This window comes from Pseudorasbora parva, chromosome 2 (genome assembly GCF_024679245.1).
Source record: "Pseudorasbora parva isolate DD20220531a chromosome 2, ASM2467924v1, whole genome shotgun sequence".
Taxonomy (NCBI): Eukaryota; Metazoa; Chordata; class Actinopteri; order Cypriniformes; family Gobionidae; genus Pseudorasbora; species Pseudorasbora parva.
This window is the reverse complement of record NC_090173.1, coordinates 46,399,778-46,471,866: the sequence shown is the minus strand read 5'-3', so window position 1 is coordinate 46,471,866 and position 72,089 is coordinate 46,399,778. Positions and strand designations below refer to the sequence as shown.

The 72,089-nt window shown below is 39.1% G+C and overlaps 2 protein-coding genes and 1 long non-coding RNA gene across 3 annotated transcripts in view; 2 read left to right on the top strand and 1 right to left on the bottom strand.

The window, feature by feature from the left end:
- Positions 1-31,311: 31,311 nt before the first annotated feature.
- Positions 31,312-35,094, top strand: nfil3-6 (nuclear factor, interleukin 3 regulated, member 6). The gene is made up of 2 exons (XM_067422230.1): positions 31,312-31,633; positions 32,718-35,094. The coding sequence occupies exon 2, from the start codon at positions 32,837-32,839 to the stop codon at positions 34,025-34,027; it is 1,191 nt and encodes a 396-aa protein (XP_067278331.1). The 5' UTR covers positions 31,312-31,633; positions 32,718-32,836; the 3' UTR covers positions 34,028-35,094.
- A 2,619-nt stretch (positions 35,095-37,713) lies between these two features.
- On the top strand, positions 37,714-47,098 carry nfil3-2 (nuclear factor, interleukin 3 regulated, member 2). Its single transcript, XM_067422243.1, has 2 exons — positions 37,714-38,013; positions 43,348-47,098. The coding sequence occupies exon 2, from the start codon at positions 43,916-43,918 to the stop codon at positions 45,554-45,556; it is 1,641 nt and encodes a 546-aa protein (XP_067278344.1). The 5' UTR covers positions 37,714-38,013; positions 43,348-43,915; the 3' UTR covers positions 45,557-47,098.
- Positions 47,099-56,551: 9,453 nt separating this feature from the next.
- The window catches only part of LOC137045576 (uncharacterized), a 36,173-nt gene continuing 20,635 nt past the window's right edge, over positions 56,552-72,089 (bottom strand). Inside the window, exon 3 of the long non-coding RNA XR_010898813.1 lies at positions 56,552-57,544. This is a non-coding gene — a long non-coding RNA (uncharacterized lncRNA). The remainder of the gene's footprint in view (positions 57,545-72,089) is intronic.

The following is a 72,089-nucleotide window of genomic DNA, read 5'->3' as shown; positions in this document are numbered from 1 at the left end:
GCCTCCGGAACTGAGTCATCTTGTTGGCTGTCATCTCCTGTATGGAGATAATTTATAGTGAACCGATAGTCTATAGTCCTTTTTATTGAAGGATGTTATACATTTGATAATCCTGAACACCAGATCATCTAAGATTTATATAGCCTATGGCAGGGGTTTTCAAACTTTTTTTGTCAGCCGAACCCCTTTGACCAAAATAATTTACTTGAAGTACCCCTGAGATTTTGAAGTATATTTCAATGATTTAATGACACGTTTACTTCAAAAACATGTATTATTTAGTAAGTACATTTTATTAAGATTTTTCATGTGAATATTATTTTGCTAATTTGTTATAAATTATAAATTTAATTAATTGTTTGTCATCAACTTACAAACCACCTGCAATTTCCTCACACACCCGTTTGGGAAACCCTGATATACGGCATAATTTTTAAAAATTAGTTATTTGAGTAAAAGACTAAAGGAGTCATAAATTGAGAAATCATCTCTCTCTTGAGCTTTTGATATATAATAGTAATAATAATTTGTAACATTTAGCACTTTTATAGGCTCAAAGTGCTTTACATCTCAACCACCACCAATGTGCAGCATCCACCTGGATGATGTGATGGCAGCCAAATTTCACCAGAATGCCCACCACACACCAACTTACGGTGGAGAGGAGACAAAATGATGAAACCAATCAGTATATAAGGATGATCAGGTGGCCATGATGGACAGAGGCAAATGGGCAAATTTGGTCAGGATGCCGGGGTTACACCCCTACTCTTTTTTCAAAGGACATCCTGGGATTTTAATGAGCACAGAGAGTCAGGACCTTGGTTTAACGTCTCTAAACGATGGTGATCTCTGACAGCATAGTGTCCCCATCCCATACTGGGGTGTTAAGACCCACACAGATCACAGAGTGAACGCCCCCTGTGAGGACCCCAAACTAACACCTCTACCAGCAGCAACCTACTTTTTCCAGTTGGTCTCCCATCCAGGTACTGACCAGGCTCAGCCCTGCTTAGCTTCAGTGAGAAACCAGTCTTGGGCTACAGGGTGATATGGCTGATGGCTATATAAAAGGTCATGGTAATATAAGAATATCCTTTAAGTTTCAGAGCTGAAAACGTCCTTGTTAGTCAAAAAAAAGCTTTTATTGACACCAGACCCAGAAAACGATCTCAGAATATGCCACACCTTGACGTGAGACACCACCTCAACAGAATAAGAACAATACCTGATTCTCTAGCCCCGCCCACCGACTCGTATCTGACATGACATAGGCCTACATAGAGCTAAACCAGACCAAAATTCTAAGCAATAAACATACTGCATAAACTTAGATTCCAATTAGGGCTGCACGATTTGGGGAAAATATATAATTGCGATTATTCTCTGTAAAATTGCGATTGCGATTTAAAATGCGATTATTGTTATTATAATTTTTTACAAATGAAAAGTGTGTGTTTATAACATTTTTTTTGTTTTTCTATTAATGTGACTAATAATTATTATTAAGCTTATTATTACTGCTAAAAATATTTTAAAAAATAAGAAATATTACCATTACAATAACATTTTCATGATTACCAATAAAAAAGAGTATGTCAGAATAAATATAACAATATAATACTAAATCTAATTATTACTATTATTTTTGTAATATTTTACAGAAAACTTATTTTACACACACAAAAAAAAACTGCTGGGTTACCTATTAATATGCAGACAGCCTATGACTAAAAAACATTGGAAAGGTCTAAGCCTACGGAGTTATTCTTAAAGTCTAGCCTGACAAGCCAGACCCACATCAAGATGTTTGGTCTGGAATCTCACCATAGACAGGGCTCAATCCGAGGGGCGGGATAAACGGCTGTCTTTCAAACTCCCTCTGCACGCGATAGGATAGCGCTACACCAACCAGAGCAACGAAGGTGAAGCAGAGCTCGCTGACTGATTAAACATTCGCCGTATCCGGTCGGCTAAACTCCGAACACATCTTCCCTTTTTAAGAATGACTTCAGTGCCACTCTTTGTTCTTTTCTCAGAGAAAAGCTTAACTCCAAGTCTTCCAGAGTCGCGGTCAGAGCTGATTCGAAAGACCGCCGCCGTTCGCCAGTTTCTGTGTTTACTAGAAGCATGCAAACGCAACTCGGCCGTCGTCATTATGGCCCCGCCCGCTGACTCCATACACGATGTGATTGGGCCGTCCAGATTTTGAGGAACACAGCTCAGAATGGTATTGAGAGTTCCTAGACGACACTTGCGGGCAAATTAAATTTGCTGCCGCTAGGGTGCGTCTAGATTTCTAGGCTACTTAAAGTCTGTCTTTAATATGAAATATGAACCTCTTGTGCATCCTCTGTGGGGGGAAAACTCCTTTACATTGAAGAAAAACATGGATTGTTTATTAAGTTTTAAAACGTATTAAGCATTATTTTCTTATTACTGATTACCCAAAAAATTTTAATTCATACTGAAAGCCAGAGGGCGCCCTCGAGCGGAAAAACGCCTCAGAGAAGTAATTGACGTTAGTTTTCAGGAAATCCATGATGGGAAGCTAACGCGGTGTAAACAGCAGATAGAGACGCTTTGATTAAATATGACGACAATAAACACAACTGCAGCAAAATATGGTGTATTTGAGTTCTTCAAGCCCTCAAGGGTATTTTCATAATAATAAAGTGTATTATAATGCAGTGCTGCTGATTGACATAGAATGCTATAAAATAATGCATCGTCTGCCTCACTGTGATGAGAAGCCACATCAGCTCACACACACTCGACTGACGATATGAAGTGAGGTAAAGCATGTTATTAAACGTTGTCTTTTGTTGAACGGGTTTATGAACGCTTCACTAGTTTGTGAAGATGTTTGACTCGTGTTGCTTTTTCAAATGCACGTTATAAGCGACTCAAACTCGCATTGTTTATCACAGAGTCGCTCTTCGCTAACACACTAAGCATTTATTTATTTAATATCGCAGCCTTTGAGCTTTCATAATCGCACACAAGCCATTGCGGTTCGATTTCAATTAATCGTGCAGCCCTAATTCCAATATTATGAATGTATGGGTGAACTTTATTTTGAATAAATATCCAGCTCACGTGGGGAAGACATTGCGTGTCTGTTCCTTCATTTCACCACAGATTTTTCACCAAGACACTGATTTGCAGACAGGATGAGATTACATGAATGAATGAAGCAACACACTAATGAGTAAAAATGTTTTTATATGTGATAGTACAGTATTGTATTGGCAATAGTATAGTATTGTATTGTAAAGACTAAAGAATCCTTTATTTGAGGTGTTTTTTGGTTCATTGCAATTCGGGATCAGACTCTGGTATGAATAGGCCAAGACTCGCAAAGCCCAACTCTCCTTGAGCTATGTGTTTTCCAGACGAGCTGGCAAAGCTTAAGCCCAGCCTGCCTATGCGCTAAATAGTGGAATAATATTCCTTTCTTGATTGGCTGTTGTTTACTCTCTTGACTATTTGAAGGAAAAATACCATCGCTGAAGTTTTGATCATGCTGCATACCTGGTGTGTGTGTGTGTGTTGCACAGGTCACTCTTATATCCACTGATCGGGCGAGCCAAGTAATAAAAAATAACATTCCAATCAATTGCAGGCGGAAGAGAGATAAATCATTGTGTTTGTTTGATAGAGATGATTTGCTAGCCCTGTAGGAAATGTATTCTGGTTGCCATTTTTCCAGACGCTTTCAAAAACGTTTTTTCAAAAAAGGAGCTGAAGCTCATTAAATATGCAAATCTTATCTGATCCTAGCCGTGGGCATTTATTTCTGTCATGGACTATGCTCCATTCAGCTTAAACACTCCCAAAAATCTCCAGGACACAGATGATTAATTTCCATAAAGTTTACTGGGCATATTGTGAAACTGTAATATAATACAAATGAGATATATATTAACATTAAATCTAAATACAAAGAGAGAGAACAGCACAGACTACCCACACAGCGGTGATCTATATGATTAGGGCCCTATAAAATCGGTTCTATTTTTTCCCAAATTCCGTTTAATTTTTTCCCAAATTCCGTTTTTTCCGTTTTAATTTGTGTAAATTATGTAAAAGCACAACAGGCATGTGGTTCCCTCTCTCCACACGCAAAGCTTCTGCGCTGCCTGCGCGTGCAGTGTGAAACCGCCATTAGCATCGAGTTTCTTAACTTTTTCGCTGACGAAAGCAGACCTGTGGAGACCAACTTCGGCATACTTTCCTTGTTTTGAAGGACGAGCTAAAATGACAGTAGGGTTTGTATCGTGAAGATTTGCTTCCCCCGGTCTGCATTTTCCTCAGACATACGTTCTCCTCCCACACGACACAGAATTTCATTACAAATATTTAGAATTCCGGGGAAACCTGCGTTAACACTAGATTCCACGCTAATATGCAGATTCCGTGTTAATATGCCAATTCCCCATTTCCGTCCACGATTCAGTGATCGCGGAAATTATAGGGCCCTATATGATAAATGCAATCAAGCTAGTAAACAATCAGCAGTAATAAACATAAAGCCAACTTAGCAGTCTCAATAATCTTACAAAAGCTAAAAATAGGCGCTTTCCTATATTACACGATAAGAAATACTCACAGACATTGCTTTAGCAAAAGGGAAGAGGAAAGAGGAAAAAGTGATTGCCTGAGAAACAGATGACTGGTAGAGCTCGCACACTGCTGCAACTGACTACAGCATGGTGATCTACTGCCTGATTCATGCTCCGGTATTGTAATGACTCAGAACTCAACATCGGATCCATGAGCAGGCTTTATTGAAAGAACTCTTGGTCGTACGGGCAGGGGTCGGTAACAGCAGATACAACAATGTAGAACAGGCTGAAGAGTAGTCGGTAAACAAGCAAACAGGTCGGGATAACAGGCAAAGAATCACAGTCCAGTGGGCAGGCAAAAGGGTCAGTAGACAGGCAGCAAAGGTTCGTAGATGATAAACAAAGCACAACAGCAACAGGGAATCAGACAGGAAAATAACGCTCAGAAATGATGGCCGTGGCAGAATCAAGACTTTGCGTCTGCCTAGAGAACACAGTCTGTTAAATACATGGTCCTGATAAGCTGCAACTGGGCGGTGATCAAAGTCCAAGGACGGGGTTTATGGGAAATGTAGTGCAAGTCAATGTAGATGGGTGAATGGGTGCGTGTATGTTAGTATTCGGGAGATGGGGCCCTCTGCTTGCCAGCAGAGGGAATCACCGGGTTCGTCTCCGTGACAGAGCCCCTCCCCTGCGAGCGACTCCTGGCGCGAGGAGGTAAACGACGTCGGGGTCTTCCTCGTGGTCGGGGGGCCGGTCTTTCAGGGTGAGTTCGATGGAACTCTTCAATGAGGTTGGGGTCTAGAATGTCCTCTGAGTTGACCCAGGATTGTTCCTCTGGACTGTACCCCTCCCAGTCGACCAGATACTGGAGGATATGTCCCCGACGTCTGGAGTCGAGCAGCTCTCGTACCTGGTAAGCCTCCTCGCCCTCTACTGTGATGGGTTGAGAGGCCTGTTCACGGGACCTCCCCTCTCCCTCCTCTCTGGGACCAGCAGCGGGCTTGAGCAGGGACACATGAAAAGTGGGAGAAATGCGATAAGTATTAGGTAAAGCCAAACGGAATGAAACCGGTGTGATTTGACGGACAATTTGAAATGGACCCACGTACCTTGGACTTAATTTCTTGCAGGGGAGTCTGAGGCGAAGGTCTCGGGTGGATAGCCATACCCACTGACCGGGCTGATACTCGACGCCTGCGATTCGCCTGTTCTCTCTGTCGTCGTACAGCCTGTTGTAGATGAACATGGGCCTGATTCCATGTCTCCTCACTCCTATTCATCCAGTCGTTAACTGCCGGTACGTCAGTCGGTTCTCCTGACCACGGAAACATGGGTGGTTGGAAGCCCAGTATACACTTGAAAGGGGTTAGCCCGGTCGACGGCTTGATTAGGGAATTTTGAGCATATTCAGCCCACAGAAGGTAACGGGCCCAGTCATCCTGGCTCTGGTTGCAATATGACCGAAGGAAACGGTTGAGCTCCTGATTAAGCCTTTCCACTTGTCCATTGGCCTGTGGGTGATAGCCGGAGGTAAGGCTGATGTTAATATTGAGGGCTTGACAGAAAGCTGACCATAGTCGAGAGGTGAATTGGGGACCCCGGTCTGAGACAATGTCCTCAGGTAATCCGTATAGCCGGAAAACCCAGTTACACAGGTGGTCGGCTGTCTGCATGGCAGTAGGGAGCTTAGGTAGAGGAATCAGATGGCAGGCTTTGGAGAACCGGTCGATAATGGTGAGTATGACGGTGTTATTCTGTGACGCTGGGAGATCTGTGATGAAATCGATGGCAATGTGGGACCAGGGGCGTTGAGGAATTGGTAGTGGTTGCAAGAGTCTGGAAGCTGCTTAGATGTCTTGTGCATGTTACAGATCTGACATTTCTGAACGTAGGAGGTAGCATCTCTTGATAATGTCTCCCACCAGAAGCGGTTCAGTAATAAATGGATCGTGGCGGTGATACCCGGATGGCCTGTAGAAGGATGACAATGAACTTGACTCATTACTTGATCTCTTAGATCGACAGGAACGAAGACCTTATCAGGTGGACATGCAACTGGAATCTCATTCTGGGTGTTGTGCTGCTGAATAAGTGACATGAGATCCCACTGAATAGGAGCTACCACAATTTGAAATGGGAGGATGGTTTCTGGTGCGGTGAGTGTAGGTTCCTCCTCAAACTGACGGGACAGGGCGTCGGCCTTGGTGTTCTTCGACCCAGGCCGGTAGGTAACTGAGAAGTCGAATCGTGTGAAGAACAATGACCATCTGGCTTGGCGTGGGTTCAGGCGTTTGGCGGTGCGGAGATACTCGAGATTCTTGTGGTCTGTGAGTACAGTGAAAGGATGATTGGAGCCCGCTTTCATGGCGAGAAGCTCACGGTCACCCACGTCATAGTTACGTTCGACAGGATTGAGCTTGCGGGAGTAGAATGCACATGGATGTAACTTTAGTGAAGGACCCTGGCATTGGGACAGTATGGCTCCTATTCCAGTATTGGAGGTGTCTACTTCAACCGTGAATGGTTGTGAAGGATCAGGATGCCGAAGGATGGAAGCCGTGACAAACCGGTGCTTGAGGTTAAGGAATGCCTGACGAGCGAGATCGGACCAGTTAAGGTGATGAGCTCCCTTCTTGATCAAGGAGGTCAAGGGGGCCACGACAGTGCTGAAGTTGCGAATTAACCTCCTATAGAAGTTTGCAAATCCTAGGAAACGCTGAAGTTCCTTTAATGTCCTGGGTTCGGGCCATTTAAGAACAGCAGTCACCTTCCCCTCATCCATGGCGACCCCGTCAGGGCTGATGACATACACCAGGAATGTAGTGGAGGTGGTGTGAAACTCGCACTTCTCGGCCTTGGCGTTGAGCTGATGATCAATCAGGCGTTGGAGAACAGCCCTGACCTGTTGCACATGATCCTCAAGGGTGTTAGAATAGATAAGAATATCATCTATGTATACGATCACTGACCTGTTGAGCATGTCTCTGAACACGTCGTTAATGAATGACTGGAACACTGAAGGACTATTGACCAGTCCGAATGGCATGACCCGATATTCGTAGTGACCGGTGGTTGTGGAGAAAGCCGTCTTCCATTCGTCCCCCTCCCTGATACGAATCAGGTTGTAGGCACACCTCAAGTCCAGCTTGCTGTAGTATTGGGCTGTTCTAGGGCAGAAGGGACTAGTGGCAGTGGATACCGGAACTTTACTGTGATCTCATTGAGGTGCCGATAGTCGATGCATGGCCGTAAACCTCCATCTTTCTTGTGCACGAAAAAGAAGCCAGAGGAGGCCGGTGAAGTAGAGGGGCGGATGAATCCCTTCTCAAGTTCCTCCGTGATGTACTCCTTCATGGTTTCGGATTCAGGTTGTGACAAGGGAAAGATGCGACCTCTAGGGGGTGTGTGACCTGGAATGAGATCAATGGCGCAGTCATAATTACGATGAGGTGGTAAAGTGTTGGCTTGTTGCTTACTGAATGCCTCGGCCAGGTCGGCGTATTCATTAGGCAGGTTGGGTATGGTGGAAACGGTAGTACTGATGGAAATGGTGCAGTCAGGCATGGGTGTGACTTTAGACAGACAGGCGTGTTGACAATGGTTACTCCATTTGAGAATTTGACCCTCTCTCCAGGAAATCTGAGGATCGTGCAGACGTAACCATGGTAACCCTAGAATGACCGGAGTGTGAGACACAGGCAGAATGTAGAATTGGATGCTTTCTTTATGAAGGAGGCCAGCAGACATCGATAGTTCTGTAGATAGATGGGTTATCAGACCTGAGCCCAGGGGCCGCCCATCTATCGTCTCAACTGAGAGAGAAGTGGAACAAGGGAATAATTTAAAATGATGGTTCTTAGCAAAATATCCTCTGATATAAAATTACCCGCTGCTCCAGAGTCCAGCAGAGCATCAGTAAAAACACGATTACCATTAATCTATAATATGACAGGAATCGTTACACATTGAATGGTGCTAATGGACGTCAAAGAGGCACTCACCGGACGTTGGGACTCAGAGGAAGGGCGTGCAGGACATGAGTTACACTGGTGACCTGGTAATCCACAATACAAACATAGATGATTAGAGAGACGGCGGTCTCTCTCCTCCACGGACAGGCGGTAGGCGTTGACTTGCATGGGTTCGGTGAATTCGTGTGCGGGAACAGACATAGGTGGTATGACGCGGCGTGAACTTGAGCGTCGAGCCCGTTGTAGGTTGTCGATATTAATGGCCAACTCAATAAGGTTGAGGTCCCTGCCCTCGTCTCGACATGCCAGTTCCGTCTGTAGCTCGTGATTTAACCCTCTGCGGAACAGAACCTTTAAAGTATCGCTCATCCAGGTGGTCTGCGCTGCCAGGGTCCGAAAGCTCAAAGCGTACTCGGCTGCAGTCCGGCTCCCCTGTGCTATCTCGAGGAGGCGATCACCCGCTCCTTTCCCCTCCATGGGGTGATCAAAAACTTCCCGAAATTGCCTCAGAAAATCTTGAAACGAGGAAAACGCTGTCCCATCGGGACGCCATATAGCAGTAATCCACTCCAAAGCTTTTTCAGTCAATAGTGAACAAACAAAGGCGATCTTACCAGTGTCGTTGGTGTAAAGGGTTGGTTGTTGATCAACGAAGAGAGAGCATTGCAACAGAAAGCCCTTACATCTGGTAGAATCGCCGTCAAACTTGTCAGGCAGTGCCAGACGAGGGTTAATATGAGACGGCGTTTCCATCGTGCAGGGAATGGCGGCTGCCGCCGGAGCAGGTGTAGCAGCTGCCGTAGCTGCTGTGTCATGGAGACTGCGAACTGCCTTAACAAGCTCCTCAGTGACCGTCGTTAACCGATTCAGCTGGTGCTGGTTTGCTGCTATCTGACTAGCTTGGGCCGCCATGTTAGCACACAGATGTTCATAGGCCGCTGGATCCTGTGGTGGCGAAGTCTTCTGTAATGACTCAGAACTCAACATTGGATCCATGAGCAGGCTTTATTGAAAGAACTCTTGGTCGTACGGGCAGGGGTCGGTAACAGCAGATACAACAATGTAGAACAGGCTGAAGAGTGGTCGGTAAACAAGCAAACAGGTCGGGATAACAGGCAAAGAATCACAGTCCAGTGGGCAGGCAAAAGGGTCAGTAGACAGGCAGCAAAGGTTCGTAGATGATAAACAAAGCACAACAGCAACAGGGAATCAGACAGGAAAATAACGCTCAGAAATGATGGCCGTGGCAGAATCAAGACTTCGCGTCTGCCTAGAGAACACAGTCTGTTAAATACATGGTCCTGATAAGCTGCAGCTGGGCGGTGATCAAAGTCCAAGGACGGGGTTTATGGGAAATGTAGTGCAAGTCAATGTAGATGGGTGAATGGGTGCGTGTATGTTAGTATTCGGGAGATTGGGCCCTCTGCTGGCCAGCAGAGGGAATCACGGGGTTCGTCTCCGTGACAGGTATTATATCGCTATTTACAAAGATAAACAGATCACGCTGTACTGCTAGAACAAAACAAAAACACTTTTTTTCTCAAGTGGTATGATACTCCCCGCTTGGGGTCTTTAAAGGCCCACATTAATTAACTGAATCAGTCTTTGGAGAAACAAAAAAAAAAGCACTTCTGTAATAGGTTGAGAAAAGGTCTTTCTAGTTCCATCTTTGACAATTTCCACCTGAACTTTCAGTACCAATCCATCTTCTCCTGGAAAGGTTTTTGTGATTTTGTGACCTTTAGAATTGATTTCTCCTAGCTTGATTGTCTTTCAAAAGAACAATGTCATTTGAGGTATTCATGTTTCTACCTGTTCCAAAACATGTCTGATAGGACCTGAACTCGCTTCCACTCTTCTCTGATAAGATGTGCTTCCTCAAAGCTTCCTGACTGAGGATGAGGAGGTGCAGCACCTGTCTTGAGAGTCAGAAGTGTTGCTGGAGTGAGGATAAGAAGCGATTCTGGATCCGATAACACTGGGATAAGCAGTCTGGCATTCATGGTTGCAGTTACTTCGGCCATGAAGGTGGTAAGGACTTGATGTGAAAGTTGAGACCTCCTCTGTTCAAGCAGCATGCAGTCCAAAATACGGCCAGCAATGCCAATCATTCGTTCCCACGCACTGCCCATATGGGACGCATGGGGCAGGTTTAATACAAAGGTGCAGCTCTGAGACTCTAGGTACTCTTCCACTCTTTTGAAACCTGGATTCGACTGGTATATCTCCAGTTCAGGAAAAGTGCAGATGAAGTTGGTTCGGCTGTCAGAGTGGATCTGCTTCGCAGGGGCCCTGATTGCAAATAACCTCCTCAAGGCATTAATAAAACTGACGGAACTCATGGCTTCAAATACCTCGATGTGGACTGCCCTTGAACACATACAAGAGAACATCCCAGCCCATCATTTAGAGTTACATACCCTTCCTCCTGTAAGGCGGGTGACAATTTCCCAGGGTACAAAGACGTCGACACCAATATAGGTGAAAGGGGGTGCTACTTGTATAGCTGTTCTGCTGGCAGAGCTGGCATCTGCTGATGTTCCATTTTTCCCCTCAGTTTTCTACAGATGACGCATCTGTGAAGCAGTCTACTGACGCAGTGTTTAGCTCCCACCAGCCAGAATCCTGTCACTTGAATGGCACCTTTGGTCAGATGTCTTCCTTGGTGTTTCACTGCTTCATGATAGTGAGACACAAGCAAGGTAGCTCGATGATGCCGACCAGGAATGATGGTGGGGTGAACCTCATTCATGCTTAGATCCGACTGCTGAATCTGACCTCCTTGATTTCGGTCCATGATGGGGTGCAGTTTCCACAGGCTGCTGCTCTGTGGAATGTTGGATCCTGAGTTGATACACTTAAGTTCGTCTGAATAGCACTCATTCTGGACGCTCTTCACAATAAACACTTTGGCTCTCAACATCTCCTCCTCTGTAGGTCGACAGACATGCCACCCTTGACATTCATCCTGGGTAGAGTGGGCAAAAGATCAAGCCATTTGGATGAGGTGAGCTATGGCTGTGAGGAGAGTGCTGAACTTGGAGAAGCGTTCAAAGCGTTATGGATGCATCACATCTCTGGTAACATGAGTCAAACTTGCCACCACCTGGGGACGAACTTCAGAGTTGGCGTCAGGGTCAATAAGGTCATAAATCTCTTGAAGCTCAAGTGAATGCGAAGATACCTCATGAAGAAATGCTGGTCCTTCGAGCCAAGTTGTGCTGCTGAGCATGTCTGAAGTCACAGTTCTTAACCCAATGTCAGCTTGGTTGAGGTGTGTTGGAATTTACTTCCACAGGCCGGAACAAGGTGATTGACATACTATTTAGATCTTGTTGTGTACTTAGACATAGAATCTCCTTGACTGGTTCTGGATGTATCCCATGAGACCTTGCTATCTGTGTAGTAGTTGATGTTGTCGAATGTTGTGTCCATCTCTGAAACTGCCATCTCATCGATCTTGGTGGTGAGTATAGCTGCACAAAGCTCAAGTCTTGGAATAGTTAAATCAGGCTGAGGCACCAACTTCGCCTTTCCAAAGACAAAACTAACCTCAGTCTGTTCTTGGTGGCTATTCACCTTGATGTAGGCTACAGCTGCTATTGCCTTGACAGACGTATCTGCAAAGATACAGAGTGCTCTTCCTAGTGCGGCTGCGATGGAGAAGGATGTATACGGGCGAGGTATCTGGAGTCCATCCAGGTCCCCGAGTGACTGTTTCCATCTAGTCCATTCAGTCTCCATGTCTTTGGGAAGAGGTGTGATCATCAATGATGAGATCTAGGCTGTTGATGCCCTTGGTGTGATCTTCAAATGGAAACGCTTTGATGGCTGCCAGTTGATTTGAAGCAATTTTGTGCAGCCTGAGATTAGAACCTGCAAGCATCTTTTGTGCTTGCCCAAGGACACTGATGGCCACTTCGTCTGTGCTAAAGGACTTTAATGTGCTATCAACATAGAACTCACAGTCAATTAACCTCAGGTCTTCAGTGCGGCACGCCCATCAAAAAACAAGCATTCCAGGAGATAGCCTCAGGTACAAAATAGCCTACTACTTATTCATTATGATGTTTTTTGAATTTAAAAACCATGCAAATGTCATAAGTTGAGCTCAGACAACAGTATACATTTTTTTTTAAAACCCCAGTTCATGACACCTTTAAAAATGCAATTATACTTAAAGGTGCACTGTGTAACTTTTCTGTCCACTACTACAGGTTGCCTATTCAAAACAAAGGTGTAGTTTGATGACACCAAGTTTGAGCTCAGAATCTTGGGACGTGTGGTCTTCACCTCACAGTCAGTGGGAAAGAATCGGGATAGGACATCAGCAGAAATCATGTTCATGGATGTGATTATTATTGTACTGTAGTATGAAGGAGAGCAGGACCGAGTGTTGAGGGAGCCGAGCAAGGCCCCTGGAGCGATTGTTGATAAGATGAACGCAACACACCCCACGCAAGCATCAGGATTATTATTGTTATTATGCCACAGCTGCCGGCACCATTTACACAATTCTGGTCATGAGTATGAGGTGAGGCAGCTCTGTCTTTCATATTTAAATGTGTTTAAAATGTTATGACGTTACTCTGTGCATTTGTTTGGCGGCTGCTGTGACACTTGTTGCTCACAGCTAAGAGTAAAGCGCTTCTGCCAAATAAAACCAGAAAACGAGGGTAACTCAGATATGATGAAATTGACAGACGACTCCCTCACATGTCCCGGTTCCTTGGTTAAAATAGCAATGTTCTTACAATTTACAAATAGTTGGAAACATTTGTGATATTGTAAGTACTCATTTGAACAAAATATATAACACTGGCCTAATGTTTTAATATATATATATATATATATATATATATATATATATATATATATATATATATATATATATATATATATATATATATATATATATATATATATATATATTACTGAAAAAATGTTACATAGTGCACTTTTAAGATTTCCACAAAGAGTTGAAACAGTGGATGTAAGCATGCATTGCATTCACTTTCATTCATTTACCATTATTATATTCTCTGACAATAAAACTATGAAGTCTTTTTAAAGAAAAAGATTGGTCAATGAATAAATACAAATTGGAATAAATTTATCAATAAAATGACAAATAAAAGAACAAATAACTCTGTACCTTTAATGTCCTGACACTTTCTGGATGAATCTTTATCTGCAAGTGTTCTTCAAGTAAACAAATGCAAAGGGCAAATAAGGACAAGAAAAGGGGCTTATTGCCCGTGTGTGAAAATAAACTCAGAGATGAGTCATTTCAGCGTTCAGTCTGTTGACAAAGGCTGATCACAACAGACTTTCTTCTATCCCTTGCTGTAATACAGTCAATCGAGTCAAAAGACAGTGTGCGAAAGAGCATTATGCCTGTAAAGACAGCATAGAAGCTGCCTGAGGAGTTTTAAAATGTAATTTATTCCCGTGATAAAAGCTGTATTTTCAGCATCATGTCTACAGTGTCACGATACTTTAGAAATCATTCTAATATGATGATTTGATGCTCAAGAAACATTTATGATTATTGTTAAAAACTGTTTTTTAGGATTATTTGATGAATAGAAAGTTCAAAAGCACATTATCTGAAATAGTAAGCTTTTGCAACATACCGTTTTTTTGGGAAAGAACTTAAAGAAATTAGTAATTCATGTGCCTTTGTAATCTTAAATCAAAATAACTTATCAAAATGTGTTTACTGGTGCAAGTGAGGGGCAACCTGTCACTCCACCAATACCAAACCACAACCAATCAATTCCCCATGGACAAAATCAAGCCCGACTTAAGTCACATCTCATAATATATATATATTTTACATTCATAAATGTTTTAATTCTTGTATTGAATTTCTTTGTTCCATTTAATGGAACTTTTCAAGGGTGACTGACCATCCAAAAAAACATCTCCTAAAAGGAATCCATCAACACATAAGATATGAATATCGGCCGAGGTGGAATGAATAAACAAAGAGAGCCTCATAAGCAGCCCTCACACGGCTTCTGCTCTGAACCCCTGTCCTTGTTACACCACTCTCCTCTGCTATATTCTGTTTGTTTTTCCTACTTCCCCCTTTCATTTTCTGGCTTGCGCAACAAAACTCAATTGTTTGATGGAATATGCAACTAGCACAAGCATCCACAAGATTCAACTGCTTGTGGAGCCACTGCTGAATTAAAAAGGTACTGACAAGAACCCAGAGGTTTTTTGTTACCCTCTGGCCTAGAGCGGCTCAGACCCTGTTTGAGATGTTATATAATCCATGTTCTCTCTCGTGTAAGCACATCTTTTCGCACTAATCCACTGTCAAAACGACTACACAAACGTAATCTCCTATGCATATTCATAGATATATGCTGTGTGGATTAAAAAGTAACGGTACATATCAGATTTAAAATGAAACCAGATAGGCTATAGCAGGGGAATTTTGATTGGCTGCCTATGTTTTTATTATTATTGTTCATCAGCTGTCTCAATTTTTTATTTTTATAAATCATTATGAAAGTGCTTCCAACAGTGCCTGTTAATATTTGTGGTGTGGACTTTTTTTTTAAAGCAATATCTTTTTTGTTGTAAAAAAATATCTTAGTGAAGTATGATATGCACTATGCTATTGCTCTAAGAATCTGTGGTTTACACTGGCACAGTTCAACAGAGGCTGACAGACTATCACAAGAGGGAGCATAGCAGTGCAGATTGGGTAATGTGAAGTTAGGTCAGCTGCTCCGAGCAGGGAGCATTTTGGGACATCATCCACTGTTGACCAATCACAGCATGAAATGCGAATTAGCCAAATGCTCTGGTATTTGATTGGCTGCTGGGATCAGGGCCAAGCGCCACTCTCAGCTAACCTCTTCTAGGAAACTGGTGTATCCAAGACAGCATGTTTTTTAGTATACACAAGGGAGTAAAGACTAGTCTAGAAACAGGCATAGCATTTCAAGAAATGTCTTTTTAAATATGATCATTTCACACTGCTTAAATCTCTTCTACCACTTGTCTTAATTATGTAAGTGCTCTTAATGCTGCTCCGTGAATGTAGAGACAGCACAATGGGAATACTCAGAGTCATGAGCAACACTTTTATGTGCTGTAGGCTGTTTATAGTCGCAGTTTCAAGGACAAAAGAATATTTTCTAAAGATGGAAAACAAGATGTTTACTACTACTGATCTTTCAGGGTGCACTCAGTCAGAAAAAGTTATGTAGTGGTTACTTAATTTGATTGAACGAAAAATACCTTTTCATAAAAAATATATATATAAATTATGTTGGGGGGGGGGGGTCGTTTAATGCTATTTCATGCATTCTGAATTTCTGAATTAAATTAAAGCGTTGATTCTCAACATGGCTAAAATTTTAAGGTTTTGTGCCCAATACATATCTTCGGGATGCAAACAAGTTACGGAAAGTTTTTTTCAAGTATGGACCTATATGCCATAAAGGGCGGAATTGCTTATATGGACACTTCCGATGAGCGTGTGCCCACTTCACCCAGAGCGAGAGCAAGAGCACGCCTATCAACAAGCTTTGCTCGGGTTACAGAAGCCATCGGCAGCACTGTCATTTTGTTTTTAGACATCAACAATGTCACTGAAGAAGTGTGTTTTTGGATGTGAGGGTAAAGATAGCCTTGTTCAGCTTCCCAAATAACCCAGCATTAAGGAAACAGTGGATGCAGTTTGATTTTCCGGAGCAGCAACAGAGTTCTGCAAGTGTGTTTGTTTGTTCGTGGTCAGGAATCAAACCACAGGCGGTGAGTGAAACTGGATCAAATGTCTGTGTTTTGTTGGCAATTGGCACTTAAGTGAAAATAATGTAAACAACACAAATTCAAAGTGAATCAAAAGTTATCCATGATGTATTGTTTGTGTGTGTGTGTGTTTGTTTGTGCTTGTTACAACCTTGTCTTGTTTTGTTGCTTGTCTTTAGCTCCACCGACTGCACACCTTTACAAGTTCAACTGTTTTCTGAAAGAATCTGTACAGCATCTGTCTTTTATAAATATGATAAAACGAAAGACTCTTAGGAGACATGAACTACTACTAGGTTCTCAAGATTAACATGAGATTGGCAGAAACTGTGTGTTATGTACCCTTTAAACCACACTCACTTTGGTTTGGCTAACAAACATTTTTCAAATATGAATTATAATATTACTTTAAAACAACATTTTTGTAATTATAATAGCTTGGCTATCATTAAATAAAGGTAATTATGCCAAGTTATGTCAGCATTTCTTTTTTTCCCCAAGAATCAGTCTCTAGTTATATCACTTAGAATGTTTTGGCTTGACAAAAAAATATCAAATTTAATTTTCATTCTGAAAAAATGTAAAACATGTTCATCACAGTCCATATAAGCTACGAATGTTCTGCATACCCAAGCCATTAGTGTACTCGCTGATTAGTATCTATAATCTATATTGTATTGAAGTTTGGAAGTAACTTGCACAACACTGGTATTAACACTATAAATTACTATTAATGCCCTTATTTTAGGAATACCGTAATACATATGTAACTCCTCATCATTGACTTATTTGCCAAACGACAGTAATATATCTTCTTGGTCAATAACACAAAAACAATTCCTTAGTTAATGTTATCTGCAACTGTACATGCAAGGTTTCTGAGAAGCTTGTCCAAGTTTTTCTGAGAAAAAAAGTGTTAAAGGTTATCAAACAAAAATGTGTTTAGCCTACTAGAAAACTAGAATTACCCTTATACAAAAACATCTTATAAAAGCCTGATATAATTAAAAACGCCTTATGTGGCTAAATATTGTTTATGATAAAAATTACCCATCACAACGCCTGCCATGCGTTTCTTATTTGTCATTTCTGATTTAGATGTGTGTCCTCAGCCGGTGCTATACTGTTTAAAGGTGAAGCATGTAATTTCTGTGAAATTAGTGCCACCTAATGGACTTACAAAAATAACAAACCCCGCCCGACAGGATCTCTACTGAGGGATGTAGATTATTTAATGTAGATTTACCACTGTGCTGGGCTCAATGTTATATGGAAGAACTTTGAAGAAGCAGGATAATTTAATAATTAAATTCCGTGTGGTGAACCTATGATAAGCAGTCCACGTACGTCGCTCTGTTTTATGTCAGATGGGATAGCCAAAATATCTCCAAACCACTGAAGTTGAGCGAACTAACTTGTCAACGATATCTGTGTCCTAACTGTCCTCCGAGCTGGTCGTGAGCGCTGAATTTTCTTCACTATTGCAAGTTTTTTTTCGCTCCACTTCACTCCTATCCTCCAAGCCTGTCAGTCACTGTGATTGTAAACAACACTATGTGCAGCACCCAGAAGCCGGTCTGCAATACGCATGCGCAGCATTATGCATAGGGCATAAGCATTATATCGTTACTTTGTCGAAACTGTTGTTATCGTTTTATCGAGGAAAATTATATTGTGATAATTATTGTTATCGTTTTATCGCCCAGCCCTAATTCATCGTGATGAATGTCGATCCATTTACATGAATGCCTGCAGCTGCGAGCTGAGCAGTGAGTGTGATCTCCTATCCCCCACACGCGAGTTGAAAACATGTGGAAATAGCTCCCTCTGCTGGCTGTAGACTTTAGCCTTTGGTCAAAAATTTCTCACATGGCGCAAATTGACGTCGGAGTAAATTTCCAGAAATAAAATGCATAAATCTCTTGCTTATCGCTGCAGTAACCGTTTAAGTTATCCTAGTTTCTCTCTACATACATGCAAAACAGTTCAAATATTTATATATTCTGGTCATATTTGCTGTTGAGTGGAAGCAAAAAATGGCTCTGTAATTTTAATCATCAAGGTACAATACAACAAGATTTCATTATTCATGCTAGATATTTTGCTATAAATTATGGACATGGCACCTGAGGACTAATTCTTATTTTTCTCAGTTATTTTGCTTTATTTCCTGATTCAATCATAGGCTTGTTCTTACGTAGTACCAGAGTGCGTCCGCACATGCGCACTCTTCAAAAAAGGTGATTTAAATCTTTTGACAAATTTAAAAGACATAGGACATTTGTATGTATTTGAAATATAAGATATAAATTCTATTAAATGTTGGCTTGCTTATTTTCCTTAAGATAAGTATTTATTAAGTCCACATGTCGTGCAAACAATAAACTATGCTTCTAACCACAGGTCAAGAGCTGTCATTCTAACCATACAAGTTTACAATGCATTTTGAAATGAACATTCGTTGGAACGATGGTGTCGGGAAACACCAAATCATTGAACTATGTAAGTAACGACGGAACTTGCGACCATAGTTGGCTAACGATGCTTTTGGGAAATGCACCCCAGGTAAAATCAAGATTAGTTTGAGAAAACTCAGGTTTTTCGGGCTTAAGAAGGTGGATTGGTTTTACATCACCATGGTAACTTACACCACACAGCTAACCTGCTCTGGAGCAGGTTTTTTTCTGGGTTAGAGATCGCAAACCCAAACTGGACCAATCAGCTGCAAGTAAAGATGCAATAAAGCCACACTCCCAGTATCTCTCGTGCCAAATTTGCAGTTTATAGTAAAAACGTTACAGCCAAAAAGTGAATTGCGCCCTGTCTCTGGCCAGAAGTGAATCAAATGGACACTGTGATTGGCTGTTTGCCCCACGTGTCACACTTTCAGGTGCACGCGCTTCAGAGTTAATGCCTGGATTAAACCTGAGTTGACAGAGAACGTTTATACCAAGCTTTGAGAGGCCGCTGAATTTGATCTAAACCAGGTTGGCTTTATCTGGATTTGTCAACTCTAAACCTACTCTGATGCAACAGGCCTCAGAAGTCTATTGAGAGTTGCCAGACCACTGACGGTAAATCAGATTTACTGTCGCTAGGGTGCGTCTAGCTACAGGCTGCAGCGAGGACCTCGAGTGAAACGGCTTTTCAAACAAGAAAAAAAAAATGCAGGGTAGGGATTGATTTTGTTGCCCTGCCCTCATGCCAGTAAACACATGATTAGAGTTGAGCTGCAAGACGGGAGGGGAAGTTATTTTGATTAAAGATTAAGAGGACACATAAATCATAAGTCTGACTACTACAAAAATGAGTTATACAGAAGTTCATAGCCAAAAAATATCAGAGCTCATGGTAAGTCTGTCTTGAAAGCTTTATACATTACTGCTAAAAAAAACTATTTTATTATGGAGAAAACAATATGATTTTTTTCCCTACTGGAAGCCGACTGTTGTACTTTATAAAAAATAAAAAGATATTCAGTAGCCTAAGTCTTAAAATAACCTCATTGTTGTCTGACAGTCTTGGTGGGTACCGCAAATCTGAAATGAAAAGGTCCATTGTAATGAAATGAAACATTTAATTGCATCAGTAACGAACAGAATGTTCTGAGCCTTCCAGACAGTGAATCCTCAAACATGCACATGCGGGAAAATTAGGCCATCTATATCTGTCCTACCCCACTGATTATGAATGTATTATGCAAGTTACACAGCGCCTGTTACGTAACTGCAGTCATGCACTCATAGTCCCTCTCTCTCGTTCCCCCTCTCATTCCCGACTGCAAGGGGTTATGAGATTTCGCCAGCTTTTTACGCACAAAACACGAGTGACAATAATACCTTCTGTAACCCAATATGCCTTTCGACGCCAACAAAAAGATTAGTATTTCATGGAAGAACAATGTCATAAGAGGACAAACAAGAGTCTTATACCATAAGCAGACATTCCATGTATGATTTATTTCATGTGTAAAGGGTGATGTGAAAATGAGAGGATTGTGGGAACACGTTTGCTGCTTATCTTTTGAGAATGCAAATCTTAGTACCGTACATACAATCCTTTGAATTAGCTTATCTTAAAAATGTAGTAAAAAAAAAAAAAAATGTAATGGACCATAAACCGTTTATTTTGTATTCAATAATAAAAAAAAATTTGTAACGCAATCTCAAAGTGCTACACATTAAAAACAAGCAAAAAAATAAAAATTAAGACAAACAAACATAATTAAGTAACAAATCAACCAAAAGCTCTGCTAAAAGGGTGCGTTTTAAGATCACATTTAAAAGCATCTCCTGATATTTACTTTATTTACTGATTTAATGTTAAAGCTTTTCCTGATAGAGTCATATGAAAATGCAGCATGGTCCTCTGTGACATTGTAAAAGTGAGTGTTTTATTTTCCTATAATGTCCGTAAAAATATACATAATAGATTGTATTACACAAAATCAGTGTCGGGGGTATTACAAGTGCCGCAAGTTATGTAATCAGATTACTTTTTTTTGCACAAGTAACTAGTAAAGTAACACTACTTTTTCAAATACGTAATTCAAGTTACTTTATTTTTCCATTTATAGACTGACAGCTCTCCTGCCCTCATCTTGAGAGAAATTGGGAGTAAAAGCAGAGGCGTTCTGCCAGTGAACATGGTTACTGTTAAATATGGTAAAAAACACATAACACACATACTTTATGTATTTAATATCACTTTAGTAAACAATGTATTTGGTGATTGACCTTCAAATGATCCAATTAAACCACACTAATAAGAAAAACAATGACATTTAGTTAAACATCACATTTGTTTTACGTTTTTTCATTGCTGAAGTATGGGTACACTACACACTACACGATTATTGGGGCGATTTTGGGTCGGTTTCTTTTCTTCTGACAATCCTAGGTAAAGTCCAGATTCTCTTGACGGATCTACAGATAATTTAACAGATTTTCCTGTGGTGTAAGGTGTGTTGAGAGTGATTCAGTCAGATTCAGTCACTCAAATTATTTACAATCAGAAATCCTATTGTGTGGGGGAGCCCCCAGGAGACAGGCGTGCACGCTCTGGAGATTATCACGTGAAACATAAACAATACCCGATCAGAAAGCAAGCTGACAAAAAGCTCACCTCCAAAGCTCAAATCTTTTAGTGTGGCCCCAGCTTAACAGTGTTGAGTGTGTTTGTTTGAGCTGCACCCTCTATTGTACAGGTGTGAATTTGCATTTCCTTCAGCCTGAGGCTTATTGTTTAAATTTTGGTGAGAAATATATTTTTTTATGTTATAAAAAGAACAAGCACACCTAGCCCAGGTAAGAAAAGGCAATGCAAAAGTAACAATGCATTTTCCATAAAAAAGTAGCCTAACTACGGCTCCATTTAAAATGTAAGCCTTAGTGCTAAATTCCAATGTATTGTTTTTGTATAGTTGTTCACATTGTTGTTTTAAATGTGGTCAATATCAGATTCCAGTGTGAACAGTTCATGGTTCAGAACTGTGATGTGCCACAGAAGCTAGCGAATTTATGCGCAGCGAATATATAAAAACAAAGACGAGGGGCCCTATCATACTGCATTGTTTTTTTGCTAGTATCAGCTCGACGTGGTTATCATTTTCAGTTCCAGAGGCACGTTGTTTAAAAATAGCAAATACACTCATGCCCATATGGTCTGAAAACAAGGTGTGTTCAGGCGCATTGTTGGCGTGTTTCTATTGACCAAAAAAGTCAATGTCAATATTTGCCTATAGGTACCTACACAACACATGTACACTCTGCTTGTTACTACAGACAGCAATGCGCAGCAGCACACAAACATTTTTAAATAATACAAATAAAAGGATTCCTCTCAGTCTTTCCACACACAAATTACACCATGTAAATCCACCATCCAAGCACAACTGGCTTTTAAAGGGAATAGAAGATGAGAGACTGATTGGCTTATTGCATATAACAATCAAAACACACCTATGATGAATCATTAAGTGACTAGGTACAACCCATGCGCTTAGCGTGCTGACTGTTAATTTCTGTTGTTAAACTAGCAAAAGTGGATTCGGACTAAGGGCGCCTGTTCCATGTGCTTTAGACCATGCGCTCAGATCGGTAAAATATGACTGAGTTTTTTTGCATTTTCATTTATCAATTTAGTGGTTGCCACATTAAAAAAGTGGAACATTACAATAATTTTGTCATAAGAGCTAACAGTAATACAATGCCAAGTTGAAAATATGAGCTAAACCACATGCCACAGCAGAAGCAAATTGCAGAAAGGAAGAGGAAAAAGCACATTTTTAAAATGGGTGAATTAATATGACAAAGCATTAGATAGATAGATAGAGAGAGAGAGAGAGAGAGAGAGAGAGAGAGAGAGAGAGAGAGAGAGAGAGAGAGAGAGAGAGAGAGAGAGAGAGAGAGAGAGAGAGAGAGAGAGAGAGAGAGAGAGAGAGATCAATAAATTGCTGGACAAGTTTAGAAAAACCTGCTTTCAACCTCCTAGCAATCACAGAGAAACATCTATTACTTCTAACTATCAAACTGCTTTAACTTCCCTTTACTCATTTAGTTTATATTGTTTAGTTTATATTGGCTTTAGTATTTGCTTCGCTTGTATTATATTTTATTAGAAAGTCAGCTTTGATAAAAAGAAGCCTTGAGGAACATTTACATCATTAAAATGCTCCCCATAACATGCCTGTTACGCAAACAGAAAAGCCCTCAAGAAGATTTTATCAGCTCCACTTAAATGTATATGGCGATACTGATGTCCACTTTTGAGTTGTTTATGATTATTTCATAATGTTCCTAGTTCCATGGAACTGCCGATGGTTGCCATAGCAACATGTTGACGTATTTTGGGATCCAGAAATAGACAGATAAAGAAGGAAGGTGCCTTGTCTCCTCCTCGGGGTAATAAACTTTTCTTTTCTTTTTTTTCTTTTTTTGGAGATTTTTGGGATGGTGGAGCAACTGCTCTTAACCTAATGAATTGCCTAGGAGGAGATATATTGATTTAAAATGCTTTTTTGGCATATTGTTTGGTCGTTTTTGTGTGAGTGTACGTGAGATGATATAGTGTTAAAGAGCATAGTGTTATGTGGCACAGTGGCAGAGAATTGAGTGAAAAAACACTTTGATGTCTTAGTGGACATGTAAGAAAAAGGATGAACCAAGACTCTCTTGTACAAGCTAAACACAACAGAGTGAGTCAGATACTATTCATAGTCTGAGAGATGCTTCTCAAGCCCTGCAGAGAATGCTCATAAATTAAAAAATATAGGGTACATGCTTCTATAAATAAACCTCTCTGCCCAGTCTTTAAACCAGATGTCTGCACATACTGTACCTAAAAGTATGTGAGCACTTAATAGGAATGTTTATTAAAAAAAAAGTAAATAAACAATGCCATCATTTATTTACCCTGATGTTGTTCCAAACCGTTATACATTTTGTGTGTCTGTATGTGTGTTTTATCATCAAAAAGCACATTATCTAATGCAATTACAATATTTTGTAGGGCCACTGTTGGAAAATCTAAACCACTCTCATTGTGTATTTTCATTGCATATTGTATTGTGTGCCCGATCATTTTTATGACCAAATAGTGACTGTAAAGCTATTGTCATTTAACTTCATGGTATTGCATCCAGGGAGAAACATATTTCAAAGGTCAGATCCTTATGCAAGGAGACATACAAAGAGAAGAAAACACATCAGTGATTCACACTCTCTTCCGAGAACAATAGAAGTTGTTCTTCTTGAGAAGTAAAACAATGAAATTGCCTTTCAGTGGCAAGCTGAATTAAAGCAATTGTTTTCAAGGTGTTACATAAACTGAGATAATGTAGAGCTTACTACAGCCGGCTTTGTGTGTGTGTCTCTCTGTGTGTGTGTGTGTGTGTCTCTCTGTGTGTGTGTGTGTGTGTGTCTCTGTGTGTGTGTGTGTGTGTGTCTCTGTGTGTGTGTGTGTGTGTGTGTGTCTCTCTGTGTGTGTGTGTGTGTGTGTGTGTCTCTCTGTGTGTGTGTGTGTGTGTGTGTGTGTGTGTGTGTCTCTCTGTGTGTGTGTGTGTGTGTGTGTGTGTGTGTGTGTGTGTGTGTGTGTGTGTGTGTGTGTGTGTGTGTGTGTGTGTGTGTGTGTGTGTGTGTGTGTGTGTGTGTGTGTACAACCAGAAAAACAAACAGACTTAAGCATTTACTTATGTCATCTGTCCCAATTTAGGATGAGATGAAAGTGTATATGTTTATTATGTGTTGATTGTTTATTGTATTTGTTGCAAGATTTTTTTTATCATCACTATAGAACACAACAGTTTTTAAAGGAAAAAATGCCATGCAATTTCTCTGTACAGAAATTCTAAATTTAAACGATAACATTATACATATTTGAAGATATATCAGTGCAAGTTGCTTTCAATTCAAACAGCTCAAACATGCTTTTTAGTCTGGGACTAGCTTAAGCTTCGTCTGTGAAACCAGCGATAAAAATCTATCCAGGAGATTCTGTTTGTAGATGTTTAATAGCCAAAATAACTACCTTAGTTGCTGTTATTATGCTTGTAAACCGCGCCAAATAGCGAATCTGTGTCCATAGTGTGAGTGACGTAATCGAGTCCATACACTCTCATTCTACTTATGTCGTTATGACGTATTTAGATATATGTAAACCCAGAAATTAGCATATCATGTAGCCAGACCATCAGACTGATGGCAGAAGGTCTGGACTCTTTTGCAGCTTTCATTTCTCAAGGACCGCCCAAGGACATGTAACGCAACCAATCAAAGTTCGTATTGTTCCACGTCATGTTTAGGGGTATGGAAATATAAAGTCGGTGTCCCTGCAATAACAGATTGGCACACATCTATAAATTATTAATTTAAGAGCGTTGTGCAAGTTTACTGCAACAATGGAGCAGCGAACTTCACATACTTTTGAAAATTCAGCATTTTTGTCGATCCTAGTAAGCACTCATTGTCACAGTCGTAAACACGACCGTGTTCTTCTTCCACAAAGGAGTTTGGCGACAGCATTTGTTTCTAGGTGGACTGTTAAGTAACAACACACACACACACACACACACACACACACACACACACCCGTCTCGTGGACACCATGTAGAATGCAACCAATCAGATGATGACTTCGAAACTCCTGAAGTGTTCCAGATAAGCAGAAGCATGAGCAGTTAAAGAAAGGGGACGGAAGCAGCAGCTCATTTGCATTTAAAGGGACTCACAAAAACGGCCTTTGGTCACACACAATTAGGGGCAAATTTGACAGGCTATAACAAATTATCTGTGGGGTATTTGAGCGGAAACTTCACAGACACATTCCAGGGACACTACAGACGTATATCTTGTGAAAAGGTACATAATAGGTCCCCTTTAAAATAAATAATCAAACTATTTGCTCAGTTCTGTTACTATATGCAGACCCTCTCCTTTATATGTGATGAGTTAATGAATAACCAGACTGGAATGTCATGTGAAATGGAATTGCTACATCTGGACCTGTTTCTGAAATGACCTGGATCAATAATAATCTTCACATAATGCTTAAGCAGAGTGTGTTTGCCATGCTTCGAGCGTTCAGATCACCTCTTACGCCACACAGTGATAACCCTGCATGTGTGTTTACCCAGTTTGTTTGAAGGGTAGACTGAGGTTAAGCAGCTAAGTGTGTCAATGTGTTAAAGCCTGAGCCGCTCTGGATTAACTCTGTGCACCTGCTACAGCTCAAACACACACTCGGATACATAAACACAGAGACGGAATTCACGGAACTTTCAGCTTTTACTTAATTAACTGATTGTTCCTTTTTAGAATTCTTGGCATAAAAATGTTCTTGAAGACTTGTACTTTTGTAGAGTGATTAAACGTTAACTAGCTAATTAAAAGGTAAAAACGTAATTCTGTCATGTTATCGAAATTAAATATAAATTACAATTGTAAAATGTGAATGTAATAAGGTTAAAGGTTATTTAAAGAGACTGTAACTCATTTACTGGTCTCACTGTACCACAGCGTAAGATAGGTGACCTTTCACACAGTTTTTGTGCCTGAACAGCGCTGTTGTTATTGGGCCAATGACAGTCAACCGTGGCCACATTCAAGTTTATCATAACATGTGAACCTTCGAGAGTACAAAATGTGCATATTTTAGTGTCAATACAGAACATGGTTTAATCATAATAGCTCTGAATAATATTGCTTACCAAATAATTGTGTTTACTATATGCATTCCATACAACAGGTAAATCTGTGTAAATAGCTTTACAGAAATTCATGACGTTAATGTTTATAATCTTATAATCTTAATACTTTTATAGTCACATTTAGCCGATTTTGTTGATCTTGGCACAACATTCCAATCAACCAGTCTGATTTGAAAGACAAGTTAACAGTTTCTGTCAAGTTTAGGCTTACAACATGGGTTAGGTGCTTCTACATCAGTTTATATCATTTCCCCCTGGTTTTACAGATAACTTATGGGTAGTGTTGAGTTTAGGGGAAGGGTTAGGACAAAATTTTAGACAGGAATTTTGTTCTAAGATCAACATGTTGATCCACGAACATGTTGCACTTGGCAAAATCACAATGACCTTGTGATTTTGATGATATTGTTGCATGTAATTACTGTGTGTATGCAGGTATATTAGGATGTACTGTATATATCCAACTCTCACAAGAAGCTGCATGTGTATAAATAGTACGACTGTGCAATCTTATGGAATGTATACACCCAAAATGAGTTTTGCCGTGCATATGGTACGCGGTTTTCGTACGAAACCATTATTGTAAATAGAATACCACTATTTACTTTCAATGTCCTGGACATTATGCCAAACATCTACGCTTGTGTTTCACAGAAATAAAAAGAAAAGTATAGAGGTTTGCAATGACACGAGTGTGTCACCAATCACAACTCAATCACAAAGTAATTTTATTGGGGTGAATGGATTTATAGATTCATGGTCATCACCAAAAGTTTGTATGCAAATCCCATGTTTCCTTTCTGACACCAAAGGGGTCATATTGTGCATATATGAGTGCTTTGGTGATGGCCAGAGTAATGTGTCATTTGCTATAATAAACAGTTTGGAAGAACAAAATTACATATTTTCATGAGTACATTGCCCAGATTAAGCCATGCAAGCTACTATAAATTCTTCTGTAAAAATCTCTCATCTGCCTCATATAAGTGTCAGTTGCTGTAGCAGATGGCCCTGGGTTGATCTGATCACTCTAATGCTGGGTGAAAACACTGTGGCTTCTCGCAGATCAAGAGCAAGAGGTTACACGCTGCTTAGAAGACAGGGCCATGCTATAATTAGCGGGGTTGTTTGTTTGTTTGTTTCAGCAAGACGAACATACTGCTGTTCCTCATGGCATGCGACACAAACATGCATGCTGTCAGTTTTGCTTTCTCTCCAGTTTTTCAGTGCTGTTAAGAGCTGTTGTGTAAGCACAAACTGTCTGAACAGTAGTGCGTGAGTGTGAGGTATACCAGGGTCAATGAGATTGGTGGAAAAAAAATCTAGGTATATTGCAGATTCACTTGGCTACATGTGTGATAATAGGATTTTCTTTATCCAGGTAATTTTCCAATCGATTTCTGTCCCTCCATTGACAGCTACGCAACTAACAATTCTGTTCTCACTAAAGCTTAAACGCACGGTTTAAAACACAAGAATGAACCTCATTGGTTCTTGATGAAGCTCAAATGTGCAGCATAACATGAGAATGAACCTCATTGGTTCTTGCTGAAGCTCAAACGTGCTGCGTAACATGAGAATGAACCTCATTGGTTCTTGATGAAGCTCAAACGTGCTGCGTAACATGAGAATGAACCTCATTGGTTCATGATGAAGCTCAAATGTGCAGCGTAACACGAGAATGAACCTCATTGGTTCTTGATGAAGCTCAAACGTGCTGCGTAACATGAGAATGAACCTCATTGGTTCTTGATGAAGCTCAAACGTGCTGCGTAACATGAGAATGAACCTCATTGGTTCTTGATGAAGCTCAAACGTGCAGCGTAACACGAGAATGAACCTCATTGGTTCTTGATGAAGCTCTAACGTGCAGCATAACATGAGAATGAACCTCATTGGTTCATGATGAAGCTCAAATGTGCAGCGTAACACGAGAATGAACCTCATTGGTTCTTGATGAAGCTCAAACGTGCTGCGTAACATGAGAATGAACCTCATTGGTTCTTAAGGAAGCTCAAACGTGCTGCATAACATGAGAATGAACCTCATTGGTTCTTAAGGAAGCTCAAACGTGCTGCGTAGCATGAGAATGAACCTCATTGGTTCTTGCTGAAGCTCAAACGTGCTGCATAACATGAGAATGAACCTCATTGGTTCTTAAGGAAGCTCAAACGTGCTGCATAACATGAGAATGAACCTCATTGGTTCTTGATGAAGCTCAAACGTGCAGCGTAACACGAGAATGAACCTCATTGGTTCTTAAGGAAGCTCAAACGTGCTGCGTAACATGAGAATGAACCTCATTGGTTCTTGCTGAAGCTCAAACGTGCTGCATAACATGAGAATGAACCTCATTGGTTCTTGATGAAGCTCAAACGTGCAGCGTAACATGAGAATGAACCTCATTGGTTCTTGCTGAAGCTCAAACGTGCAACGTAACACACGAGAATGAACCTCATTGGTTCTTGCTGAAGCTCAAATGTGCAGCGTAACATGAGAATGAACCTCATTGGTTCTTGATGAAGCTCAAACGTGCTGCGTAACACACGAGAATGAACCTCATTGGTTCTTGATGAAGCTCAAAGGTGCAGCGTAACACACGAGAATGAACCTCATTGGTTCTTGATGAAGCTCAAACGTGCTGCGTAACACACGAGAATGAACCTCATTGGTTCTTGATGAAGCTCAAACGTGCTGCGTAACATGAGAATGAACCTCATTGGTTCTTGATGAAGCTCAAACGTGCTGCGTAACAGGAGAATGAACCTCATTGGTTCTTGATGAAGCTCAAACGTGCAGCGTAACACACGAGAATGAACCTCATTGGTTCTTGATGAAGCTCAAACGTGCAGCGTAACACACGAGAATGAACCTCATTGGTTCTTGATGAAGCTCAAACGTGCTGCGTAACATGAGAATGAACCTCATTGGTTCTTGATGAAGCTCAAACGTGCTGCGTAACAGGAGAATGAACCTCATTGGTTCTTGATGAAGCTCAAACGTGCAGCGTAACACACGAGAATGAACCTCATTGGTTCTTGATGAAGCTCAAACGTGCTGCGTAACATGAGAATGAACCTCATTGGTTCTTGATGAAGCTCAAACGTGCTGCGTAACATGAGAATGAACCTCATTGGTTCTTGCTGAAGCTCAAACGTGCAACGTAACACACGAGAATGAACCTCATTGGTTCTTGATGAAGCTCAAATGTGCAGCGTAACACGAGAATGAACCTCATTGGTTCTTGATGAAGCTCAAACGTGCAGCGTAACAAGAGAATGAACCTCATTGGTTCTTGATGAAGCTCAAACGTGCAGCGTAACATGAGAATGAACCTCATTGGTTCTTGATGAAGCTCAAACGTGCAGCGTAACATGAGAATGAAACTCATTGGTTCTTGATGAAGCTCAAACGTGCAGCGTAACATGAGAATGAACCTCATTGGTTCTTGATGAAGCTCAAACGTGCAGCGTAACATGAGAATGAACCTCATTGGTTCTTGATGAAGCTCAAACGTGCAGCGTAACATGAGAATGAACCTCATTGGTTCTTGATGAAGCTCAAACGTGCTGCGTAACATGAGAACGAACCTCATTGGTTCTTGATGAAGCTCAAACGTGCTGCGTAACATGAGAATGAACCTCATTGGTTCTTGATGAAGCTCAAACGTGCAGCGTAACATGAGAATGAAACTCATTGGTTCTTGATGAAGTTCAAACGTGCAGCGCAACACACGAGAATGAACTTCATTGGTTCTTAATGAAGCTCAAACCTGGTTTGAGGTTTAACAAGGTTCAATGTCGTTAAAAAACCCATCTCAATACAGTGGCTCTACAATCGTTTTATAAAGTGACGAGAATAGTTTTTGTGTGCAAAAAATACTAAATAACAAAATATAGTGATGGGCCGATTTCAAAACAAAAATTCAAACCGTTATGAATCAGTGTATCAATTTATGATTTCAGCAGTTTGGCAATCCACATCATGAATTGATACGCTGATTCATAACCGTTCGGCGTTTTGTTTTTAAATCGGCCCATCACTATTTAAGGCATTATTTCTTTTTTTACACACAAAAAATATTCTTGTCGCTTCATAAGATGATTGTAGAGCCACTGTAGTGAAATGGGCTTTGTAACGACGACTTTAGTGCCTTTATGGGTCTTGAGAGAGGAAATGACATTGGTGTCAATGAAGGCCTTTCTGAGCCATCGGATTTCAACATAAATATCTTTATTTGTAATCCAAAGATGAACGGAGGTCTTAAGGGTGTCGAAAGCCATTAGGGTAAGAAATTTATGACAATTTTCATTTTTGGGTGAACTAACCCTTTAAAATATATTTGTTTGTCTTTCAAAGATGAATGAAAGTATAACGGGTTTGGAACAACATGAAAGCAAGTAAATTATGACAATTTCCATTTTGGGGTGAACTATACCTTTAAACCAGTCCCCACATTTCTTGTCTTTACAAAGCAAATTTAGTTTTTCTGTTGTGGTTTTTGTAATTATTATTATTTTTTTATTATTTTTTATCAAACCAATATTATAATCTGAGTGTTTTATAGCTTGTTGTGACATTTACCTCAGTGCTATCTTGAAAAAAGGACAGCTGGTCGCGCGTCACTAGTCTAAATATAGTTTCTGTATATTTATTGAGGACAACAGTCGATTTTCAGGACACGCCAGGAGAATGAAAAGGGTGGGGGGAGATTGAGCAATATTACTTAATGCATTCGAAAAGATTATTCTGACGAAAACTGTAACGAGGGAGAGATTAGAGAGAAGAGGAGGGTCTTGCGTGCGTACGGAGGAGGCGGTCCGTTCATCATACACTCATGCACATGTGGTTCAGTCGGGGTTATGGAGCGTCCTCGACTGAACCTGATGAAGCAAAGGCACAAATAGGGGCCGCGCGCGTTGCAGGCGGAACAGACGCGGAACGGTTGAACGGCACGAACAGTCTGCTTTACTTTAACCGGCGATAAGCGAAAGACACCACCACTTGCGTTCTTCTGAGGAGAACCAAGAACCCGATTCTCCGCGGATCTTGAGACAGTAAAAACGATTTCAACTGAAGACCTTTGGAACAGAATTACTCGACGATTTATAATGGTAATTTTATTTTATTTTATTTTACGAAGTTAACATTTCATATTTTTGAAGATACTTTTATTTTTGTGTATAAATCAATAGCACTATATATAGTTGACAGCAAGGTTTGACAGCTATATGCCTTTCTGTAAGAGTTTTTTTTTTTTTTTAAGCATGTAGATTAAGTCTAAATGTTTAATTTGGACAAAGTATAGATTTTGGGAATGTTTGTTGGTAAATCCTGTTCCAGTGTTTTGGGATTTGTAGCCTATAAAATGATGTAGTAGGTTTTGGTCCAAATGTGTCATTATTATAGATATTACTTTTCCAAAGATGACTTGACCAAAGATGACTTGGACAATCTAGACCAGTTAGAAACCAGCTGCTATGTTCCAAAAAAATCTACCAACTGAAGACTACAGCGGGAGCCTTTGGATAGGATTGTTTAACTTAGCCTACATCTTTTTATGTAGATCTTTACAATGCATTTAATATAATACATTCTTAAATATAGTTTATTTTAGTTAAATACATAAATCAAAGCAATTGTGAAATGTAAAGTTTTCCCTCTGTTTATAATGGAGAAAACGTACGTTTAGTCCATTGATTCAGGTTTTCTTATTCTGTTCTTTATGTTTATAGGATGAGAGGTTCTTAAAATGTAGCTTTCCTTGTTTTATATAAACCTTTTTTATCTGCAGCAATGTAAAAGAGAACAGAGTGTTAAGAAAGGCAGGATTCCACAATAAAAAGTGACTCACTGGGACAGGAAGAAGAAAAGACTCAGTCATGCACAAGCTGTTTGCAAATAGGTCAACACAGGAATTCTTAGAGAACACACTTAAAGTAGCTGCTTACATTTGTTAAAAATACTGTTTATGTAAAGAAATCAATATGCTGTATCTAAGTTGATATGTAAGAATGTTTATTTGTTGATGTCACTTAGTAGAATGTAAAATGGCTACATAACTGAACAGTTGTTAACCTGATATATTATGCGGTGTAGTATGAACATACTGTGCTTTGCCACTGGGAGGTAATGAAGTTACATAACTGTGTTGTAACTGATCTTACGTAACTGTTCTTGTGTTTTTTCTGCCACCAGGTGGAGCCACTGCTGTGCCAGTAACATCTGAAATTGACCTGAAAGCCACACACTCAGAAAGAAACACAACAGACCAACAGCACCTTTTAAAGCTTCAGTTAAGAAAATAAAACAACTCCATGATGTTTGAAGAGACATCTCACGAGATGAGAGAGCAGAATGCAGGAGTTTTGAAGGCTATTGATCCCTCCACCTCCACAGGGTTGCTGGGGTTAAATGTGGCCGCTCCCAGCAGCACAATGTCTTTCACTGATGAAGCCGTGTCCATCCTGACGTCAAGCAGTTTGCTTGCACGCTCGCTCCTGGGCCGAACGTCGGCGCTCAAACGCGAAGATCCCACTCCCGCCAACGCCAACTCTGCGAGACGCAAGCGGGAGTTCATTCCTCACGAGAAGAAGGATGAGGGCTACTGGGACAAGCGCAAGAAAAACAACGAAGCTGCGAAGCGTTCTCGCGAGAAGCGCCGCGTCAATGACATGGTACTGGAAAACCGCGTGCTGGCGTTGCTCGAGGAGAACGCCAGGTTACGAGCAGAACTGCTTGCACTGAAATTCCGCTTCGGCCTCATTAAAGATCCTTCGAATGCATCCATACTTCCGCTCACGACAGGAACCTGCGTCCCACAGCATTCAGCGCCGCATTACTACCTTCCACGTGGGGATGGCGCTCACCATGCTGGTCCAATGCTGTCAAATCTGTCCCCTGCTCAAAATGGGCCACAATCTGGGCGAAGCAATAGAGATACGAGCAGTATGTCTGAAGATTCGGGTTTCTCCACGCCTGGTGGGTCCAGTGTCGGTAGTCCCGTCTTCTTTGAGGACAGACTGAGCGACCATGGAAAGTTGTCCCCGCATCAAGCAGATGAGCTTGGCTATGAGTCCCATCACTCTCCAACTGATGTTTTAGCCATGGGACACATCACCATGTCATCCAACCGGATGGAGCCGATGGATGGTATGAAGAGCCTTCCGCACAAGCTGAGGTTCAAGACTCCGGGCGGCGCAGAGTGCGACAATCCCGGAGAACGGCAAAGTCCAGTCCTGCCCACGGGGGGCGCAAGAGTTCACAGCCTTTCGGGTACAAGCGAAGGAGCGGGTTACTGGACACAGCAAGAGGGAGAAGACACCCGAAAAGTCACACTACCACCACAGCAGCAGCAGCACAGAAATTACAGCCACAACATGAACCCAAACGAATCGCAATACCAGGCCGAGAACAGCATGCTCAAATCTCAGCTCAGCTCTCTCAGCGAGGAGGTGGCCCAGCTCAAAAAGCTCTTTTCTGAGCAGTTGCTCACCAAAACTAATTAGAAACTGTAAAGGTTTGAGCAGTCGGAACTCGTGAACATCCATAGATCATGAATTTAAGAAAGCAGCATGTGCATCACTACCTCTTCACACTCAGTCAGAACCAAACGGACCTTGCATATCCACCTTATTTTGCAACGCAGAAATTTTCAGTTATTGTGCAAGATTTATGATTCATTAGTCACTATAAGTAAATAAGTAAAAGAATCACAAGATAAGAAATCTCTTTGATTATAATAAATAAAATATGATAACACCGGTTTGCAATATCAAGCACCGTAACGACTGTTTTTGTACATCTAAAAGAACTGGAAGCGAATGACACCAGAATCCTTGCACATTCGAGTTAAAAAGGCAGCCCCTGCTTTAACGTAAAAAATAAGGTGGATAATGGCTTTTTTTCCTTCAAATCTCATTCAGGACTGTGACGAGCATTCCAGTGGTATCGAGACACATCAGCTACAACACCTCACCTCAATTAGTTCAGTTTCTCCTTTTGCCTCAAACACTGTGATCTTGCTCAAAAACACCTCAGGTGGTAAAACAATGTCTGCATACACAAAGCTGTCTGTCACTGTAAATGTAATTGAAGCATAGAATCCTCTGTCGTAACGTCATTCCTCTATCACGTGCCAACACTACTTAAACACTTGTCAGTTAGCGAGATGAGATATGCAGTGAGACCGATAGTCATCATCGCACTGTAATCTTCCTCCTGTGGTTTTACAGATTTATACTGCGACTGCTGTGAGCTCATGAATGAAGTGTAAGAAACGTTTTTGTTTTGCAACATATATCCTGATTAAAGCAGAACGGGACACACCAGGAAGAGGCAAATTATGGAATTAATTGTTTATTGTCATGAACCAGTAGCAACTCCGCACTGAGTGACTGCATCATTGTCTTTTTTTCATACAGATCAATTATCTGCCATTGTCCAGATAAGGATATTATAATTTGAACTACACTGTTACTTGCCTTTTTAGTGAAATTTATGTTGTCTTGTGAGTTATTGTGTATTTGTACAGTAAATACATTATATGTTTGTGTGAATAAATATTGGAACTGTTCTCTTGTGCATCTGATATTATTATACAATATTTACCTCTGCTTTGTGTGTATGTGTATATATGTACACAAAATAGAATGTATTCCCCTTTAACATTTTTTCACAGTATCACCATTTATTCAGTATAGTTTAGAAGATGGTATTACAATATAACAAGAAATCAGAGTTAAACTGTGTCAGAAGAAATTAAGATAACTTTGATAGAAAGGTAACATGTAATGGATTACAGCTAACTAATCAGCTGTCAGCTTTTACATTTAAGTACACAATTAGATAAAACCAATTTAGGTTAACCAATGGCCAAACAATGCTTCATTTTGTTCAGTCTGTGGTCTAAAAAGTCGCATAAGCAATTAAAGAAAAAAAACACAGAAGCAAAACATGCTCAGGTCAAAGTGTCGAAAATATAAAAATATACACACAAACCTTTATTAGATGTGATTAATCACTTTGACAAGTTTGATTTGACAACACTAATAAACACACACACACACACACACACACACACACACACACACACAGTTAGTGAGTATGTTTAATTGTTTTGAGGTAAAACCCAACAGCGGTTTTACAATGCTATTTTGAAACATCAGTTCTCTTGCATTCTGTTGTGAGAACAATTCTCTGAATTAGTCAAATTCCCAGAATTAGACAGGTTGGCATGTACACATAAGCTATTTTCACAGACTATTACCTCTTCTTGGTATTCATCAAGATTTAACAGTAATAATAAAATCCCTAGAGGCAATGACACCTTAGATGTCTCAATATACCCAACCTGGCTGTTGTTCGTGAGAAAGCAGTTTCCTAATAATTAAAAATCACATGCAAAGTTCCTAATTCAATAAAGTTATAGGCCTATGTGTTGTAGATTGTTATGTATATTTTTAAGATGTTTCTTCGAAGATTGTTGGGTAAATGATTAACAGTGTGTAGATGATGAAGAATTAATTAAAATGAAATAAATCCTATTTACAGACAATCAAAAGTCAATTATAAAATATACAATTATATAATTGAATTATACTTATTTTCTACTGTAATTCTTATTTTTCAACATACAGTATATTGTACAGGTCGATAATAACGCATCACGCGTTTGTTGTTGCAACACTAGCACACTCCACAAGAGGTCAGCAAATAATTTTGTATTTCCAATCAGCGCATATGCACTTACAATGCAGGGTATTAGCCAAATTATATGACACACAAAGATTTGTACGACATCACCTGATTCAAAGTCAAATTACATTCTTGACATGTCCCTGTACTTCCTTTACTCTAAGAATAAGCATCTGACGCCAAATATACCCAAATCCCCAGATAACTGAGCTCCTCTGAGACCTTTCTGGTGATGTCAGAGGATATAAATAGCTGTGAGAGTCTATTTAAGGAGCTGGACTCTAAAACAAGACACAAAGCTTTTCTTGAGCTTCAGTGTTTATGAGCCTTCTTCACTAGCAAACATCCCTGCTTCCCGGTTAATTCCCCTCCTTGACAGCCCTGTTCCACTAATCTACTGACCCCTGACTAACTGATCTTCATCACTCTGCCATTCAAAGAGAGGTTGGGTTTGACGTTAGGTGGGTAGCGCGACGGTTGCCTTGGAAACCTCTTCCAGACGATGCTGGGCGGGGTGGGATAGGGGGGATAAAGGCAAGAAGGTATGGGGGAGGGGATAGTGGGCCAAGTTCAAGGTCACCACAAATTGTATCAGTGATTTCCATCATTGAGAAATATATTATTGTATAGGTCATATTTCTCCAAAAAAAAAATCATAAAATAAAATGTAAAATATGTTTATATATATATATATATATATATATATATATATATATATATATATATATATATATATATATATATATATATATATAAAATCAAATACTTTTTTGAAAATCAAATTAAATTAATAAAAAAACAATAAATAACATAAAATACCCCCCCCCCCCCCAAAAAAAAAGAAATAAATTGATAAGTTTTCCCTCCTTCTAATATGAAAAATCTGTAAAGTAGAAATCATAGAAAAATAATTTTAAAAACATTGTTTTCTTGTTAAAATGCTGCAATAAAATAAGACATCAATAAAAAAACCTTGGCTATGTATTTAACTATGTACACACAGTATTAAAAGTAAAAGTTCAGGATTGACCTTCTTCAAAACACCCTCTATTTTCTTGCAAAAACAAAAACAAAAAAACTGGTTTTGTGGTGAATTTTGACCCAGACATTTACTTACTGTCATACATATATTATTAGACATAATCCTGTCTCTGGATTCACCCAGACATGCAGCTAAATTAATTTAGCTTTTGTGTTAATGGAAGGGCCAATGCCTTCGCAATGCATTTGTATTTTTAGCAACCACAATTAAAAAATGTGAAGAAGGGTGTTATGTACCGATTACATTTCTAACATATTTAATAGTGCAAGTGGAAAGTTGCATGCAAGCTTAATTAACAGCTACGTGTTTCCTAGCCAACATGTCAATCTTATTACGAACATCACACCGTCCTATATCTGAGAGTAGGTCTGGCGGACTGCCCGATCCCTCCCAGTTATGCGCTCACGGGCTTTCGGGTGAGGGGGTGAGGGAGGGACGGAGGGAGGTGGGGGCAAAAGAGAGAAACAAAACGTGACGAGGCACCCGAAGCGTCCTGTTATGCAACCACTGACCTACTAACATACATTTCTAAACAGAAGCAGCTAGCGGCAGGATACTGGAGCGCCTCGCCAACATAACACAGGGAACCAGGGCAAAAACACACGGGCTGCGGAATCCGTGCGTACTGGACACAGCGTGTAGAGAGCGTGTGTGGATCACCTCGCCTGTTCATTCAAGACATTGAGGCTGATACAAAGAGACTAATAATAATCACCGGGCGCCAAATTTCTTGGATACACACAAAAGCCACAAAAGGTACGTTTGCTTTACTACTTTTTGAGGCACACACACTGTATGTTTACAACTGCATGGCTGATGCGTCTGCGTAAGAGGTGATCCTGCGGAAATTTTGCGCGCTGCGAAATTAGATTTGAATTAATCAGAGAATCATATTTGTAATGCAATGGCCCAAGCTCACTTGCATACAATGGCATTAGTTTGTGTTTAATGTGCTTACGCATGCTCATTACAGATTCGGATGTTGCTCAGTGTGCGTGTTCGCAATGTTAAGGCGAGGCCAGGACCCCTCGCGACTGTTGACAGGACATCTAGCACTCGGTGCCCATTAAATAATGTAGCTATGTCACCACCATGTACATTCATTCACCGTAGATAAAAGTTTTTTCTATGAATATCTGAACCATTAACCATGTTTAGTAATGATATTGCTCTGTTTTATTCAGAGCATTTAAATAACAATAAAACAAACATATGTACTAGATTTACAGTTAGTTCAGCTGCGCGCGCACCATTATGACTTGGATTAAAAGACCAACACATATTATTACATCATATCGCTGGAAATGTCTTGATGTTATGTTATTGAATAATGTTTGCCAATGGCATCCTAATAAAAGTGTTCAAATCCAACTGGGTTAGGAAGTTAATGCGGCGGTTTGAGAGGAAAAATCCCGGACACACTTCTCGCTGTCACGTGTAGCCGTGCTCGGTAAAGGTTACCGCGGTTGTTTACGTTAGAGGAATCAGACCTGTTAACTCTTTCCTGGTATACAGACAGGAGCAAACCAGTTGGCAACCAAATGCAACTTTCATTGCATGTAAAATGTAAATGTCGGAAACCATGCAATTATTGGACTAAATTCTCGTTTACTTTATGCATCAGGATTTTATTTTGTGCACAGTGCGAATTCTTCGACATTTACCATGTTTGCCGGTAAGCAAGCGATAGCAGTTATTTAGTAACTTTTGCCGTTACTGTTGTATTTAGTGTTGTGCATTAATGATGGTGGTCAGACTCCCTAATGTAAAGCCCTGGCATCGTATTTGTATATAGGCTGTACTGATTATTAATAAACTTAATTGTTAACTTATTTATTTATTTATTTTATTCTTAGAGTTTCCAGCAGCTGGTTGTGAACTAATTTACTGAGGTCCTTATCTTTTATTAAATTTTTATACACTACAATTGACATATGTAATTTCTAAGTTTATTACAACATCAAGTATAATATTTAATAAGTTACATTTTTTGTTTTCGTTGTTCTGATACACCTGGTGTATGCTTTAAATAGTATGCATAATGCATATTTATGTTTTATATCATAAGCTTTTGGATCACATATTTTAGGTTCAATAAAATATATTACATAGTAAGCAAACATGCATCATATGGCATGCATGATCAGCCGACAATTTGTGGATGTGGGATTGCTTGACAACTTGCCTTGCCTTTTTCTTCTGACATAATGCCTTCTTTGCGTAAAGAGTTACATAATGGAGAGAAATGAGAAGTCTTAATGAAAGAAAAACAAAACAAAAACACAGGGTCTTAAAAGCATCAGGGGGCATCAGACGAACTGCTTTGTGTGCCAGAGCAGAATGTAGGTCATAAACCTGAAGAAAGCACACCCTCGTCTGCCATAACAAAGAACAAAGCTTCTGCCAGTTTACAGATCTGCGCAGCAAAATCTTGCATATTGCTTTAGCAACACACAGACACATTTTATATATATATATATATATATATATATATATATATATATATATATATATATATATATATATATATATATATATATATATATATATATATATGAAAACATTGGTGGTGCCAGTTCTCTGAGTGTTAAATTGTGCAGATAAATCTTTCAGATTGCTACACATTAAAACACATTTTATGTTTTTATGTTTTCATACAAGTGTAGTGTCATTGTTGGATTGTTAGGTTACGGTGTTTAAATGTGACTAAGTGTATTGACCTCTTTAAGCAATAAACATTAAATCTGTGGATTTCTTCAAGTGAAATAGAAAGGACGGTTGGGAGGAGGCGTGCCATTATTGTGACGATGTGGCTTACAGGGAGAGGCGAATTACCGTTTAGTTTTGTGGGGCAAGAGAGCACATGTGACTGGTGAAGCACATGGACTTGGTCAAAGCATTTTTTTTTTCATAAGAGGATGATATGAGTGTGTTTATAGAAAGAGTTGGCCTGGAACTCCTCCTGCTTGTTCAATTCCTGCCCTCCTCCTACTGGAGGAGATAAACTCAGGCGTGGAATCCAGAGACAAAAAAAAAGAGCTCCCGTCCCACGTGCCGAATATTACATTCTGCCCCGGGGTCAATTACATGGTCACAAAGAAATCCAGCACCCCCGCCTTCTGCCATTATTTCCATTACTGAAACAGCTGTAAAGCAACACATGAAACATTTGAGTTGAATGATAGTTTCCAGACCTCGCCCAAGTTAAGACTACAGTGGGCCAGACATGCTATTTCTTCCCTGATGAAAGCGCAAATATAACCCATGTCCTATATATAGGGCAAGAGTGAAAGCGAGTTTTATTGGCTCATTACAGTTTTAAACTTGGCTAATTGCAGGTCATCCAGTGAGTTCAGTTATTATAAATGATTTCATTATTCCATATGTCATTGTCACATGATACATAGCAGTTTTGAGTAACAGAAACAGGTGTGTCAAGTCAGAGTCTTTAGGATGGTTTGGTTGTTGGTGCCCCAAAGATTTTAAATATTTGTTGAGGAGACAATACTTTTTAATGACTCATGGGTGTGGTTGAGTAAACTCATCCACTTAGTATTTTCATGAATTGCTTCTTTCAATCTTCTATGAAAGGATGCACAGTAGCAGATCAATTTTTAATAATTACATTTCTAATTAAATGAAATAGCACGTATTGTAGTTGCATTCCATAAATGCATGCAACAGTGCTCTGCTCATTGAAAGACTTAAATAATCATTGGCATTCGTGTGAAATCTAAACTGCTTGATTTGACTGAATCACTAAAAGGAACTGTATCAAGTGATTCATTCACAAGTATGACATATTAGACTATAATCCCAGATAAATCAGAAATTGGCAATGAGCCTTTTTGTTTATTTTTTGTTAGGGTGTCTTGGAAAGCTCCTCTGTGTTTGTGTATCTGGCACTCCATAAAATGTCTGCAAGTATCCAAACCCCAATTTTCCCTGTTTTTGTTTCATCCCTCACCTCTCTATTTTTAGCAAACCCTATAATTCCCTTTCTGATTCTATCTCTCTCGTGATGCCTGTTGCACTCCTGACCTATATTTGAGCACAAGGGAAAAGATCCAGTTTGTTCTCGCTATAGCCCAGTTTCTAGGTTAGTGGGTCATTCAGAGAGAGTCTCTTTTAGCCTTGTGCCTTACTTCAATGACCATCAAGTTCATTAATTTTCATGTGTACCTGTTTAACATTTACATTTTATTAACAGTGCACTATATTGACATTTTTCATTCATAACGTTCAATAATTGGGGGGGAGGGGGCGTCACAGTTTTGGCCATATTCATTACCAGACTAAACCAGAAAGTGTTGATTGAAGCAATCAGAAGAGGTTTAATCTGTCTCGAGTTACATAATGCTCCCTCACATGTCTGGGATGAGGAGACCATAACCCATAAAAAGGGCAGCCAGGTCATGGGATTACACTGCATTCATGCGTATTTTCTGATTCAGACATCATACTATGGGGTCATTGAGCTGTAGACAGGCAAGTATAGTCTTAAATACTATTGCTCTCCTTTATAAAAAAAATATAGGAATATAGAAATGCTTTTACTCTTTAACTTTTAATATTATCTAAAAATTGTTATGGTTCACTTTATGTATTTATATTTGTATTGTTAGATAAACGTGAGACTAGATATTAAATACTGTAGAGAGTACCAAAGAAGTTTTATAGGCCAGTTCACACTGCATCGACAGAAATTGACCAAAGCGGACAATCACCAGATTACAATACGTCACTTCTCAAAGACTCCATGACCTGACAAACGCAAATTTGCACAGGGGTAACACACTTTGTGAAAAAGTGTCTGTTGCTGTTTTGTCTATGCAGTACAAATTGCCCTAATGAGTTCAATATTACCAGGATAGTGGGACCAGATATTTGCAGCCAAACTTAGCAAACTTGCAGAAAAAAAGGAAATCAGACACCTTTAGTTGAACAACAATATCATGAAATTGCAACAGGGAGTTGTGGCTCAGTTTGGGTCAAGATAGGATTGCAGCTATGTGGAATTACCCACTGGCTGCCGAGTTAATCATCACTGGCGACTGCGCTTTTCCATTAGTGCTCACTTTTAAATGGATGAAACGTTTACCTCCCCTGGATCTGAACTCATGTTGATGGAATGTTCCCTTGCTCCCCTTTTTCCAGAAAGGTCTGACCTATATTGCAAAGCTCCCAATCCCCAGACCATAAAACCCTGACTTGCCTTTTGTCTGACCTCGGTTTATCTCCAATTACAGTAATTATTGTTATGAGGTTTTCTGGGCTTCTTCTCATTTTTAGCTGTAGTATGCTTCTTTCGAAAGTTCTTCTTGAAAGCCTTTTAGTGAATAGTCTATAAAAAAAAAAAAGTGTTAATGTTTTTGAATTTCGGTTCCTGGGCATCATCGCGCATTGGGGCACCAGGCCGTTTGGGTTGTGTAGCCAAGACGAGATGTGTTGTAACATTTGATTTTAATGTTACAAAAGCCAAAACCTCTCACACTGATTTCATCTGAGCAGATGATGTAATACGGGATAAGGTTTCAAAATGTTAAAACAAAACATGTGTTCATTGCTAATGTTTCCCATATGTGTAGTCATGTTTGCGGAACACAGTCTTGATGGAATTCTGTACAAAGGGTGATGCTGAACTAGGAAACTAATTTTAGATAATTCTTTTTAGCTGTTGGTCCTCAATGACCAAAAAAATATAGCTTGGGTAATCACCGACCGTGCTCTTAGCCATGTTCCCTATGCATTGCAAGAGTCCAATGTCTAGTCAGAGAGTGAAGGTCAAGGGTCACAGACAGACAAATCAATAGAAGGGTGAGCAGGTCAGACAGTGGTTGCTGAGCAACAGAAAACATTCTGTGGTTGTCAAGGTTGAGTAGATGAAGCAAGAGAATATGACAAAGGCACAGCTGAACATTCCACTTCTAAATCTTCTGATTACCCAGCCATGCAGAGAACTGGGGAGAGTTTAATTTAAAATGAAAAACTACAACAAATTAAAATATTTTTAAGTGCCTAAAGGTAAACTATGAATTGCTTTAGCTTTCAAGGATTAACAAATATGTCTTTTCTCTTTTATGTTTGCAGCCTTTCGTCGAAGAGCCAGCTGGAGGCTTTGAGAGCAGCAGCACCCCTCCCCAAGAGGCTGGCAAGCTGGGGCAGACCGAGTGACCTATATCCTCCAACACGCCCAAGGCACTGGGACAAATCTCTGTTGGCTTGATAGAGGCCTGTTACATAAAGGAACACGAGTAAAAAAGAAAAAGGGGCAATTTTGGTCACCTTCTCTGTACTTTAATGCGCCTCTTTTGCGCCCCAGTTTGGCTTTGACCAACGTTGGGCACAATAGAGTAAAAGACTTTACTCACAGAGGGGTAGTGTTGGGTTTGTTAAATGCAGGAGACTCATAATAAGGTGCACCTGTTCTTGATCTTCTTGGCCAACCTGGACACTTGATCATTAAAGACTATTTGCTTGCAATTCAGATCAACAAAATCAATGAGGTTCAGCTTTTCAGAAGCTAAAACACCTCATAGAGTCTTTGCTGATCCAGCTACTTAGTTGAAGATTCTCCAGTCTACTGTACTTCAGGATATCCTACAGCGATTCTTGTAACCACCTTTAACCCCATCCCTGTTTCTTGGAGAAGCCGAGGATGGAAAGTTTGAACTTACAAATCTCAACAAATTCCAGTGAACAGAAAAGCTTAGAGAGCACAGAAAGCTTTTCCGACTACAGCGATCTTCACCATTCACCTCAAAACAGCCCTCGTCAGAGCCGCCTTCTCAAACCAAAGCCAAACATGAGCTGTCGACGCAAGCGTGAGTTTATCTCGGATGAGAAAAAGGATGCATCCTACTGGGAAAAGCGGCGCAAGAACAACGAGGCAGCAAAGCGCTCTCGGGAGAAACGGCGCTTTAATGACATGATCCTCGAGAACAGAGTTATGGCACTGAATGATGAGAATGTACGCCTTAAGACTGAACTTTTACAGCTTAAGCTCAGGTTTGGTCTGATAAGTACAGCCTCCTACATGGAAAAGAGTCAGCAGATTAGTGGAGCAGTCAATGGAAACTCTGGGGGCAACTCCACATCATCATCTTCCTCCAGTCTCTTCTACCCTAATGGTTACTCCAACGTTTCTCAGATGATGATGAACTCTGATTCTTCTGAAACAGAGCAGTCTATTCGTGGTGATGGGCATCTGAAATTGACGAAGTACTCCCCACGAGGTTCCCTCTCTGATATGTCTGATGGCTCCTCTCGGGACAGCCCAGAGCCAATGGCATATGACATAAAGCAGGAAGGGATGGGTCTAGAGATGGACATTATGAATAGCACCACTGCACAGATCATGTTCAACATTCATTCTAGAATGCCTGCAGTACTTCACCAGCGCACTTTTGAGCCAAGTTACTCAGCCAATCAACAGAAGCAACAACGGCAGGAGATGGTTGAAAGTTCTGACGTCCCAAAATCTGCTCAAAGAAGTGTCATCTTATACCGTTCTAGCAGTGCCTCATATCCTGTAGAAACTCAGGAAATGATTCCAAAAGAGCAGCAGAACCTCACCCAGCTTACAGAGGAATCAGCTGGAAATCCTAAAACCTTGGCAGATGTGTCCAAACGGCTAGAGACTTTGGACTCTCCTTATGACTACACAGAGGCAGCCGAAAGGCAAGCATACATTTCTCAGCGTCAAACTCCTAGGGTCGATGCAGCTGCCCCAAATCTTTTGGTGAGACCAGAGGATGGAGATGAAACACAAATGTACCACTGTTCTAATAGCCCCGTGGAAAACGATGAGCCACCAGTGCTGACCTACGAAGGAGGCTTGAGACGAGAAGAGAACTATGAGGCTCACTCAGGAAAAGACACTTCCTCAAGTGAAGGGGATCCTCGCAGCTCTGATAAAGAGGGATCCACCGATGATGAGTCTCCTTCTTCCTCTTGCTCTGATACAGGCAGCTACCACCTTCACATTTACATGAGCCAGAGCTCTTTCTTACCAAGCCAGAGCAAAGATGGCCAAGTTGAAATCAAAGGCACTGCCCTACCCCACAAATTGAGACTCAAGCACAGAGCTCAGAGTGATGGCACAGCTTTATCTCAAGACTCCCCGTCAACGCCACCTGCTAATTTCCAACCATTACCTCAGCACCCTTACCTGGCCTTGTCTCAACCTGGCAGTCAGTCGAATGTAGGGTTTTGCAAGCAGGACACTTTGGTTGAAAGCACTGAATGTGGGAAGAAGGAATCCAGCTTGCGTAACAGTCGCAACAAGAGACATGACTGAATGGGAGACTGTAGGATTTACTTAAGTATTGGTATGAACTCCTAAGAGACATTTTATAAACTCATGAGGTCCTACTGTAATCCTCCATCTTTACCCATTCCCTGTTTGTATGGCTAGGAATAAGAGAAGTGGACATTGCCATAACTACATCAGGACAGAATCTGATGCATTGTACTATAATGTATAGACATACTTTTTGTTGGTATGGTTTGTTTGTTTGTTTAACTTCCTCTAAGGTTACAGTGGCACTTTTATAACAGAATGAAATAGGATGACATGCTATTGATCACACTTACCCGTATTTCCTGTGCTGCACCAAGATGTCAACATAAAAGTACATTCAATTCATAGCAATATCTACAATTTGTGAGGCATTGTAATGGATTCTTCTATGTAAATAGGCAACTTCAAGTGCCCCTTTCTTAATTTTCGGTCACAACGAAACAACAGAACATTTGCAGGTGGCTGTGCAAACATCTTTAAACATACCAAACATCAGAAGATTCAGGGAATGTTCCCTTGACCAAAGAAACATGGCTTTAATTTCATACCTCTCTCTGCTCCCTACCTCTGTCTGCTTTTCTAACTAGTGCCCACTCCCCATCTCTTTCCCCACATTCAACAGCCTAGCTACCACTCCTCCTTGATCAGGCACTTGGTTTGTATGTATAAAATGTGATATAAATATTAAATATGAATATATTTTAAGAAGAAAACAAAAAGATTACATGAAAAAATATGTTCAGCGACTAATGATTTTTTTCCTTGTCAAAAAATACTGTACAATATCAGTGTGTTTGCAGTGCCACTTAATACAAACTATTTTTTTTACTTTAACAATTTGCTATTAAATATTTTTTTTAGAAACTCCTTTTATAGGAAAATGGCAAAATGCCCCAAAGCCTTTACAGATACATTACCAGGTGGATGTAAGTTAAATATATTTAAATGTTTTTGTTTTATTGCTGTTATAACTCATTGAAATGTCTAGTCTTGAAACACTATTTGCCGTTTATCGTAATATGTAAAATCACATTTAACTTCCCTTTTATGTAGCCTTCCTATTTATTATTTCACTTATACATCCACTGATGTAAAACATCAATTTGCTTCATAACCTGTCATAGAGAAAACCTATTATATAGAAAGATTGCAGTTTTTGTTCTAGGCATAATGCAAAATGTCTCTCTTCTTCTCTGGTTATGAACGTGAATGTTTTGTTCTTATTAGCATGTGGTTTACAGGAAAGCTCCACCCTGCTTACATCAGTATAAATGGATGATTACTAGCATAATGTCTCAGACCGTTTGCCCTTGAGGCCCCCAGTTAAGCAATTAAGCTAGCTGATGCTGCATTTTTTCACTCTTTAACTGGTTTGCTGACTCCTCACTCACTAGTCAGCCAGTGCCCTGTATGTTTTACTGCTACAATGAGGTTTCATTAAAGTTATTTTTTTTTTTTTTTTACTTTTAGAAGAATGCTTGCAAATTTTTCAGGCAGCTTAATTTTAGTCACAACCCCCCCCATTTAATATATATATATATATATATATATATATATATATATATATATATATATATATATATATATATATATATATATATATATATATATATATATATATATATATATATATATATATATATATATATATTTGTTCAAATAGGTCTACATGTCATGTTAACTTATGGCACTTGTGTATAAATGTAAAATATTTTTCTCACAACACTGTATTGGATGAAATGATTTTAGGGGCCAAGTGTTGTCCTTTTCATCACTAACTGCGACTTCCTGTTTACTGTGATTTTGTAATTGCTCACCACAATGTCACCATATCCCTCTTCGTCCTTTCAGTATGTTTCAAACTGAGTGATGTTTGATGTTTTTTTTTTATTTTTTATGGTTTTATCAAAAAAGAAAATGGAAAAAAACGAGCAAGGTGACACTTGTTTGGTGTTATTGTGTAGACCGTGGCACTGCTGTTTTTTGAAATAGATGCATATTGTAAAAACACTAATATTCAGTGCTAGGTTTGGGTGCATTCAAAAATTTCTACAAAAAAAAATGAATAAAAAAATGTTGCAATATTCATGCATTTGTCCTTTTTTAGGCATACTTAATCCACTAGTTATACAATTACATAACTGCATTTTGCAGCATGCAATTAAAGCCTTATTCAGTGCACCAAAAAAATGATTTTCTTACTTAGTATTTTTTCTTGTTTCTAGCTACAAACATCTAAAAAATCTTAAAACAAGACGTATTTACTAGACAAGCAAAAGTAATTGTCATGGTTTGGGAAAACACATTTTTTAAATTAAGAGTGTTTTTGCTTAAGCAAAATAATCTGCCAGTGGGGTAAACAAAATAATCTTAACCCTCAGGTGGTGTTCAAAACCCTATAACACCTGAGATGTTCCCGGTCCAAAATGGCTTATAAATCAATCATTATACCATTTTTTCACCCAATCTTGGATTAAATCTTTTTGTCAACATGTTCCCTTTTAATCAGGACTGGTTTTATATTTTGATTTGCATCTGAATAATCATAGGCCTCATTTATTTGAGAGTAGGCATTTCATTTTTTGAGTAATTTTTTTTTTTTAATTTTGAATAATTTTAGAAATATTAAATCAAATCTGAAAAAAAAAAGGCTACTGTTGATCAAGGCAAGTTTATTTATATAGCACATTTCATACACAATGGCAATTCAAAGTGCTTTACATAGAAAGGAATTAAAACAGGGATAAAAATGCATAAGAAAAAGAAATACAATGTAAAGAGAATTAAAAATAATAAAATGATGACAACCAAAGAAAAGAACAAAGGTAAACTAAAACAGTTATAAAAAGAATAAAAAGATGATGAATAGATAAGGAGCAATCAGTCGGACGTACAGTGGCTCAGTGCTCATTCAGTAAATGCTCAGCTAAACAGATGTGTTTTGAGTCTGGATTTGAATGTGGCTACTGTTGGAGCACATCTGATCTGTTCAGGAAGCTGGTTCCAACTACGGCTGGCATAATAGCTAAAGGCAGACTCTCCTTGCTTTGAGTGAACTCTTGGTATTTCTAACTGATTTGATCCTGCTGATCTGAGTGATCTGTTGGGTTTGTATTTAATCAGCATATCTGCGATGTATTGAGGTCCTAGCTCATTGAGAGATTTATAAACAAGTAGTAGTACTTTAAAGTCGATCCTAAATGTAACTGGAAGCCAGTGTAAAGACCTGAGGACTGGTGTGATATGGTCATATTTTCTGGTTCTGCTCACAATCCTGGCAGCAGCGTTCTGTATGAGCTGCAGCTGTCTAATGGTCTTTTTGGGAAGGCCAGTGAGAAGGCCATTACAATAGTCCACCCTACTGGTGATGAAAGCATGAACCAGTTTCTCTAAGTCTTGGAAACAAAGCATCTAATTCTTGCAATATTTTTCAGATGATAGTATGCTGATTTAGTTATTGCTTTGACATGACTACTGAAACTCAGGTCTGACTCCAAAATCACTCCAAGATTCCTGACTTGATTTTTTGTTCTCAGGCCTTTATCCTCAAGATATGCGTTCACCTTGAGAATTTCATCTTTGTTTCCAAATGTAGTGATTTCGGTTTTGTCTTTGTTTAACTGAAGATAGTTTTGGCACATCCAGTCGTTAACTTCATCAATGAATTTGCACAGGGAGTCAATGGGGCTGTAGTCATTAGGTGATAGTGCTAAGTAGAGCTGGGTATCGTCAGCATAGCTGTGGTAAACAATATTGTTCTTTTTCATTATTTGGCTCAGTGGCAGCATATACAGGTTAAACAGGAGTGGTGCAAGAATGGACCCTTGTGGGACTCCACGTGTCATGGTGTCCACTCAGACTTATGATCTCCTATACTCACATAATAACCTCTCCCTTCTAAGTATGATCTGAACCTTTTGAGGACCATCCCAGAAAGCCCGACCCAGTTTTCCAGCCTGTCTAGAAGTATGTTGTGGTCAACAGTGTCGAATGCAGCACTGAGGTCCAGTAGAACCAGAATTGATGTTTTGCCTGTATCAGTATTTAAGCGAATATCATTTATAATCTTTATGAGCGCTGTCTCTGTACTGGGATGTGGACGGAAACCAGATTGAAAATTGTCAAAGAATCCATTTGAGTTTAAGAATTTGTTTACTTGATTGAAAACAACTTTTTCAATGATTTTTCCTATGAAGGGGAGATTTGAGATTGGTCTGTAGTTGCTCAGTATGGAGTTATCTAGATTTTTCTTTTTCAGAAGAGGCTTAACTATTGCGGTTTTAAGGGTGGTTGGAAAAGTCCCACAGAGAAGTGAGGAGTTCACCACTTCTAGGAGATCTGCTTCCAAACAGTTAAATACACTTTTGAAAAAAAGAAGTGGGGAGTGTGTCAAGAGCGCAGGTTGATGTTTTAAGATGCTGTACTGTGTCTTCTAAAATTTTACAGTCAATTGTTTCGAAATCATACATAGTAATTTCCTGAGGTTTTGGTCTGATCTGTCTGACCCCAGAGCAACTCAAGGATGTGCTGATTGATCACACTAGTCTACTCTAATGTTTCACCAGGAATTTTGTTTTGAAACTTTTATTTTGTAAAAAATATGGCACATAGTCACACTTGTGGTGTTCCCAGTCAAAAATGACCGGCCTATAAAAAATAGCTTATAAATCACTCATTATACCATATTTTCACCCAATCTTGGATTCAATCTTTTTGTCAATTTGTTCTCTTTCAATTAGGACTGGTTTTATATTTCTGTTTGAATCTGATCTCATTTATCTGAGAGTAGGCATGGTCAAAAATGGTCACAATAGCTGACCATTGAAAGTGAATGGGAGAGACTGAAAATAACAGAACAATTTAGTTTTCAGGAGCATGTTCATTATTTTCATGTACACATATGAGCATATGTGCTTGCAAACATTGAGCCCTTGGACCTGTGCATGTATCGATACATTTATACACACGCTACCTACACACAAACACGTTAAAACACACAAACTTTGAGTATTACACACATTCTTTTCCACAGAGAGAAATTTGATCCTACCCTAACCTGCATCTAATATACATTTATCCATCTGACATTACCACACACACACACCACAAGTGTGACATTTTATACAAATATACATCCTGTGATAGCACAGGCATATATAAATTGTAAATATTGTCTAGTTCTGTGTGAGAACCTCACAGTTCCAAAACAAGATGTCATAATATTTTGTCTGAAAGCTGTGGTGTGTGTGTGTGTGTGTGTGTGTGTGTGTGTGTGTGTGTGTGTGTGTGTGTGTGTGTGTGTGTGTGTGTGTGTGTGTGTGTGTGTGTGTGTGTGTGTGTGTGTGTGTGTGTGTGTGTGTGTGTGTGGTAATGTCAAATGGATTTTCTTACAAAAAAAGTAAGAAAATTTCCCCCAAAAAATTGAGATTTAGTTATACCCTTTGGGAACAAAGTCACTAAGTTTCAGTCCAAAGCAATAACATTGACTAGCATTTTCGGGGAAAAGAAAATCTTCGGGTCAAATTGACCCGGACACCACGGCAGATTATTTAGCTTATTTTAAGCAAAACACTCTTAATTTTGAGTTATTTTTTCCAGAAACAAGACAATAATTTTTACTTGTCTAGTAAATGTTTCTTAATGTAAGAATTTTTTTTCACATTTTGACTAGAAAAAAAGACAAAAATACCAAGAAAGAAAAGCGATTTTTGCAGTGTTGAATCAAATTTATTGACACCAGATTGCAGAATTATGAATTTTCAGTATGTTTCAATAAGCTTTACTTGCTTTCTAAAAAGAATTTTACTAAGCTGAAAGAGATTAGTAAACAAAAGCAAGATTGAATGTCCTATATCCTTTGTATTATTCTGGCTTAACATTACAAAAGGGCAGAAGTGTTGAATATCTCAGTCTGGCCTATCCTGAGATACTGACACACTGACATACATCACTCTTGCTTTACCGCAGGCTTACTTACTTATGTAACACTGACCTAGTTACTGTGTGCTGCTTAAACTAGTAGCGTGCTATGCAGATGTGTTCAGTAAAGCGATATGTACACAATGCATATTGACAGTCACTCAGTTTAAAGGGTCATGAAACCCCAAAACACTTTTTTTGAGATGTAAACAGATATGTATAGGCTGCACATCATTGAAAACACTAAGGGTACTCATTAATGGTATTCATATGTGAAAATAGTTATTTTTGCATTTTTCAGAGCGATTTCTGACTTCCGGTTTGAAAAGCTTAGTCGGAGCAACGTCACAAATGCTGACGTCGGCACGGCCTTTTCGGCCCAAGTATGGGCTGCTGGGCACATGCTGACGTCGACCGCTCCAAGCAATTCTCGATATATATTCATGACATAAAGCTCATTCAGTCCAATCCCTGCGCTGTAGTATGCATACAAGATAATTTAGTTAATATACATGAGACAGTCACTTCTGTCAGGCTCGTCTTACATCATTATTGTAGAGATATGGTGGGGAAGTTTTGGAAGCAGCGTGCGGAAAAGTCACGGAGGAAAGCTTGGCGTTGTGCTGATACGAAATAACGTAAAGCGCGCCGAGCAAGCTGTAACCGGCGCCGTCTGTGGAAGCCTTTGCTACAAAGGCTCGGTAAAGTAAAATTAACTTGAGCAATCGCACGCCGAACCTGCAAGCATTACCTAATTTTTGTTAGGAGTGCAAAATAACCAATCTGTAGGATAATGAACAAAAGCCACGTCCTCTCCGTTTTATTTGTGGTCACAGCCATGCACTAAACCGCATGTGTTCGGGCTCTTAGTGAAACAGTGTGCTGCATATTTGGACAAATATAGATTTAGCTGCCGAGTGACCGCGCGGATCGTCACGGCAACCCAGCGCGCGTCGCTCTGCTTCAGATGCGCGGTCGAGACTATGAAGCCTCAAACCCCTTCGCTTTTACCCCGATCTAGAATTACACATCTCTATTACATCGCATGTTGGGTGGTTCACGTTCTCTTATCACGTCGGTGCGTTGTTCATCTTGCCAAACAGCATGCATATTTGGACAATTTTTTTATCACGTTTGCAAAATATTTCGTCATGCAGAATAACATTTCTCACTGAATTATGCTGGTTTGAAGAGCTGAATGATTTGCGATCTCTGCTGCACGCCACTCATAGCTCTCTCATTCGCTGGTACTCATCCCTCATTTAATCTCACTGTTGTAAACAATGCCAACGGGAACCAAGAACATGTCTCACAACCGCTGTAACTGCTGCTGTTGGTATCGCTAATCTTAATGCACCTACTGACACTCCCCTATTTATGCAAACCATTCCCTCTTTCCACACAATACCATCCCACCTTTTCACAGTCGACCACTCCCCTTTTAACAAGCTTTTTCAAATCGAAGGTGTGAAAAAACACCGCTGCAGCAGGGGGGTTTCATGACCCTTTAACATGATATGTGGTACACAATGTGTGTAGTATTGCTGCATAAATGTACACAAACAATGTAGTCAAACAGGATCAAATCTGTATCTTTCTCTTTCTGATTGGCTCTACCAGTAGAACATACTAATTAAACCCTTATTTCCTTAGTTCCTTGTTTGTGTTGTGAAGATATGCATGTACAGAACACCCTGTCCTGCTTATGGGAACATGCACAGGTCAGCAGATCTTTTAGGTGGTTTTAGTTTTAACATCTCTCAAGCCGGGCCAAAACCAAATCCATGGTGAGCAAAATCAATTTCAAATCTAACCAGATGTTCCCACTTTTATTGCAACTCCCTCAAACTACTTAAACTACTCAGTAGTTTTTTTTTTTAACTTATGCTTAACAATAAGGATCACTTTGGCTCAGTTGGCAGTTTAATGCATTTCATGTTGTTGATAGCAAATTTTCAACATAATTTCACTTTTTTTTCTGGGTATTTTTATATCAATATGGTACAAGATTGCCCTATTCAAATCTATGTGATAAACACATTAGGTCAGAATAATTTAAACAAAATCAAAAAGTAGTTTGATTATATTATGTAAAATGTGTAAATGTCGTCAGTAAATCGAGTCCTGGTTTACTTTAGCTAAATGAAATAAACATACAGTGCCCGTATCAATGAGGTATCAAATCAGGTCACGTTAACTTGTGTTCTTTGAATCCATTGTGCTCGAATAAAACTGAAGCCCTTGTTCTCATTACATTTCAACAAGGAAACTTGTTACACAATCTGTGTGAAGGCAGAGAGACTGGTCCCAAACACAGAGCTGACATAATGAGTCTGGCAGCGAGAGAGAGACAGACAGACAGAGAAAGAAAGAGAGAGAGAGAGAGCATGAGGGATTGGGCTGAGGGGATTTAGATTTCTCCTGAGACACACCGTCTGATCAGAAACACGGTGACCCGTTTGAAACTAAAAACAAGCGGTACGACATAACAAAACTAGAACACTCATTACAATGAAGGCTTGTTTTGAGGATGAGGCCTAGATAAGGTCTGTTTCCTTTACTAGAAAGACAAGGCAAGGTTGCAGAATATATATATATAATAATGTGATATTATTTTTGCCAAAAAAATGTATCTTTTCACATACACTAAAAAGTTTGAAAGTATTGTGGTCGGTAAGATAAAAAAAAAAATCAAATGAAGTCATCGCTCATGCTCATCAATGATGCATTTATTTGATCAAAAACAGTAATATTAAAATATTACAACTAAAATAACAGTTTTCTATAGTAATATATTTTAAAAATGTAATTTATTCCAATGATCAAAGCTGAATTCTCAGCATCATTACTACAGTCCTTCAGAAATCATTCTAATATACTGATAAATATGTTTTAGTTAGTAACATGGCAAAATATATTTATTATTAAATGATGCGTAGCATTTATTTCCAAACTACAAACTGTAGCTATTTTCAAACAATGGGTAAATTATGTATGTCGTCTCATGAAAGCCTATATTGCACAAAAAACAAAAAAAAAGATTGCGTTATAATTAGGATCGCAGTGCTTTTTAATATGGGCAGTGAAAGAAATATGTGCCGCCGAAGTGAGCTGCGTGAAATAGGCCAATGCAACCAATGCCAGCAGCCTCATAACTACATGAGTGCTATAAATAATCACCTCTGCTATTGAAGTCAGTGTTGTAACCTGTTTTGTGAGGTTAGAAACACTATTGCAATGGCTGCCGCAGTGTCTGTAGAGAGGTGGGGCAGCAGGTAATGTTCCCCAAACAACAGCAGTGGAAACAGTAGCACAATCCTATCTGGACTTGGCTTACCCTTTGTCCCCTTTTTTGTGACTGGAGCGTATAGAAGCTTGCATAAACAGGTCAGTTGAAAAGTAGGTCAGCGCTGAAGGGAGGGAGGGAGGAATGAGAGAGAGAGGAGAGAGAGAGAGAGAGAGAGAGAGAGAGAGAGAGAGAGAGAGAGAGAGAGAGAGAGAGAGAGAGAGAGAGAGAGAGAGAGAGAGAGAGAGATGGACATGAAGTGAAAGTATTGGTAGAAAAACAGAAAATAGAGAGACAAGCAGGCCTGTCCTGTAGATGAAAGCTGAGTTAAGCTGAGGGAAAACAGCCATCTCAAGTTACCTGGTTTATTTCGAACTGCCGAGAGAGGTCAACGGATCAGGCCACTGCTGCATGTGTTTGTGCCATTGCACAACGGAAATATTGTGCACTGGAATCTGGCCCACTTTAAGCTTTCCTCCACATAGACAGGTCTCTGCAAGTATAGTCTACATTTTCCTAAAACTATTTATTTTGTTGCTTGCTTATTTACACAGAAAGCCAAGTCTGCTGAGTTTGGCATTCACTCTGGAAATCATAAAATAAACACATTTATGCACTGTATATAGACTGACCTAATCAGCTACATTTTTATGCAAAAACATTATTTTTCAAAGTTTTTAATAAAGATTATTGGAATAAGTTTAACAAGAAATACCATTTCAGCCTTTCAACTTATACAATTTCACTTTTAATTGAATGTGTTACTTAGCGTTTTCTTGTAATTATTAGTGAAATTCACAAGCAATTTCTGAGTGAAAACTGTTTTCCTAATAATTTTCAGTGTTCCTTAAACTAAAATCCTCATCATTGTAATTAAAGGGATAGTTCACTTTAAAATGAAAATTCTGTCACCCTTTACTCACCCTCAAGTTGTTTCAAACCTGTGTGAATTTCTTTCTTCAGCTGAACACAAGGGAAGATATTTTGTGACTTCTATGGAAGTCATTGGCTCCAGTTAACTGTTTGTTACTGACATTCTTCAAAAAATCTTCCCTTGTGTTCAGATGAAGAAAGAAATTCACACAGGTTTGAAACAACTTGAGGGTGAGTAAAAGATGACAATTTTCATTTTAAAGTGAACTATCCCTTTAAGATAGACTTTTGTAGATAAACTTAGTTATTCAATTCCTAATAATGCATAAATATTTATTTTAACATTAGGCTTACATGTTTGCATGTGGTTAATGGTGGCTCTAATTTTTATTCTAAAGAAAGTTCAGTGTTATTTTGATGCATTGTGATTAATGTGTGAAAATGCAAGTTTGATTTGCAAATTCATCAGTGCATATTAAAATGATAGAAGCTAACTGAAGTTATCATAAGCATTGTGTTTGAAATGGATGTCCTTAAGAAAAAAATCTTTAAGCTCTTCAGAGCTTGATGCTCTGAAAAAAAAAACAGGAGACAGACCAGTGGAGTGTCTAAATAAGGTCCATATAGAACCTAGTGCTCAGGATCAAAAACAAAATGAAATTTATTGGCAAGTATGCTTACACACAAAAAAAATGTATGTATGCATATTATATATATACAGTTATGGTGACTCGACTACAACACACACACACACACACACATATATATATATATATATATATATATATATATATATATATATATATATATATATATATATATATATATATATATATATATATACGATGAGTCTCAATTTCTGTTGAGACATTCAGATGGTAGAGTCAGAATTTGCCGTAAACAGAATGAGAACATGGATCCATCATGCCTTGTTACCACTGTGCAGGCTGGCGGTGGTGGTGTAATGGTGTGGGGGATGTTTTCTTGGCACACTGATGGCTGAGTTCACTGTACTAAAATGGCCCCCACAGTCACCAGATCTCAACCCAATAGAGCATCTTTGGGATGTGGTGGAATGGGAGGCTTCGTGCCCTGGATGTGCATCCCATAAATCTCCATCAACTGCAAGATGCTTTCCTATCAATATGGGCCAACATTTATAAAGAATGCTTTCAGCACCTTGTTGAATCAATGCCACGTAGAATTAAGGCGGTTCTGATAGCGCTTTTTACAATATAGATTGTTTCAAAGCAGCTTTACAGTGATCATAGAAAATGAATGGAAGAGAGATTGTTTTGGCTATACATCAACTTTAGAAAAAAGTTATTGTCCAGCTACATTTTTGACTGATTTATTTCCTTTAAAAGAAATCAGTAGATATTTGCTTTGGGGCCACTCACACAATGCCATTTTTAACCAAACTAGAAAACTCTCAATGCGTTCCGGACGGTCATCTGCACGGCAACAGCGCCTGGTGGCTAGAGAACGCGAAACTGAAAATGGGTTTTGAAATAGTTTTGAAACGATTCCTGCTTGGTGTAAACTTGAACTTGAAAAATAAAAAACTGTGAATCTGTAAGAAAGGTGACGGCATGCAAATGAGCATTACGTGTTTAGTCTATAGGCATGCGTGTTTGAATACATGTGTGCAGATGCATACTTTCTCTTTAAAAAATGACTGCCAAATTACTTGTCTGGTATGCATAATACATTGTTTTTTAAGTTGTTTCTGGTCATTTTGATAACATTTTCATCTGTGCAGAGGTAAAGTGAAGTGAAGGAGGCCCTCACAGGGGAACATCTGGTTGACACTCTGCTGACACTTCAGGGCTGTGTTGTGGTCGTGTCTAGACATAGGCCCACCATCTGATCTGGATACGGCCCGGATCCGGCTGACTGCAGTAAACCTCAGGATAAACAAAGAGACTAAATAGTGTAGATGCCATTCTTCTTATGATGTAACCGGTACATTGGGTGTTATAGGAAGTGTTCCTGGTTCCGGCTGACCTAGTTAATGCAGCCTAACAATCATTTGACTGATTTGAATAATAGAAATTGATAATGTTGTGTATGCCATAATAAAGAGAAGCTTTAGTCTAGATTTAAGAGTATCTGCTTCCTAAACAATGCTGGGAAGATTGTTCCAGAGTTAAGGTGCTAAATAGGAAAAGGATCAACCAACAGCAGTTGATTTGGATATTTTAGGTATCATCAACTGAGAGTTTTGAGATCATAATAGACGTGAAGGACTAAAACGTAGTGGGGACCTAAACCATTTAGTGCTTTGTAATAAATTACCAATATTTTAAAATATATGCAATGTTTAATAGCGAGCCAATGCAGTGTTGACAGAACTAGGCTAAAATGGTCATACTTCCTGGTTCTAGTAAGAACTCAAGCTGCTGCATTTTGGACCAGCTGGAGTTTGTTTATTAAGCAAGCTGGGCAACCACCCAGTAGAGCATTACAAAAATCTAGCCTTGAGCTCATGAACTAACTGTTCAGCATTTTGCATTGAGAGCATATTTTGTGATTTAGATATATTTTTTAGATGGAAGAATGCGTGTTTACAGATGCTAAAAATGTGGCTTTCAAATAAAAGACTGGTATCAAAGAGCACTGATGATGAGGACTTGACAGAGCATTCATCAAGTGTTAGACAGTATTCAGTAACTATGTGCATAGGTTTCTCTTTTTCTACCAAGACAATTAAGGAAAAGTTCCACTGCACAGACAGAATGACAACAATAAGGCACTAATAATAAATCAAGGGAATACATTTTTTTTTTAAATACAACATTTTAAACATAAATCTTAATTTACTCATTGAACACTATGCCAAAAACGTTTTATAAATGTCTTAAATGTTTGCATGATATTTTCATGTTTTATAGAATTTATTTATTTTTACTGATAAAGTTTGTTTACAAGCTGTTAGAATTAATAAAATATAATTAAATTTAAATAAATTTAAACAAAACTACCCTAAAAGGTTCTATATATGAAACAGCTGACAGAATGGAACCCTTTAAACTTCTAGAACCTTTTCTTCTAAGAGTGATTGGTTGTGAACGATTACCATATTGACATTAGTATCTATATTCATATTCACATTTTTACTGATGCACGTCCATATTATTTACCTGAGTTCAAAGAGAACAACTATACATATGTAAATATCTAACGAAAAATGGTAGTTGTTCGGGGGTTAATATGTTTTTGAAATTTATGTAACTTAGACAAAAAAGCGTTTGACGTGCTGCCGTGTGTCCTCCACCCACGCAGACAAACACAAGCATGTCATCATGAACACAGATCACACACGGCCCTACCTTTTGACTGTTGACCTGACTTCTTTACTTCACAATCTGTGACCCAAAATCATATTTTACAATTTCTGTTACTAACAATTGCCCATCATCAATCAATTATATTTAATCAGTACAGGATATGCTTTGGATGTGTGTCATGAGCCCACAGGGACCAAGGGGGTCAATGTTTGGTAGGTTTTTATGGCCCAGTTTTATCCATTGAACAAATTCTGACGAAATATATGATATATTTTATTATATTCCAGTAGATATGTTAGCATTGTCTGATACAGTAACAGACCTCATAAAAGCATAAAACATACATAAAAATAAAGCTTCCAAAAGGTTTTTCATAGAAGAAAAAAAGTTCCATTAAACGGTTCTTAAAAGATCCTTTTTTTATTCATATAAGGAACATTTTAAACAATATTCGATAAATAATTGAATTTACTTTCCACTATAAAAAAACTTTTGTGCAATGGAAAGGTTCTATAAATGTAGAAAGTTCTTCATGAAACCATTGATGCCAATAAAGAACTGTTATTTACATACATATTTTACTATACATTATTTTTACATTTGCAAAATGTTGGATATTTTGTGCACTTGCAGATTTATGTAATATTCATTTTAGCAGTAGTGAGATAAAAACGAAACAGGGTAAGCTGGTGAAACAGACCCTGTCCGTGATTTGTTGTATATTAAACAGTCATTTTATTGTCAGTTTGCAAACACAATGCACATGGCAATAAAAAAAAACTGCCTGGAAACTGGGCTATAAATACTAATAACAGTTTTTTTTTTTTTTTTTTTTTCATTAAGCAAGTATCGGTACATTAATAACAAGAGAATATAACAAAGAAAGAAGGCAATGTGGCCTTGAGAGAAATGAGTTTAATATGCGATAGGAAAGGTTTTTATGAGTATGGATATAATTCAAAACAAAAACATGGACTATATCTCTTCCTGCTCTGTTTCCTTCCTGAAGCCAAAAACACTCCCACCTTCTGTTTTTCACCTTCCCATTTATTCCTCCCATAATAATCTGTAATGTGTGGATCACGTACACTACTTTTTATTAAGTTAGTTTTACAGAAATATACATTAGTTCAAGGCCTAAAAAGCGTGCAAAACAAAGCAAAGCAATAAATACATCTTTCTTTACTTCATTATTGTTATCAATGTTAAAAAATGTTTTGGAAAAATACTTCCAAAGTCAAAGTCCAGAGTATAGGAGGATGCTGTTGCACTATTATAACATGTATTAATATAAGGTATAAATAAAAAATATATTTATTTATCTATCTTTATACCAGATTGTGCTCTTATTCTGATTTCATATTATAATATTGTAATTACTTAATTCTCATTCTTTTTCCTATTTTTGTATGCACAACACTGTAATGTTCAATATTTGCATTTGAACAACAGTGCATGTATAATGTTATAAAAATAATAGTCATGTCAAATAGATTAATCGCAATTAAATACATCCAACATAAACACACATATATTTTTATTTATTTATTTTTTTCCTGATCAGCGATATTGTGCTTGACCAGTTTCAAATGCTATGAGTTTCCTTTTTCATGACAATCTTTATTTGCATAATGTAAATGTAAAACAAATGCAGTCTTAATTACATTAAACATGCCTCAGCTAATGATAAAAAAACCTTGCTGTTATCGCATGGTTAAATTAATGCAGTAAATATAAAATTAAAGCAGCTCAGACAGATTGCACAACACGATTAGTTTTTAGTAATGCAAGCCTCTCGTGGTGTGTGACTGTGTGTGATTGTGTTTATATATGCAAAATGTCTTGTAAGGGATCAGAGATCAGCATGTGAATTTGCATTCACTGTAGAAACATCACTCCAGCAGTTCTTTTTGTTTTCATTTTCCTATTTGTAACCTGAAATTAGGTCAGATGGGCCACATGAGCCATGGGAAGCGTGGATGGTGGACGGCAAGATTAATGACTTGTGTTTATCTGTGCCTTTATAACTTTACACTTGTTGTAGTACAAGTCTGACTCACATTCTCTAGTTCTGCAGTTTTGATCTGAACATGTGGACTGACCCGTAACGGAGTTCTGACAGAGTTCTGTGTGAATGAGGAAACATACACACCTTACACAGAACAACAGGTGGTGAAGGAGCATTCCTGTCATGATGACTTCTTAAAATATCAACAGGCGCTACACAGAACAGGATGAGTATTTGAGGTGAAGATAGACAGACATTCATTAATAAGGAAGCATTCCTTCCCTATTAAATTCCTTCTGAGATATTTACAAAGCTAAGCCAGCACAAAATGTTATATACAGTGGGTACAGAAAGTATTCAGACCTCCTTAAATTGTTCACTCTTTGTTATATTGCAGGCATTTGGTTGAATCATTTAAGTTAAAAAAAAATCTCATTATTGTACACACAGAACCCTATATTGACAGAAAAACACAATTGTTTTGATTTTTGCAGATTTATTAAAAAAGAAAAACTGAAATATCACATGGTCCTAAGTATTCAGACCATGATTCTTTTTGGGAAAGATGCAACACGTTTTTCACATCTGGATTTGGGGATCCTCTGCTATTCCTCTTTCTAAGATCCTCTCCAGTTCTGTCAGGTTGGATGGTAAATGTTGGTGGACAGCCATTTTCAGGTCTCTCCAGAGATGCTCAATTGGGCTTAAGCTGTGTATTTTAGCTGCATGTGCTTAGGGTCATTGTCTTGAAGGAAGGTGAACCTTCAGCCCAGTCTGAGGTCTTGAGCACTCTGGAGAAGGTTTCGATCCAGGATATCCGTGTACTTGGCCGCATTCATCTTTCCCTCGATTGCATCCAGTCATCTTGTCCCTGCAGCTGACAATCTCCCATAGCATGATGCTGCCACCACCATGCTTCACTGTTAGGACTGTGTTGGACAAGTGCTCACCATTTAGAGTCCTTCAGGTGTTATTTTTTTAGCAAACTTTCATGTGTCTTCCACTGAGGAGAGGCTTCAGTCGGGCCACTCTGCCATAAAGCCCGACTGGTGGAGGACTGCAGTGATGGTTGACTTTCTACAACTTTCTTCCATCTCCCAACTGCATCTCTGGAGCTCATCCACAGTGATCTTTGGGTTCTTCTCTCAGTTTGCCCGGACGGCCAGCTCTAAGAAGGGTTCCGGTCGTCCCAAACATCTTCCACTTAAGGATTATGGAGGCCACTGTGTTCTTAGGAACCTTAAGTGCAGCAGAACTTTTTTTCCACCTTGGCCAGATCTGTGCATTGCCACAATTCTGTCTCTGAGCTCCTCAGGCAGTTCCTTTGACCTCATGATTCTCATTTGCTCTGACATGCACTGTGAGCTGTAAGGTCTTATATAGACAGGTGTGTGGCTTTCCTAATCAAGTCCAATCAGTATAATCAAACACAGCTGGACTCAAATGAAGGTGTAGAACCATCTCAAGGATGATCAGAAGAAATGGACAGCACCTGAGTTAAATATATGAGTGTCACAGCAAAGGGTTTGAATACTTAGGACCATGTGATATTTCAGTTTTTCTTTTTTAATTAATCAGCAAAACTGTCAACAATTCTGTGTTTTCTGTCAATATGGGGTGCTGTGTGTACATTAATGAGAAAAAAATGAACTTGAAAATGATTTAAGCAAATGGCTGCATTATAACAAAGTGAAAATTTTAGATTATTTTGAATACTTTCCATACCCACTGTATGCATGTATGTTGTATGTGCATATATATATATATATATATATATATATATATATATATATATATATATATATATATATATATATATATATGGGCTTGTGCAGTTTATGGCAATATTTTCAGATTTTCATAGAAATTGATTTTAAGGATTTTTTCCCCCTTATTTTTGTACAATAAACAGCCATTGGGTCTTGAACTAGAAATTACTTAAATTAAGAAATTTATTAAGATTTCATGTATATTTAAGAATGTATAAAATCTTTATTAAATAATTAAGGAGTAACATCTTTCAAGCAGACTCGCTTAATTTTAAGGAAATAGGAATCATAAACTCTGTTTATAGCTTTCAAGGGTAAATTACATTTCACAATATCGCAATATTGTTTATTTACACAAGTACACGCGAGCACAATTCACCTATTTTTTTTATAGTTTCCTATAGTTTCCACCTAGTTTTATAGTTTCCTTATTTTGCAAACACCAATGACCCTCAATCTTGATTCTGCTGTGAAAAGGCTTATGGGATTGTTTCATGTTTTGACCAGAAAGCGGTTGGTTCGCGCACCTTCCTGTAAGTCACTTTGAAGGACCCTTCAGAATGATATGCTGTGTGTGCTGTTCTGTTAAAAAAAAAAAAATCCCACTTAAAAAGCCCTGAATAGACTTTCCAACAGTCGTCTGGATCACGGCCTGTGTATACTTAAGCGTACGTGTGAGTGTGGTGTGTTTAATGTTTTTATTCAACACAAGCTACTAGGCATTTCAGAGGCTAGAGCAAAATGTAGGTCAACTCCTCCCATTCTGGCCGTCACCTCCTCTGCGAACGCAGAACCTCAAGTGAACCCACTCGTCATGGCAACGAGAGGGCAGCCAGTCATAACGCAGCTCAAAATAAGGGGCGTGGTCAAAACGAGCAGCAGACATGGGTATTCTGATTGGTTCTGTGTTCTATCTCCTTTTCTTTCGTTCCTCCCTTCTCCGTTCTGTTCCAGTGAACTTGAATCATTTTTCTAGGAATCCTTCAGTGCCTCGCTGCAATTTAAGGCGTAGCACATGTCTCGCTTTTCTGTGAAAATGTCTCAAGCACTTGTTATCTTGTCATCTGCCTTGCTCGGCACAGTGTTGACACTTATTTGCTCTAAAATATTTTCTCCTCATACAGCAAAACTATTTATTTACAGCCAAAATTTGGTGGCGTTTGTTGTGAACATTGTGAACAGCTTAAATAAAATTGTCAAATGTATTTTGTTTAAATCTTCAAATGTATATGGCACAAAACCTCAATCAAGGGGCAAGAAAATACATTTACAGTTTTGGATGCATCAGGGACAAATAAATATGAATACATTAGGATAAAAAAATGATAGAAATGGCCCAAAATATACACTAAAATAAACCTAAAATATATATGTGTAAATACTAAATATATGCTTAAAAACATCAGCAATATATTGTATATTTTAAAAGATAGACACACACCCTTTGAGCATTGGTGATTAACTATAGCAAATATAAACACACACACACACACACACACATACATATATATATCACAGTTTTTTTTTAAAGAGTGAAGGACAGAAAGTAACAGACGCAGGGCGCATGACATGGAAGAAGGGATAAGGGATGGGTGGATGTTTTCCGGTGTTCTGGATGGAATGTGAAAGCTGGCATTTTAGGAGAGGCCCAGCTGGTCATGTCAGACAGCCTTCGCTTTATGAGTCTCGTGTCTTCATCGCACATCTGTCTTCATATGCTTGTCTTACAGTTACAGCTATTATAATTCTTTTTTTTTAAACTGATATTTTAAACATGTAGGAAGCATTAATGCGAGTTGAAACCATTTAGACCACATAAAACACACGGCCCATATGGCCAGTACAGCAAGAACTCTGAAATGAAGCACTGAAGGGGAAGGTATGTACTGGAAAACCACATATTTTTTTCCTCTAGCTGAAATGTGCAATGAATGGAATCTGGGTTTTATTTTTCTTTATAAAGCAGATGTATTGCATATATATTGGTCAGGTTTGACGACCCTTGTAGGAAAACCTATTGGCAAACACTGCAAGTAATTTGGCCAAATGCAGACCTTTGGGTAGTTTGAGGATTCTGAGCTATGCTTATGTTCACCGCAGGCTTGGCGATAGAGCATCTCTCTCACGCTCTCTGTCTCTTTCATCACTGCCTGCATTTTACAGATTTTTTTAAGAGTCCAACTCATATCCTGTGGAGATTTGTAAAAAAAAAAAAAAGGGGGGGGGGGGGGGGGGATTGGCAATAGAGCACATGAAGAAATAGTTAAGGCTTAAGGAAATAGTTAAGGCTAAGGGAAACTGTAGGCTTTGTGTTTGCAACATTTTCATTCCAGCTTGTGCAACTCTTGATGAAAAACTCTTCATGCCAAAGAACAGCTTTTGTCTAATGATCTAGCCAGATATTATGACTCACGACAGGTGTTGTCAGGTGATGAAAGACCCGACATGACATATCGCCGTATGACCAGCTAAAAACAAAGGACTAGTAAAAAAGAAAAGCTTAAGACCATGGACTTAAGATGCCTATTTGCCTGTCGATCAATATCCATACCCACTGTGCTAAAACTGGGGTTTAAACTTTGCCTTCAATATCCACTGTGCTAAAACTGGGGTTTAAGCTTTGCCTTCCATATCCACTGTGCTAAAACTGGGGTTCAAACTTTGCCTTCCATATCCACTGTGCTAAAACTGGGGTTTAAACTTTGCCTTCCATATCCACTGTGCTAAAACTGGGGTTCAAACTTTGCCTTCCATATCCACTGTGCTAAAACTGGGGTTTAAACTTTGCCTTCCATATCCACTGTGCTAAAACTGGGGTTTAAGCTTTGCCTTCCATATCCACTGTGCTAAAACTGGGGTTCAAACTTTGCCTTCCATATCCACTGTGCTAAAACTGGGGTTCAAACTTTGCCTTCAATATCCACTGTGCTAAAACTGGGGTTCAAACTTTGCCTTCCATATCCACTGTGCTAAAACTGAGGTTCAAACTTTGCCTTCCATATCCACTGTGCTAAAACTGGGGTTTAAACTTTGCCTTCCATATCCACTGTGCTAAAACTGGGGTTCAAACTTTGCCTTCCATATCCACTGTGCTAAAACTGGGGTTCAAACTTTGCCTTCCATATCCACTGTGCTAAAACTGGGGTTTAAACTTTGCCTTCCATATCCACTGTGCTAAAACTGGGGTTCAAACTTTGCCTTCAATATCCACTGTGCTAAAACTGGGGTTTAAGCTTTGCCTTCCATATCCACTGTGCTAAAACTGGGGTTTAAGCTTTGCCTTCCATATCCACTGTGCTAAAACTGGGGTTCAAACTTTGCCTTTCATATCCACTGTGCTAAAACTGGGGTTTAAGCTTTGCCTTCCATATCCACTGTGCTAAAACTGGGGTTTAAACATTGCCTTCAATATCCACTGTGCTAAAACTGGGGTTTAAACTTTGCCTTCAATATCCACTGTGCTAAAACTGGGGTTTAAACTTTGCCTTCCATATCCACTGTGCTAAAACTGGGGTTTAAACTTTGCCTTCCATATCCACTGTGCTAAAACTGGGGTTTAAACTTTGCCTTCAATATCCACTGTGCTAAAACTGGGGTTTAAACTTTGCCTTCCATATCCACTGTGCTAAAACTGGGGTTTAAACTTTGCCTTCCATATCCACTGTGCTAAAACTGGGGTTTAAACTTTGCCTTCCATATCCACTGTGCTAAAACTGGGGTTTAAACTTTGCCTTCCATATCCACTGTGCTAAAACTGGGGTTCAAACTTTGCCTTCCATATCCACTGTGCTAAAACTGGGGTTCAAACTTTGCCTTCCATATCCACTGTGCTAAAACTGGGGTTTAAGCTTTGCCTTCAATATCCACTGTGCTAAAACTGGGGTTTAAACTTTGCCTTCCATATCCACTGTGCTAAAACTGGGGTTTAAACTTTGCCTTCCATATCCACTGTGCTAAAACTGGGGTTCAAACTTTGCCTTCCATATCCACTGTGCTAAAACTGGGGTTTAAACTTTGCCTTCAATATCCACTGTGCTAAAACTGGGGTTTAAACTTTGCCTTCCATATCCACTGTGCTAAAACTGGGGTTTAAACTTTGCCTTCCATATCCACTGTGCTAAAACTGGGGTTCAAACTTTGCCTTCCATATCCACTGTGCTAAAACTGGGGTTTAAACTTTGCCTTCCATATCCACTGTGCTAAAACTGGGGTTCAAACTTTGCCTTCCATATCCACTGTGCTAAAACTGGGGTTTAAGCTTTGCCTTCCATATCCACTGTGCTAAAACTGGGGTTTAAGCTTTGCCTTCCATATCCACTGTGCTAAAACTGGGGTTTAAACTTTGCCTTCCATATCCACTGTGCTAAAACTGGGGTTCAAACTTTGCCTTCCATATCCACTGTGCTAAAACTGGGGTTTAAGCTTTGCCTTCCATATCCACTGTGCTAAAACTGGGGTTTAAGCTTTGCCTTCCATATCCACTGTGCTAAAACTGGGGTTTAAACTTTGCCTTCCATATCCACTGTGCTAAAACTGGGGTTCAAACTTTGCCTTCCATATCCACTGTGCTAAAACTGGGGTTTAAGCTTTGCCTTCCATATCCACTGTGCTAAAACTGGGGTTTAAGCTTTGCCTTCCATATCCACTGTGCTAAAACTGGGGTTTAAACTTTGCCTTCCATATCCACTGTGCTAAAACTGGGGTTCAAACTTTGCCTTCCATATCCACTGTGCTAAAACTGGGGTTCAAACTTTGCCTTCCATATCCACTGTGCTAAAACTGGGGTTCAAACTTTGCCTTCCATATCCACTGTGCTAAAACTGGGGTTCAAACTTTGCCTTCCATATCCACTGTGCTAAAACTGGGGTTTAAACTTTGCCTTCCATATCCACTGTGCTAAAACTGGGGTTTAAACTTTGCCTTCCATATCCACTGTGCTAAAACTGGGGTTCAAACTTTGCCTTCCATATCCACTGTGCTAAAACTGGGGTTCAAACTTTGCCTTCCATATCCACTGTGCTAAAACTGGGGTTTAAACTTTGCCTTCCATATCCACTGTGCTAAAACTGGGGTTTAAACTTTGCCTTCCATATCCACTGTGCTAAAACTGGGGTTCAAACTTTGCCTTCCATATCCACTGTGCTAAAACTGGGGTTTAAACTTTGCCTTCAATATCCACTGTGCTAAAACTGGGGTTCAAACTTTGCCTTCCATATCCACTGTGCTAAAACTGGGGTTTAAGCTTTGCCTTCCATATCCACTGTGCTAAAACTGGGGTTTAAACTTTGCCTTCAATATCCACTGTGCTAAAACTGGGGTTCAAACTTTGCTTTAAAAGAAAGTCCATTGAATCATTTGGGGCATACATGCAAAAGTCATATAATTATTTCTGAAGGATCCTGCGAAACTGAAGACAGGACTAATGATGCTGACGCTTTGATCATTTAAAATATATTGATATAGAAATCAGTTATTTTAAATAAAACCTTACTGAACTCAAACTTTTGAATGATAGTGTTTTCTGTTCAGTAGAGATCGTATTATAAATCATATTCTTTACTGGCTTATATTAATCCTACAGCTGTCACAGAGTTAATGTTAATGTTAAGATCCACAGGATGACATTTCACACAGGTCAAAGGTCAATCACTGCAAAACGTTAGCTTGGCATAAAAGGATTCAAATGGGCAGCACCTGCTTATAAAGAGAAAGCGATGAGAGGCTCAGGCAGCAGACTAAACAAGTGGAACTTCCTTTATAGGTGAAAGGGCAAATAACAAGCATTTTTGCAGAGCCACATGAGCCGGAGATGTTTTGCTTGTACAGAACTGGTTCCATCTGTCAACATTTTCTGAGAACATCGTTCTAATTAATGACCACAACCATTAGATTGTACATTCCCAGAGAGAAACTATCTAGACATGGATCTATTCTTAGAACAGCCCAAATCCTTCCATATCTGCATGTAACATCTGTTTAAAATCAATGAAGCTCTAAAAACATACTGTAGAATTTGACTCAAAACATATGCATTTATATTGCAACATCCAACACCACTTGTTTTATTCAAGATAGCTTCGTTGATGCCAAGCAACAAACACAAGATTAAAAACTAATTAGATAATTGTATAGTGCAAAATTTGTACTGTGGGCTTGCCAACATCTCAACAATGTTAAGTAACAAACACAACACGCAACATTACAGTGAAATATTAAATATGATTATCATCTAAACACTTTTACAGTCCTAGTCGAGTAATCAGTCAAAACTTGCTCTGATACTTAAGATTTTATTTTTCAAATAAATGTTGTTCTTTTGAACTTTATATTCAATGCATCCCGGGCTTTTATGAAATGTATTATAAAAATGTATTATGATTGCTGCATTTTTTCTGTTTTAAATTACTATTTTAAAGACCACCCAAAAGACTCTGTGCAGGCCAGTCAAGTTCCTCCACACCATACTGAGCTTTTTACACTGTTAAAGACTTGGATTCCCATCCTAAACATAGACAAAGTTTCAAAAACTAATGTTCCACTCGTCCGTGAACACTTGTGTCACGCCGCGCTCTTTATTCCTATGGGTGACGTCGAGCGACTTCACCGCTTCAGCACAGCATTCCAGGAAGGCAGCGCTGCATTTGAACCGATTTGAACGCAGAAATGACGAGAAGCTTCACAACATCGCTTCAGTCGCGTCGCAAAAGTGGATCTCTACGGTCACTGCTGTCAGGACTTCACAAAATCAACACCAAAGAAGTGTGTTTTTGACGGAACGGTCCCAGCGATAAAGGTTCGGTCCTGCTTTGGAAGCAGCCGGTGAGAAACTGCTTCAAATGTCTGTGCTGTTGGCTATCGTAGCATGAGTAAACATCAGTAAACGACACGATCGTGTATAACGTTAGTTAATTTATCAATGGAGCATGCGATCTATGGTGTGGGTTTAAATACATTTGTTTAGCTGACCACTATAGGTGTCTGTTTGTTTATTGTAAAACCACCTAAACATAAACCTAGCGTTCTCACAAAGCATGCTTCGTCATTCAAATGCGCTAAGGCCATCCTTAAAAATATTCTTGTTTGCCGTAACCCGACCGACCCTGTCAATTTAGGGCCGACTCAATTTTTTATTTTTTTTTCCTTTTAGTCCGACCGACTTGCCGGTTGTAAATTGGCTTTAAGACCGACCAATTTCTTTTTTTACTTTTCAAACAACTAATACAACAGTAATAAAATAATATGAATTATATTTTAGTAAGTATTATAAATGTATAAATTGCCTGGGCCATGCAAACGAAGGCTACGTTCTTTCTTTTATAGAAAAACCCGTGACGTCATCTATGTTTACACTATGGTTAACGGATGTCACACTATGGCCTGCACGTGCGTTCGTTTCGGCTCGGCTCGGCTCATACTCTCATTCACTGTAACGTTAGACTGTTAAAGCCCTGTCGGAGATTTCGCCGTGTGACAGGAGTCAGGACCATGGACACGTTACACACACCGGGCAAGTGCACTGCAGAAGGGAGGGCTTAGTTTGAGCCCCTGCCCTTTTTGAAAATGAATCAAAAGTGCCGCTCTCAACATTTATCATTACTATATTGTGGCGAATAAAACAGATTTTGAATTATAATTAATATAACAACGTGTACAAAACAGTAACAAATGGCGGAAAAGCCGTTTATCTTGTCTCTGTCAGTCTGAAATGTCGTTGTCATAACGCGTTGCTATGGGTAGCGTGTGTTCTGCTCGACCCCAGCGCGTGGTGGGAGCGGCGGCACTGGTTGTAACTTGAAAAATAATGCTTTATGTATGGTTCTGTCGATGGATACACGTGCACTACAACAGCGATAATAAAAGAAAACATGGGCAAAACGGTCTATATTTGTTAACTGTGTTCAATGCATGCGAGTGCTGCCGTATGACCAGTCATTTTCGCCATCATCACTCAGTATATTCGCCAGAAGACGCGAATGAGAACGCTCTGCAGTGAGAGAAGATCTGTCTCTTTGCGCAGCGCGCGCACGTCTCACAGCGCACAAATATTGAGTTCTTTCAAGTCTTGCGTTTGAACGGATAAACTCACACAAAAAGTATGTCAACATGTCGATCTTGATGAGTATCCATCAGACAGTCTATATCCCTTAAGAGAACTTTATACAGTTGAGAAAGACGATGCATATCTCTGTATTAGGTCTTAAAGGGGCAGTAGCCTTTACTGCTGTCTGTCAAACAAAAGATAAGGACTCACTCACTGCTCTTGATTGAATAGCTGGTTATAGCTACTTAATTAATTGAATTCATAAAAACAACTTTTTGCTTTTTAATATTCAAATGCACTAGTCTATATCACCAGATGCGTTGGTCTGGAAAGAAGTGCAAGCCACTTCAGAGACACAGATAGTTGCGTGTTCTGAGTTAACACAATCGAGCATAAAAATAAGAAACATATCACGGGAAAATACTAAAACGGGAAGACAGCAGGAAAAGAGCTAAAATACGTGAGAAACCCGGAAATAAAGGGAGGGTTGACAGCTTTGAGTCAATGACAGCTAGCTGGTGGTTGGACCCTTTTCTTAAAGAATGCACCTGAAATTTATGCAATAAACATGTTTTTGACAAATATTTCAATTTGTTTGTTGTCTATATAGCCTGCAATTAGCCTACACGCCCGAAGGCACGGCTTGAAGACCCAGTCAGTGATGTCACGATATGCCAATTTGTTTAAATTCATACCTACGTAATTACCATCACCAAAAATGTACATTTTTTTTTGTATTAAAATTTGAAAAAAAAAAATATAGACCTACCTACCGACCCTTTTTTTAAAAAATTTTACTGTTACTGCAAACCAAAATATTTTTAAGGATGGCCTAACGGTTACTCCATTGTTGTTCTATGTATAACGTTACACTAGTCTGACGTGCAAAACCGTTTTGCTTGCTACACTCAAAAAAAATGAACTTATGATGCTGTTCACTTTATTTAAGCAATTCATATTGATTTAACACCATTATATCAGGTTTCTGGTTCAAATGTAATTGATTCATGTTAAACTGACTTAAAACCGTTACTCTTTGATATAACTTGATGTGTTTATTTTGAAATAACATGATTCAATCAAGTAAGCCGAACAAACAGGACTTTCACTTCCCATCATGCTTTGCAAATGGGCTGAATTTGGAGAGTAAACGTTTAAATTAAGTGCTATTTATGCTATAAATGCTATGCATTTCTAACAAGATTAGAAAATGGAGAGACTTTTTAATGTTTAATGTTTTGTTGGTATTTAAAAGTTTGTGTTATGTTAGTGTTTTTGGACGTTACCATTGTGGTGAAGTGTAGAGCATGTGCTTGGGCTGAGGATCTGCTATTAACAATTAAA

Coding starts and splice junctions, on each gene's coding strand:
- nfil3-6 (XM_067422230.1), top strand. CDS start 32,837: ATGATGTTTGAAGAGACATCTCACGAGATGAGAGAGCAGAATGCAGGA.
- nfil3-2 (XM_067422243.1), top strand. CDS start 43,916: ATGGAAAGTTTGAACTTACAAATCTCAACAAATTCCAGTGAACAGAAA.